At 37.0% G+C, this 70,845-nt stretch overlaps 8 protein-coding genes across 17 annotated transcripts in view; 7 read left to right on the forward strand and 1 right to left on the reverse strand.

The window, feature by feature from the left end:
* The window catches only part of LOC113337051 (E3 ubiquitin-protein ligase RNF14-like), a 2,431-nt gene extending 1,618 nt beyond the window's left edge, over positions 1-813 (reverse strand). The window contains exons 1-3 of the mRNA XM_026582742.1: positions 469-813; positions 295-369; positions 1-203 (exon numbers count right to left, since the gene is read on the reverse strand). The exon at positions 1-203 is cut by the window's left edge and continues 350 nt beyond it. Of these exons, the coding sequence (XP_026438527.1) occupies positions 1-203; positions 295-369; positions 469-813 (623 nt within the window). The remainder of the gene's footprint in view (positions 204-294; positions 370-468) is intronic.
* Positions 814-8,469: 7,656 nt separating this feature from the next.
* LOC113337052 lies at positions 8,470-8,880 on the forward strand. The gene has a single exon (XM_026582743.1). It carries the CDS (start codon positions 8,470-8,472, stop codon positions 8,878-8,880), a length of 411 nt encoding a protein of 136 aa, XP_026438528.1.
* Positions 8,881-11,468: 2,588 nt separating this feature from the next.
* Positions 11,469-12,019, forward strand: LOC113337053. The gene is made up of 2 exons (XM_026582744.1): positions 11,469-11,844; positions 11,946-12,019. The coding sequence occupies exons 1-2, from the start codon at positions 11,469-11,471 to the stop codon at positions 12,017-12,019; spliced, it is 450 nt and encodes a 149-aa protein (XP_026438529.1).
* A 25,355-nt stretch (positions 12,020-37,374) lies between these two features.
* Positions 37,375-42,492, forward strand: LOC113337295 (ankyrin repeat domain-containing protein 2A-like). 3 transcript variants are annotated; one of them, XM_026583007.1, is made up of 7 exons: positions 37,375-37,500; positions 38,990-39,146; positions 40,199-40,347; positions 40,459-40,618; positions 41,513-41,548; positions 41,788-41,964; positions 42,093-42,492. In XM_026583007.1, the coding sequence occupies exons 2-7, from the start codon at positions 38,992-38,994 to the stop codon at positions 42,211-42,213; spliced, it is 798 nt and encodes a 265-aa protein (XP_026438792.1). In that variant the 5' UTR covers positions 37,375-37,500; positions 38,990-38,991; the 3' UTR covers positions 42,214-42,492. The 3 variants fall into 3 exon arrangements, with proteins under 3 accessions (XP_026438792.1, XP_026438791.1, XP_026438793.1); XM_026583006.1 differs by having other exon boundaries at positions 37,384-39,146; XM_026583008.1 differs by lacking the exon at positions 41,513-41,548 and having other exon boundaries at positions 37,388-39,146.
* A 2,541-nt stretch (positions 42,493-45,033) lies between these two features.
* LOC113337054 (disease resistance protein RGA2-like) lies at positions 45,034-46,113 on the forward strand. The gene is made up of 2 exons (XM_026582746.1): positions 45,034-45,322; positions 45,533-46,113. The coding sequence occupies exons 1-2, from the start codon at positions 45,034-45,036 to the stop codon at positions 46,111-46,113; spliced, it is 870 nt and encodes a 289-aa protein (XP_026438531.1).
* Positions 46,114-48,251: 2,138 nt separating this feature from the next.
* On the forward strand, positions 48,252-49,112 carry LOC113337056 (probable disease resistance protein RPP1). The gene has a single exon (XM_026582747.1). It carries the CDS (start codon positions 48,252-48,254, stop codon positions 49,110-49,112), a length of 861 nt encoding a protein of 286 aa, XP_026438532.1.
* A 20-nt stretch (positions 49,113-49,132) lies between these two features.
* LOC113337273 (putative disease resistance RPP13-like protein 1) lies at positions 49,133-50,273 on the forward strand. Its single transcript, XM_026582981.1, has 2 exons — positions 49,133-49,985; positions 50,076-50,273. Exon 1 carries the CDS (start codon positions 49,167-49,169, stop codon positions 49,977-49,979), a length of 813 nt encoding a protein of 270 aa, XP_026438766.1. The 5' UTR covers positions 49,133-49,166; the 3' UTR covers positions 49,980-49,985; positions 50,076-50,273.
* A 2,811-nt stretch (positions 50,274-53,084) lies between these two features.
* Positions 53,085-60,502, forward strand: LOC113337020 (protein disulfide-isomerase-like). 8 transcript variants are annotated; one of them, XR_003354087.1, is made up of 5 exons: positions 53,085-53,410; positions 55,605-55,878; positions 56,444-56,487; positions 56,595-56,933; positions 57,550-60,502. XR_003354087.1 is itself a non-coding variant. In XM_026582717.1 (4 exons), exons 1-4 carry the CDS (start codon positions 53,270-53,272, stop codon positions 57,630-57,632), a joined length of 384 nt encoding a protein of 127 aa, XP_026438502.1. In that variant the 5' UTR covers positions 53,085-53,269; the 3' UTR covers positions 57,633-60,502. The 8 variants fall into 8 exon arrangements, 2 of the variants coding, with proteins under 2 accessions (XP_026438502.1, XP_026438503.1); XR_003354089.1 differs by having other exon boundaries at positions 56,818-56,933; XR_003354084.1 differs by having other exon boundaries at positions 56,444-56,933.
* The last annotated feature ends 10,343 nt before the right edge of the window (positions 60,503-70,845 follow it).

The raw sequence follows: 70,845 nt of genomic DNA on the forward strand, positions 1-70,845 counted from the left end.
TGGCTTGGGTATGCGTTCGGTAATAAACATGTTAATACGATTGGAGGAAGATACTGAACTTTGAAGGTGGAGTAAAAGAATCCGTTTGAATTATCATCAGCTGTTGCCATTGCTTCACTGTATATTCCGCCAAATTTGATTTCTCCATCAAATGGGCCAGTATACACTATAAGTTTATCGGAAACATCAATATGTATATTTATCTGCATGCAGAGGAAACAAAATTGGGTTATTCAGAAAATATCTGCAATGCGGATTGATTAATCAAACTGGCATGGTAGTTGGAAACTTGACCTGGAAATAACGTAAGCCGTCTTGTCTGTCAAGTTGAATGAAATTTTCACCATATATAGCCCCCATTGCTAGTATCTGCATGCATGCAAATTAAGAAGAACATGTATATATTGATGTGAAAAGAGAAACCTTGCTGCATGCATGCTTTAAAGAATTAATATATAAGGGATTTACCTCCTCTTCCTGCAACCGATTATTAACTCTAAGTTGTTCTTGTGACAATTTGGGTTGTTCTTCTTGGGATACTGATAATATAATCTCTTCTAACCGACAACTACTACGAATTACATGATCAACTTCATCTTTAGGTTTCTGATCACTTTCTCGTCCTTTGTTAAAAACTGATAAACGCACTTGGGAATCAGCAGCTGTTTTCTCAATAACACGGGGTTGTTGATTTGGGTCAATTAGATGATGCTCTCGAGCTGATGATTCCAGAGAATAAGGTTGCTGTCTGGGAAGAAGATTTTGGTTATCCTCATACTTCTTATTTTGAATTCTAGTACCTTGTTGATTCATGGTGATTTCAGCAACAATGATTAAAAAAAAACGAAAAAAGAAAATCTGGCAAGCGTCGGGAAACACCGTCGATTGGTATTGCAAATAGATTACTTAGAGGTGGAATTGATTACTTCCCTTGCCATTTACGCGGGGAGAACTTTCACTCGGTTTCCTTATTATAGACTACACGTTTAGGGAATCCTTATTAAACTTAGTTTAGGAATCCTTATTTTTGTATAGGAAAAAATTTCGGTTGTTTAACAAAAGTATTGTTTCCCCTAAAACTTTCGGGAACGGGAATGACCAGCTGAACTATGTACCAGTTTTTATTAGGTTGATTTTTTTTTTGTTTTTTTTTTCTTAATTTAGTTTGATTTCCTTTTTCTACTTTTGGTTTTCTTGGGTTTTTTTCTTAATTTAGCTTGATTTTCGTTTTCTAGTCCTAGACTCCAAGGAAGGAATTATAGAAGCCTGTATAAGAAGTCTTGGTATTGTAGAGAATCGCATTCTGCGCATCCTTTTTTTGATTAGGTTCTTATTGTTCCCTAGTGTTGAGATTATTAGTCCCACATTGTTGGGCAATCTAAGATCCTTCGGTTTATAATCTCTTAAGGCCTCTCCACTCATTGCCAATTGGTTTTGAGTTGGATGCCCGTATTCTAACATGGTATCAGAGCAGGCTATTTGCGACGAGCCTTTGACCGCGCCTTTACTCCGCGTCACCCGATTTATTATCCACGTGTTAGACCCAACGAGGCTACACGTGATGGGGCGTGTTGAGATTATTAGTCCCACATTGTTGGGCAATCTAAGATCCTGCGGTTTATAGTCTCACATCGCCTAGGGCAACCTAGGTCCCATGCTTAATAAGACTTGGGCAATCCTAACCTTGCAAGCCGGTTTTCGAGGTTAGTTAGGCCCATGGATTTCTAACATGGTATCAGAGCCAGGCCCCTCTCAACACTACCCTTGTGTCCGTGGTTTCCGTACCACTCTGTATCCCTGTCAGTGTGCGTCCGTGGTTTCCGTACCACTCCGTATCCCCGCCAGTGTGTGTCCGTGGCTTCCGTGCCACTCCGTCAGTGTAACCCTAGTCGTTGAGGGGGGATGTTAAATAGTACCACATCGCCTAGGGCAATCTAGGTCCCATGCTTAATAAGCCTTGGACAATCCTAACCTTGCAAGCCGGTTTTCGATGTTAGTTAGGCCCATGGATTTCTAACACCTAGTTTTGTCATTCGATCTTTGATGGGTAACACCCAACCGAAGATAAACAAGAAACCGTTTTCCGAGGAAGAAGATGATCGACAACAACATAATCAAGAGATGAATAATGCATTCTTCACTTGTGAGATTTGTACAGAGGAAGTTCCATTGCAACAAAGATTCAAGAACAAGAAACCATGCACGCATTCGTTCTGCACAGACTGCATTGCAAGATACATACAAGTAAAGATAGAAGAAAGTGACAGACCAGATATAAAATGTCCTCACACGAACTGCGTCACTGTCTTGGACCCTTTATCATGTCGTTCATTCCTTCCTCCAACCGACTTTGTCAGGTGGTGCGACTCTTTATGAAAATCAACAGTTTGTGAAAGTTACGATACAGTTTACTGTCCAAACCCTAATTGCTCAGAGTTGGTTTTAGATACAAGTAAACAAAGTTTAAGAAGTCATCTATTCTGGAGACGATGGTTAACAGGGAAGAAACAGAAGGTATCAGAATGCCACATTGTAAGCTGCTGTTTTGTCTAAGATGCATGGTTCTGTTCGGAGCCGATCATCATCGCAGTACAAGTAGAAGGGTTAAGCGAGCAAATGAGGTTCTGCTCATGCAGATGGCTGCAAAAAGAAAATGGAAAAGATGCCCCCATTGCAGGATATACGTGGAAAGAATGGAAGGATAACGACGATTATAAACTAGTACAATTAAGTTTTCTATGTTCGAATAAATAATTAACTTTCTTATGCTACCATTGATGTGTTTTCCGTATGTTTTCTCTGAAGGTGTAGGTATCAGTTTTGTTATTACTGTGGAGCCAAATGGAAGAATAGCCATGAGTGTCGTAGAATCCATGACATCTATCAGGATTCAGGAGTTAGCTGCCATGCACTTTACGGTCATAAGCTAAGAAAAGTCGTCGGTCTCTACTATTTTGTCCCAGTTAGGAATAGTCCGGCTGTATCCGGTGGGTTACTGTCCAGAAGACTCGTATTTGTAAACTTGGGATCCTTTCACTGTAATATTTTAGTCAGTGAAAGTAGTAATAATGCAATGTACTCAGTTAATATTTTTCCTAGTAAATTCTGAAGACAACTTACAGATTTATGAATTCTGCAATTACTGAAATTTTAAAATCAGTTACAGAGTCATGTGATACAATTCAGAAACAAAGTAAGAAGTTGCTAGCAATAGCAAATGACTCATTGGGATTATTGGCGAAAGGAAAGACGCTTGTCAAGTGCAGCACAAAACAAAGAGAACTCGTCCCTCTTCACTCCCAGCCCTTTAACTCCAAACAGCATACAAAATACTCAAGAAGACAGACACTCTATTTCTTTTTGCTCGCATACGTTTCCCACTACCAAGAAATCGTTGTCTGTGACACCATTTGTTATGACTTATTATCCATAAAATGGTCACGGAACAAGTATTTTTCTCATAATAAAAAAGTAGGCCCTAGATGCCGTATTTTTTCTAATGTTAGCCTGGCTAAGTAGTCGTGTTTGCTAATACTTTTAGACAGTAATTGGACCTTCCCAAATAAATTTGGCGAGTGCAACAGGTTAATGAATTATTTCTTCAGGTTAATCAAATTCAAAGGATTGTTTCCATGAAGGAATTGTTTAAGATTCTGATGATGCTAATAGAAAAGAAGAAAACAATAAGTTTTTGATGTGACTTCTTGAGAAAATTTACTGTTATTTGTAAGAGGTTTCATGTCTGTTCATCACCAACATACACCTTCAAGAAGCATCAATGGTGGCTATTGAATTAGGTTTTCAAATTCATAATGCATATGTTATGAGAATATCCAACAACTCGCAATTATGTAAAGGTGATTAACTACTGCTGAAATAGAGTATTTCTAATGTCTCCAAAGCCACTTCTCTTTTAGTTTCACCACTGTCCCATATGAAGTTCCTCATCATATTTTCTAATGTCTTTATAACAGAAACGAGAGCCAGGTACACCGAGAAATAATACACGACGACATTGATTAACACTGTTTTCACTAATGTGACTCTACCGGCTCTTGTGAGAATGGCTTTTTTTCCAATATGCAATCTTAGATTCGAATTTTTCTATGATGGGATCCCAAAGAGATTTGTCCTTTGATGGTGCTCAAGGTGGCATACCAAGATATGAGAAAGGAAGTGATTCAATTACATATCCAAGCCTAGTTTCCCAAAGAGATAGTTCTGGAATCTGACCCACTTGGATTAATTTTGTCTTTGAATGATTTACTCGAAGTCCTGATATAACTTCAATACATTTTAGAATGCTCATGAGGTTGTTCATCTCATCCCATGATGCGTTTATAAGAAGACTGAATCATACGCATATTGTAGGTGAGAAATAGGGAAATTACCTTTCTTTACTGATAAGCCATTAAGTAACCCTATCCCAACTGCCTTGTCAATTATCTTGGAGAGACCTTCCATGGAAAGAAAAAATGCAACGGAGACAGTGGCGCTCCTTGTCGAAGACCACGCGAAGCCGAAAAATTACCCAAAGGAGATCCATTTAGTAAGAGTGAGAATGTTGGCGAACCATAGCAGTATCTCAACCAGCTTAGCCATTTCGCTTTAAACCCTATTTTGCGCAAGATGTCTTCAACAAAAGACCAACGAACTCTATCGAAAGCTTTCTCAAGATCCACTTTGAAATCAATCCGGGGATTTTATCTTTGATTCTATAGTCTACAATTTCGTTGGCAATCAAAATGCCATCTAAAATTTGTCTGCCAAAACAAATCTAGTTTGACTTGGATCCACTAGTTTTGTCATCAGCGATTGAAGGCGAGAAGATAATATCTTGGCGATGATTTTGTATGTACTCGTGAGGAGGCTAATGGGCCTGTAGTCTTTGACAGTCTCCATATGTTGTTTCTTTGGGATTAAAGTGATAAATGTTGAATTATGCTTGGTATCCATGTAACTTGTGCTCCAGAACTCATGAACCATTTCCATGAAGTCCTGATTGATGAAGTGCCAACATTTCTGGAAGAAAGCAACAGGGAATCTTTCTGGTCATGGGGCCTTGTCGTGTTTCAGACTTTTCAGGGAAGATATAACTCCGTCTTCGGTAATAGACGAGTCCAGTCTAGTTGCATCTTCTTCATTGATACAAGGTAAATGCATATCACCAATGCGAGGTCCTTCGCGGAATTCCTGCGAAAATAAATTGGAATAGAATCCTGTAATGTGATCCACGATCACGTCTTTTTCAGTAACAAGCTCACCGTTAATGAATAACTGCTTAATTCTATTATATCTTCTTCTTTCTGATGTTGTTTTGTGGAAGAAAGATTTATTTCGATCTCCAGATTTTAACCATTCATTTCGAGATTTTTTCTTCGTAGAAATTTATTTTTGTACTGAGATATCGCGGACCCTTTTTCCTAGCAGATCTTGAAGAATGATCCGCTGGGGTAGATGGCTGATTAGCATTGAAGTTCAGTCTTTGAGCTTCTCTTAATAGCCTTTTGGGAATTACATGTTAGAGAATTTCCAAGATAGAAAGGAAAGAGGAGGAGGGGGATACAAGAGGGAATTGGGGGGTGATGTTGCACTGGTTGAAAGGAATAAGGGAGAAGAGTCAGGGGATTCAGAATGGGGTAAGCATGGGACACAAACATTTGATGGTACAGATTCTGGTAAATTTCGGATGGAATCATCAAAAAGACTAGGGACATCGGATCGTACGTCATCAAGATTCGTTAAAGGTAAATTTGGACTGTACGTAGCAATTGGTGTTTCTAAAGTGGTTTCTGAGATTGGGTCAATTGGGTCGAAAATGGTTAAGGCAAAATTTTCAACAGGAAGGGGATTTTTGGAAGGGAAAACAAAAGGTGAATTAGCTTTGTCAATGGTGTGACTATTTATGCGAATCAACAGTTTGTGGAAAGTATGATACAGCTTATTGTCCGAATCCTAAATGCTCAGAGTTGGTTTTGAATGAATGTCGACTGCTTCTCCTTTGGAAGAACAAACAGAAGATATCAAAATGCCCACATTGTAAGATGATGTTTTGTCTAAGGTGCATGGTTCTATGCCAAGGAAATCATCAGTGCAAGTAACAACAATATCTGTGGTTGTATAAGTAGAACAAGGGTTAAGCGAGTGAATGAGGTTCTATTCATGCAGATGGCTGCAACCAAAAAATGGAAAAGTTGTCCCGATTGTAGGTTTTACGTGGAAAGAAAGGATGGATGCCGACATATTTCTTGGAGGTAAACGAGCCTTTATAAGTGTCTGTGTGGTGGTAGAGTCTGAAGGTAGAATTCGTAAAGTTGGTATCATCTCATTGTTACAGTGAAGGTAGTAGTTCTAATGCAATGTACTACTACTAAGTTAATATTTTCATCCTAGATTCCTAATGAATTCTAGAGAAAACTTAGAATATCTGCAATATTACTAGAGTTTGACTATGGGCAGGTAACGGTAATGAGACAAGTGATTCTAAAATTCTACATACGTGTACCTATCACTTTTTCATTTTAGCTTATTTTTGCAGAAAAGGAGGGAGTCACAATTTTTGTTGAAACATTAGGATCTTCGTCACTAACCTATTCTGTCATGAATGATTCGTATATTTTTTTTTCTAGTGTTAGCCTAAGTAGTCTTTAATAGTAGCTAGAAGACACATTCTTGAATCCTTGCATTGGGAAATGGTTTGTTGTTTTGAATTCCTTCCCATAAATGCAATTAAATGGCATACGCAGAATCTTAAAAAACCCATAGAAATTAGATTGATTGAACGACCCTTCATTATCTAGCATGCATGAGAAACTCAATAGACTGCCAGATTCTATAAATACGTCTCTAATCTAAAGAAGTTATAATCCAAAGGAAAGAACTTGTAGAAAGGATTTACTTAACCAAATTTGAAATGCCTTTCTGCGAGATTTGCATGGTAGCTAAACTAAGTTTTGAGATGGAAAAGAGTACTACCAATTGCACGCACACTTACTGCTGGAGATGCATCGAAAAATACATTTCATCAAAGGTAAAGGAGAACATCACCTTGATAACCTGCCCAGATTTCAACTGCAAAGAGAAATTAGAACTCTATTACTTCATAAATACCATATCCCGTAAGGTGTTCGATCTTTGGGAGAGTGCCTTGCGTGAATCTTTAACTCTTCAAGTTGAGCATAGAGGAGGGGTTGAAGAAATGCTATTGATTCAACTTGCCGAGAAGAACAAGTGGAGAAAATGTCCAGGCTGCAAATATTACGTGGAAAAGATTAGTGGCTGTTTTCATGTAACTTGCAGGTACGCAGTAGGGTGATCAAATAATAGAGTTTCTCTACTTCTAACCATTAACTCCTTTGCTACCATTGGAATGTTTTACTCGCAGGTGTGGATCTGAGTTTTGCTATGGTTGCGGAGCAAAATGGGGTGAGACTCATAAAGCTTTCTGTAAGAGAACATAAGTTAGCAAATGTAAACAATCAAATTATCGGTCGGACTAAGTGCATTTTACTGCTATTGCTGATGAAGGGAAACTATATAAATATGTTAATTGTTTCTGTAATGGTTTGGTTTATGCTTTTTATATCGATATAGAAGGAACTCTTTGACGTTTACTTGTGAAGCCAAATTGTTATACTTAAATTACCCTTCATTAATCTAAAAAATTCATACACTCATACATTACCCCTTCATTAGTACTTACAGTTTAATCTAAAGAACTTGTGACCCAAAAGAAAGAAAGAACTTATTGTAATTGCACAAGGAAGCAGTAGGTTGTCGATGATTTCTTATTAGGAGAGTTGTAAGTGGCCTCCCATATCAATGGAGATAACCACAACAGTACTTCAAATAACTCTATGAAAGACAGTGACATATCGATAAGATGTTAATGGTAGTATGGGGGATGATCAGCGTTCTTTCGAATGATATTTTGTGAGATTTGCACGGAAGCTAAATCGAAAAGTGAGATAAGGAACACTACTAGCAAATGTTTTCACATTTATTGTTCCGAATGCATCACCAAACACATCGAAGCTAAGATACAAGAGACAATCACTAAGAGTAACTAGTCTAGTCTAGCAGTATTTAGTAGTCAGTTGCTGTTTAGAGTCTTTAGACCAATAAATGTGTAAAGCTGGGGATCCATTCATCGTTTCAATGAAAGTAGTAGTCCTAATACAATGTATTGTGCTAATAAATAAAGACAGTAGATTCACATTAGACATTCTTGAGTCTATGCATTGGGTAAAGTTATGTAAATTTATTCCAATCCCCCTCCCAAAATTTCAATTAAACTACATACACAGAATCTGAAACAAAGACTGTTGATTATTCATTACCTAGCATGAGTAAGCCAACAGACTGTTCAAATGACTCTTCAGTCTTCATTACCCCTTCGTTATATAAGGATATCTCCAATCTACAGAATTTGTAGAGCTCAAAAGAAAGAAAACACTCACTAAATCTCTAATGGCAGAAGCTTTCCAAGTAGTAGTTGATGATTTCTACTTTGCAGTGTTGTCAGTTGGCTCTGATGATGGTGGTGAGGAAGAGGTCTTTCCTATTTCTGACGAAAAGTACGCAGAACAGTTGTGTCTTCAAGAGGCTCTGCTGTCCTCTGTCAGAACTTCTGTGTCTCTTGGTGTTACTAAGAGTTCTTCTAATTCAATCTATAGAAAGTCAGAAATTGGAGAATCATCTTCATCATCATTGAAAATTAAAGATACCTACAGGAATACTAGCGACGATAAGAAGATGAAATCACCAATGGTTGCTAATTCTACTGTAAGGGTTGATCAGCATTCTTCTGAAATGAGTTTCTGTGATATTTTTATGGAAGCAAAACCAAAAAGTGAGACGAGGAACACTGCTAACAAGTGATCACACATTTATTGTTCTGAATGCATCACGAAACACATTGCAGTGAAGATACAAGAGAATATCACTCAGATCACATGTCTAGAGTTTAACTGCAAAGAGGCGTTGGAACCCCATTTGTGCAGGGGCATCATACCGGGGCAGGTGTTTAATCGTTGGGAGAACGCGTTGTGCGAGTCTCCAATTCTTGCTTCCCACAAAATTTACTGCCCCTTCAAGGACTGTTCAGCAATGCTGGTGAACTACGATGATGGGGTGATCATAATAAGTGACATATAAGTAACTTATTATTCAACATAGCTGTGGAGCCGGATGGCATCAGTCTCATTCTGGCTGTCAAAGAGTCTGATGAGGCCAAATAAAATTGGTCAGACAAAGGGCTGCTTTTCAGTGTTGCTGCATACGATGAGAATCGTATCTTAATAGTTTATTTACGGAATCGTTAACTTAAGTTTTTTCTCTACTATCTAATGGTAATTACAATTCAAGAATGTGTTGTTCTTCAAACCAAAAGCTATACAGCAAGATGAGCATAAAATTGCAAAATCCAAAAGACTAAATGTTTCTTTTTTAATTATTAAAGGCTTAAATCCCAAAGAAAAATCTTCAAAAACGGCTAAACTCAGATGCTAAAGAGTTAAGAACTCATGTTGTTGGTATCAAAGAAAAATCTCCAAACCTTGTGCTAAAAAAAGTTTGGAACTCAGGTCTGTAAATTTCAATTACAAGGAAAAGTGGTGCTTCTCTTATAAAATTCAAGAAAATGAAGAGTAGCCACCCATTAGATAACAGGTCGTTGGAAACCCAACATTTCCCATAAAAATAGTTAATAGCATGCATGTCTGCATCCCGAACGATCTATGCTCCAAGAATTCATGATTCAGGCACTCTCCCAACGATCTAACACCTTGTGTGATATGGCATTTCTGTACAAAAGAAAAAAAAAGGATATTTTGATTCTGGATAACAAAAAAGTGACCAGAATTACGTTTAGGTCACGAAGAAATTTTAATTAGAATTTGGGTCACACAGGACTATCATTGACCGTCTAAACCGTCAGTGAAGTATTTTTATTTTTAAAAATTAATTTCAATTTATTACCCGAACCATCTCCAGCTATTTCAGTTCAAGCAACACCTCCACTATCACCTCCGGCACCACTAGCAGGCAGCAGCAATACCTAATATCCCCGCACATTCAAATGAGATTAGTTAAACCAAACCAGTTAAAAGCAAAATCAATAAATAAACGAAAATAAAAAGAATTCAAGATACAAGAATTGAACAGGTCATTCAGGCCTTTTAATAACCACCATGTGCATGTCCCGTCGGTGGTACAAATATGAATTTTGCTGGTGATTGAAATTTCAAACCCATCGTTTCTCCTTCCCTGCATATTTAGCTTCTAGAAAAAGCAAACTCAATCTAACTCATTCATTCACAGATATCCAACCTGCAAACCCGTTCATTACACCATGTCCAAATAGTTTATCCGCAAGAAAATTCTGGTGGAAATATTCAACGACTAATGTTTTAATTTTGGCAGAATGTTGAGATCTTACAAGCGGAAGAAATTTAGTGAAAAGATTGAGGATATAATCTATAAATCCGAATTTCGTTGATGGATATTAGGGTTCCTTTATATACTATACCAGAACCAACACAAATTGTGTTAGAACAAGAATCTGGTTATAGTAAAAATAAGATCGATAGAAATACTACACCTCCTAAGGTGGGGAAGAGGCTTAGCAGTATGTAAGCCGGAAAAGCATGGGTTTTCCACTGAGGAATAAGTTTGGGCGAGCGAATAAGACTGATGCTGATGAGGGTGACGCAACTCATAATTTGCATCAAGTGTCCAGCCGGGGAGTAGTAATGGCAATGGGTGTTTGCCAACCTTGTTTGTGGACTAAATTGAAATTAATTTTTAAAAATAAATACTGAACCAACCTTGTTCCGTTTGTGGACTAAATTGAAATTAATTTTTAAAAATAAATACTCAACTAACAGTCAAGACGGTCGATGACAGTGAGTAACCCAGATTCTAATTAAAATTTATTGATGACCTAGGCGCAATTCTGGTCATTTTTTGTAACCTAAAGTCAAAATATCCCAAAAAAAATCTCCTCCTACATGCAGAGCAGATGTACTAGTAATACAATGACTTCACCATTGTGCCAATATGACATGTGCAACTAAAATAAAAAAGAAAAAAAAGTGGAGTTTCTAAAAAAAAAAATGAGGAAAATAAGTAGTATTACTATATTTATATCCGATAAATATAGTGATGATTAGATTTGATAAAAGTAAATTAGATTTGCCATTATCTCGTTTCCATGTAATCAGATCTATCCTTACTATCTTCTACCTAAGAAAAGCAGTTTTGACTTATCTTGAGAAAAGCGATGATATTTTAACTCAATTTCCTTCTCATAAATGCAATTGAATATCATACACAGAATCAAGAGACTCAGCCCTTCATATTCATCTTCTACCATGAGAAACTCAACAATCTAGCTAGAGACTTTTAACACCCAAAAGAAAAAAAGAAAAAAAACGAGAAATAGTAGAAACTAGAAAAAACTTACAGCAATGGCAGAAGGCAGGATATGCAAGATTTGCATGGAAGCCAAACCAGGAAATGAGATGAGAAACACTACTAAAAAATGTTCACACAGTTACTGCACCAAATGCATCGCCAGACACATCGCAACAAAGGTACAAGAGAACATCACCTTGATAACCTGCCCGGAGTTTAACTGTAAGGAGAGATTAGAGGCACATTCATGCAGAGATATCATATCAGGTGCGGTGTTAGATCGCTGGGAGATCGCATCGTTATGTCTTGTTTCAGAGAGCGTTTTACATAGACGAGGGGACGAAGACAAGCTGCTCATTCAACTGGCTGAGAAGAAAAAGTGGAGAAAGTGTCCATATTGCAAATACTATGTGGAAAGGACGATGGGCTGTTTGCATATAATTTGCAGGTATGTAATATGATCAACTACTATTGCTAAATTAGTGGTTCTCTAGTTCTAATAATTAACTAACTCCTTTGGGAACTCGCAGGTGTGGAACTGAATTTTGCTATGGCTGTGGAGAAACCTGGAGCGATACTCATGAAGCAGTCTGCCAGAGAGTAATCTAAGATTGCAAATTTCAAAATCGGTTGGACTGGAGTTAAAATGCTCTTTAGTGTCTCAGCTAATGAAGAGAACTATGTATCAATTAGGTTAATTATTTATATTTTTATGGGGGAATCAAACTGTGTTAATTTCTCTTGAAATTTTTATGTTTGAGAGATATCTGATTATAACAGTCTTCTTCTTGTTCTGCTATCATTGTACTTTGTTTCGAAAAATTCATTAATATTCTCTACTATGCAAAGAGAAATAACCTACAATAAGAATGAGAGCAAACTGAAAATTTTACTGACGTATGGCTCCATCTAACCTGTGAGATTAACATAATCTGCTAACCAAGGTTGTTCCCACAAAGAACATTTCATTCTGACACCTCAATGCCAACAGGATTTGCAAACAATAAGAACGATGCGCTGCACTGCAGGCATCACTAGAATTTAGAGACTGTCAGCTGTGTTGTGTGAGCCAAGAAACCAGAAAAACAAAATAGAAAAGGTAAAGGATCACGTTTTTGGCACCTTGGGCGCCTCATGAGCCTAGGCGAGCGCCTAACTCGCCTTTCAAAACATAGACTGCCAGGTAGTCTAGTCTGGATGTATTTAGTCCCTTAGACCCCATAAATCTGTAAACTTAGGTTTCATTCATTGTTGTTGAGAAAATAAAAATCTTAGTTTCAAATATTCTGACAGATGTTTTAGCTAATTTAATTATATTTGCTATTATCTACTTCCTCAAATATATCATAAATATATTTCTTCCTAAATCTCTGCGTTGGAAATCCCATTTCCTTCCCGAAAATTCTTTCACACAATCTTAAAAGAAACACTAAAAAATAGATGATCCAGCTAGCATGATAACCACAATAGATTGTTTGCTTCTCTTCATGACTTTTCAGTATCTATAAAGATATCTCATATTTAAATAAGTTGGAAGTCCAAAAAGAAAGAAAAATCTTAAAAGAAAAGACTTACAGAAGGTCTGTAATGGCAGATGGTAGCTGTAGCAGTGATTTACTGCAATCAGTTGTCGATGATATCAAGAAGATGTCAATCGATGTTAATTCAAGTGTGGGAGAAGATCTGTGTTCTTCTGAAATGAGCTTTTATGAGATTTGTATGGAAGCAAAACCCAAAAGTGAGACGAGGAACAATACTAGCAACTGTTCACACATTTACTGTTGTGAATGCATCACCAAACACATCGAAGCTAAGATACAAGAGAACATCAGCATGATTCCGTACCCAGAGGCAAACTGCGACAAGACACTAGAACCATATTCATGCAGAGATATCATATCAGGTCAGGTGCTCGATCGGTAGGAGAATGCCTTATGAGAGTCTTTGTTGGAAAACAATTAAATAAAATTGGTTTTTAAAATTATTATGAAAAATAATAACTTATTGTTTTCTTTCGTGAATGAAACTTTTTAGTCCCACATCGGGAAGTTCCTGTTTTTAAGTTGTGTTATTCCATTATATAAACAAATTCACTATTTTTGTAAAATCTATGGGAAAGAGGTTTCTCTATAGAGAGAACCAAGGGAAAATATTTTATATTGTTTTCTTTAACGTTCGAGTTTTTCCTTAAGGTTTTTTCGGAGTTGCCAAACTCAAGTTGAGCATCTACTACATATGCTAGTAGTAGGTGTAGTATGGTGTTTTATCCTGAAGATATCCATCCTGTAAGGGCTATAGCATCAGTCTTGAGTGTAGTCGGGCGCTAATGTCTTAAGAGCAGCGTGTTGAATACGTGACTCACTCTGTTTTTCCAAAGTTATTCCTTGTTGTTGTTGCGGAGATCTTGGGAGCTCGTCTGTTTCGTCAAATCAATCACTTCAATTATAAAGGAGCTAAGTATCAATAACTTTTGCTTATTTGATTTTTCTTATTTTTGATTATTGCACCCCAAATCTTAAGACATTAGAATTTGAAATAATCGAAAATGGTTGGTTTGTGAATCATGGATGTTAATTATGGAGTGAAAAACAAAAACGAATTTTCGGTCAGCTGTAGAGTTTCGACGTTATCTTTTAACTTAGAAGGAATTTAGATGACACCTTTTGCCTAATGTAGTAGACATCCCGATAGTTACCCACATAAAATTTCGAAATTTTTGGAGTTGTAAAAATATTTTTTTGATATTTTACAAAACAGAGAAACGTTTCTGAATAATTCTGACGAGCAGAAATTTGTTGTTGACTAAATGATTATTTATGGGGTAACCATGAGTTTTTGAAATGGTTATTCAATCGAAGTTCGTAAATTTAGATGTTATCTTCAAAACTTATATTTTACTTTCCGTTTCGGAATTGTGGTTTGTGAATAAAGGTGTCATCTGCAAGGGACATGACTAATAGGCGCATATGGCTGGAAACAAATTTTCCAAATCTAGCAAAGGTGAGAACATCAAACACAAATCTAAGCGTAGTCTTCATAAGAAAGGTATGTTTCGTAAACTTGAATCTAGCACTACTTTAATTAAGGGTGATTTTTATGTTTGTAAATTCCTGGCCATAGGGCAGTATATTGTAGACAACGTAAAAACCTTAATACATAGAAAGTTAATGCTAATTTAGTTGAAACAAACTAGAATGAGTTCAGTGGCGTGATGTCAGAAGTTATTTTAATAACCAATGTGAGATATTAGTGGGTGGACTTTGGAGCCACTAAGCATGTTTGATGAAACAGAGACCTGTTCACCTCCTATTAGAGGATGGGGGATGTCGAGAAACTCTGTATGAGTAACGCATCTGCGACAGAGGTTGCATAAAAGGGAAAGGTCGAGCAGAAGCTCATATCTGTAATAATCTTACATTGAATGAAGTTTTCATGTTCCGGGCATATGCATGAATATTATATCTTTTTCTGTTGTAGATGGTAAAAGATTGAAGATCTTAATTAAATATGGAAAACTTGTTATAACTAAGGAAAATGATATTTTAGGCATCGGTTATATGACTTAGGGTCTATATAAGCTTAAAGGGCTGATGAAGTGAACATAGTTGATTCTTGTGTTTTATTTTGTGTGTCTTTGAATGTTTTGCATGGTAGACATGGAACCATAAACTTATAAGTCAATGCATAAACTTCCTAGCATGGGATGCGTACCCAAATTTGGTTTGGATTTTGAACACATAAGTGAAATCTTTGCAGAATCAAAATATGCTATAAAACCTTTTAGCAAAACTGTTCAGAGTAATTCTAAACCCTTAAAATCAATTTAGCTAGACCTAGTTGACATGAAATCAACCCAAACTAAGGTGGTAAAAGGTGGTTTATAAATTTCATAGATGATTCTACGAGGTAATATCTTGTATACTTTCTTAGGGGTAAGGATGATGCCTTAGAAGCCTTAAGAGTATAAACTTGAAATTGAAAACGAAGTATATGTTACCACTAAAAGGGTTAGGACTGAACTTAATGGCGAGTATGAAATGCATATAGGAAATGCACCTCCTTATTTACCATAATTTAATGGTGTAGTTGAATGTAAGAGCAGACTCATTAAAGAGATGATATATGCCATGTTGATTAAAGGATTAACTGCCAACTTGTGGGAGGGAGGTTTTGCTTTAAATTTGTCCTGAATAGAGTAACCTTTAAAAGATCATATAGAAGTCCATATGAGTATGGAAAGATAGGCAACCTACTTATGCATACGTCAAAGTGTGGGAGTGTTTGGATAAGGGAGTCATTCCTCCTCGTAAGAGAACCAAGATAGGACCCAAAACTATTGACTGCATCTTCATAGGGTATCCTGAGTACACTGCTGCATATAATTTTTTGGTTGTGAGTTCTGATTTTTCTGACATTGGTGTGAATATTTTTATGAAGTATAGGGATGTTGAGTTCTTTGAACATGTTTATTTTGATACTTTCTCTTCTTAGGATGTGTTGTTGATCCCGTAGATGTCTGTTTCATCTAGTCAGAATTTACTCCTTCAAAGGAAGATGAAGTCGAGTTTATCCTAGGAGAAGTAAAAGGATTATAAATAAGACTTCTTATAGACTTGAATTCATAATAATCCTATCTTAGTCTGAGCTCCATACTTCAAAAAAATCCATAACATTTATCGAAACCTCATTCTGGTAAGAAGCTTCATTTAGTGAAATGGACTAAGTCCGTCTGAACCAGACCTGGTAGCATGGTCGTTTACCTCAAGGAATTAAAACGATAGGATGTAAATGAATCTTTAAGGGGAAACATAAGGTAGATGGAAGTGTGGAAAAATATAATGCTAGGTTGGTAGCTAAAGGATATAAACTAAAAGAAGGTGTAGATTTCCTTGATTCTTATTCACATGTGACGATAATTACTTTCGTTAGGATGCTAACTGTTATTTATGCCATAAACAACTTAGATATACATCAGATGGGTGTTAAGACCGCTTTTCTAAAACCGTCTATAGATAAGGAAATTTACATTGACCAACCTGAGGACTTTGTAGTGAAAGGTTTTGAAGACTAAGTTTGTAAGTTGAAAAATCTTTGTATGATTTTTAAATAAGCACGTAAATAGTGACATGAAAATTTAATCATATGATAATTAGTAGTGGATTAAAGTTAATGAATCTAACAAGTATATTTACAAGTAACTTATTAAGGATGCATGTGTGATTGTATGCATGTATGTTGATGATATGCTTATACTTATTACAAACATAGATGTGATTAATTCCACTATAAACATATGCTGAATGAGAACGTTGACTTGAAATACTTAGGCCCTGTTGAAGTAATTTTATGGATGACGATTAAAACATAATCTAACATTTATAGTCTTAGTCGTTCTCATCATGTTGAATTTTTGCTTAAGAGATTTAATCAGTCTAATTGTAAGCCTTCTTGTACTGCGTACTATTCTTCTTGTAGACTCAAGAAAAATAAGGGTAATTGAGTATCTTAACTTGAATACTCAAGAGTTATAGGATGTCTGATGAATTTAATAAACTGTAAGAGTTCAGACATTGCCTATATTGTGAGTAAGTTAAGTATATATAACTTGTTGTCCAGAGCAAAAGCATTGGGATGAACTTAGTAGAGTAATATGGTACCTAAAATACTCTATTACCTTTTATTTGGTTTACAAAAGGTATCTTGCTGTCCTTGAGGGACTTTGTGATACAAACTGGATAGTTGACTCAGAGGAGTCTAAGTCTACGAGTGGATATATTCTCACTCTAGCTTGAGGGTTTGTTTTTGAAAGATTTTCAAACATACATATTTTGCTAAATTCACTATGGAATTTGAGAGTATTATGTTAGATAAAGCAGAGAGGGGGCCGAGTGCCTAAGATGCTTTTTAAAAGACATTCCTCTCTGGCATAGGCCTGTGCCAGCTATATCTATACATTGTGTTAGCCAAGCTATAATAGCTAAAGCTAAAAAATAACTAATCTCAATCGGTGTTATTTTCGTTGATTGGATAAAGTCCAAGGAGAATATCGCGCAACCTTTGACGAAAAGTTTGACCCAGGAGATAGTTAGAATTGCATCGAGGGGGATGGGGCTTAAGATCATCAATTAAACTTGTCATGAAGGATACTCAACCTTTATGACTACAGATCCCAAGATCAAGGTTTCGAATAAGACAACTAATTTGTGGTGGGTAAAGGTAAACACTATCATAGAATTTCATTCTCTGTCATTTCCCTATGGTGTAGACGTGATAGTGTGACTGCATGTGGAGAATGACTTTTAAATAAGTCTTAATGAGTTATGTAGTTTCAATTTAAGATTGAAGTAGGGTGTAGCAGTAAACACTCTTGATGGAACTCACCTATATAAATGAGGAAGTGGGTCGCTTCTTACGAGAATATGAGCTAATTCTCTAGAGCATTCTGAGAAACAGGATATGTCCAGGGCCAAAACAGACACAACGGCGCGAGCTTGGCAGCAATCTTGGAGATATCATCATTAGTTGTTATCGCGAATTACATCGAATGTATCTAGCAAGTACTTCCGGTAATATCTCATTAAGCAAAGATTCAAAACCTCATGGACACCTCTGCCTAAAATGATATTTCCTATGTTTTTATGTGATTTTTGTTTTTCATCGAAATTTAATTCACTTTTAGAAAATGAGTTTTATTTTGTTTTCTTTTGTGAATAAAACTTTTTAGTCCCACATCGGGAAGTTCCTATTTTTGAGTTGTATTATTCTATTATATAAACAAATTCTCTACTTTTGTAAAATCTATGGGAAATGTGTTTCTCTATATTTTCGATAGAGACCCAGAGGAAAATATTTTATATTGTTTTCTTTAGCGTTCGCGATTTTCCTTAAGGGTTTTTCCGGAGTTACTAAGCTCAAGAGAGCATCTCCTACATATGCTAGTAGTAGGTGTAGTATGGTGTTTTATCCTGAAGATATTCGTCCTGTGAGGGCCATAGCATCACTCTTGAGTGTAGCCGGAGATCTTGGGAGCTCGTATGTTTCGTCAAATCGAAATGAGGGTTAAGTGAGTGAATGAGGTTCTTCTATTCATGCAGATGGCTGCAACCAAAAAATGGAAAAGTTGTCCCGATTGTAGGTTTTACGTGGAAAGAAAGGATGGATGCCGACATATTTCTTGCAGGTAAGAACGATTAAAACGAGCCTTTATAAGTGTCTGTGTGGTGGTAGAGTCTGAAGGTAGAATTCGTAAAGTTGGTATCATCTCATTGTTACAGTGAAGGTAGTAGTTCTAATGCAATGTACTACTACTAAGTTAATATTTTCATCCTAGATTCCTAATGAATTCTAGAGAAAACTTAGAATATCTGCAATATTACTAGAGTTTGACTATGGGCAGGTAACCGTAACGAGATAAGTGATACTAAAATTCTACGTACCTGTACCTATCACTTTTTCATTTTAACTTATTTTTGCAGAAAAGGAGGGAGTGACAATTTTTGTTGAAACATTAGGATCTTCGTCACTAACCTATTCTGTCATGAATGATTCGTATATTTTTTTTTTCTAGTGTTAGCCTAAGTAGTCTTTAATAGTAGCTAGAAGACACATTCTTGAATCCTTGCATTGGGAAATGGTTTGTCGTTTTGAATTTCCTTCCCATAAATGCAATTAAATGGCATACGCAGAATCTTAAAAAACCCATAGAAATTTGATTGATTGAACGACCCTTCATTATCTAGCATGCATGAGAAACTCAATAGATTGCCAGATTCTATAAATATGTCTCCAATCTAAAGATGTTATAATCCAAAGGAAAGAACTTGTAGAAAGGATTTACATAACCAAATTTGAAATGCCTTTCTGCGAGATTTGCATGGTAGCTAAACTAAGTTTTGAGATGGAAAAGAGTACTACCAATTGCACGCACACTTACTGCTGGAGATGCATCCAAAAATATATTTCATCAAAGGTAAAGGAGAACATCACCTTGATAACCTGCCCAGATTTCAACTGCAAAGAGAAATTACAACCCTATTACTTCATAAATACCATATCCCGTAAGGTGTTCGATCTTTGGGAGAGTGCCTTGCGTGAATCTTCAACTCTTCAAGTTGAGCATAGAGGAGGGGTTGAAGAAATGCTATTGATTCAACTTGCAGAGAAGAACAAGTGGAGAAAATGTCCAGGCTGCAAATATTACGTGGAAAAGATTAGTGGCTGTTTTCATGTAACTTGCAGGTACGCAGTAGGGTGATCAAATAATAGAGTTTCTCTACTTCTAACCATTAACTCCTTTGCTACCATTGGAATGTTTTACTCGCAGGTGTGGATCTGAATTTTGCTATGGTTGCGGAGCAAAATGGGGTGAGACTCATAAAGCTTTCTGTAAGAGAACATAAGTTAGCAAATGTAAACAATCAAATTATCGGTCGGACTAAGTGCATTTTACTGCTATTGCTGATGAAGGGAAACTATATAAATATGTTAATTGTTTCTGTAATGGTTTGGTTTATGCTTTTTATATCGATATAGAAGGAACTCTTTGACGTTTACTTGTGAAGCCAAATCGTTATGCTTAAATTACCCTTCATTAATCTAAAATATTCATACACTCATACATTACCCCTTCATTAGTACTTGCAGTTTAATCTAAAGGACTTGTGACCCAAAAGAAAGAAAGAACTTATTGCAATTGCACAAGGCAGCAGTAGGTTGTCGATGATTTCTTATTAGGAGAGTTGTAAGTGGCCTCCCATATCAATGGAGATAACCACAACAGTACTTCAAATAACTCTATGAAAGACAGTGACATATCGGTAAGATGTTAATGCTAGTATGGGGGATGATCAGCGTTCTTTCGAATGATCTTTTGTGAGATTTGCACGGAAGCTAAATCGAAAAGTGAGAGAAGGAACACTACTAGCAAATGTTGTTACATTTATTGTTCGGAATGCATCACCAAACACATCACTAAGAGTAACTAATCTAGTCTAGCTGTATTTAGTATTCATTCTCTGTTTAGAGTCTTTAGACCAATAAATGTGTAAAGCTGGGATCCATTCATCGTTTCAATGAAAGTAGTAGTCCTAATACAATGTATTGTGCTAATAAATAAAGACAGTAGATTCACATTAGACATTCTTGAGTCTATGCATTGGGAAAAGTTATGTAAATTTATTCCAATCCCCTTCCCAAAATTTCAATTAAACTACATACACAGAATCTTAAACAAAGACTGTTGATTATTCATTACCTAGCATGAGTAAGCCAACAGACTGTTCAAATGACTCTTCAGTCTTCATTACCCCTTCGTTATATAAGGATATCTCCAATCTACAGAATTTGTAGAGCTCAAAAGAAAGAAAACACTTATTAAATCTCTAATGGCAGAAGTTCTCCAAGTAGTAGTTGATGATTTCTACTTTGCAGTGTTGTCAGTTTGCAGGTGTAAGTATGAATTTTGCTATAGCTGTGGAGCCGGATGGCATCAGTCTCATTCTGGCTGTCAAAGAGTTTGATGAGGCAAAATAAAATTGGCTGCTTTTCAGTGTTGCTGCATACGATGAGAATCGTATCTTAATAGTTTATTTACGGAATCGTTAACTTAAGTTTTATTTCTACTCTCTAATGGTAATTACAATTCAAGAATGTGTTGTTCTTCAAACCAAAAGCTATACAGCAAGATGAGCTTAAAATTACAAAATTACAAAATCCAAAAGACTAAATGTTTATTTTTTAATTATTAAAGGCTTGAATCACAAAGAAAATTTTCAAAACCGGCTAAACTCAGATGCTAACGAGTTTGGAACTAATGTTATTGGTATCAAAGAAAAATCTCCAAACATTATGCTAAGAAAAGTTTGGAACTCAGGTCTGTAAATTTCAATTACAAGAAAAAGTGGTGCTTCTCTTATAAAATTCAAGAAAATGGAAAGTAGCCACTCATTCGATAGTCGTTGGAAACACAACATTTCCCATTCAAGAAAGCATGTCTGCATCCCAACAATCTATGCTCAAATGATCACACCTTCTGAGATATGGCATTTCTGTACAAAACAAGAAAAAAAAAGAAGGAATATTTTGATTTTGCATAATAAAAAAGTGATCAGAATTGTGTTTAGGTCACGAAGAAATTTTAATTAGAATTTGGGACACAGAACTATCATTGACCGTCTAGACCGTTAGTTAAGTATTTAATTTTTAAAATTAATTTCAATTTATCACCAGAACCACCTCCGCCTATTTCAGTTCAAGCAACACCTCCACAATCACCTCCGGCACCGGTAACAGCAATACCTAATATCCCCGCACATCCAAATGAGATTAGTTGAACCAAACCAGTTAAAAGCAAAATCAATAAACCAGTTAAAGGTCATTCAGGCCTTTAAATAAACACCATGTGCGTGTTCCGTCGGTGGTACAAATATGAATTTTGCTGGTGATTCATTTTTCAAACCCATCGTTTCTCCTTCCCTGCATATTTAGCTTCTAGAAAAAGCAAATTCAATCTAACCCATTCATTCACACATATCCAACCTGCAAACCCGTTCATTACACCATGTCCAGATAGTTTGTCCACAAGAAAATTCTGATGGAAATATTCAACAACTAATGTTTTAATTTTGGCAGAATGTTGAGATCTTACAAGCGGAGGAAATTTAGTGAAAAGATTGAGGATATAATCTGTAAATCCAAATTTCGTTGATGGATATTAGGGTTCCTTTATATACTATACCAGAACCAACACAAATTGTGTTAGAACAAGAATCTGGTTATAGTTAAAATAAGATCGATAGAAATACTACACCTCCTAAAGTGGGGAAGAGGCTTAGTAGTACGTGCGCCGGAAAAGCAAGGGTTTTCCACTAAGGAGTAAGTTTGGGTGAGCGAATAAGACTGATGCTGATGAGGGTGACGCAACTCATAATTTGCATCAAGTGTCCAGCCGGGCAGTAGTAATGGCAATGGGAGTTTGCTAACATCACTCCTTGTTCTGTTTGCGGACTAAATTGAAATTAATTTTTAAAAATAAATACTCAACTAACAGTCAAGACATGACAGTCAGTAATATAAATTCTAATTAAAATTTTTTGGTGATCTAAGCGTAATTCTGGTCATTTTTTGTGACCGAAAGTAAAAAAATACCCCCAAAAAAAACCACTGTGCCAATATTACATGTGCAACTAAAAAAAGAGAAAAAAAATAGAGTTTATTAAAAAAAAAATGAGGAAAATAAGTAGTATTACTGTATTTATATCCCATAAATAGTGATAATTAGATTCGATAAAAATAAATTAGATTTGCCATTATCTCGTTTCCATGTAATCAGATCTATCCTTAGTATCTTCTACCTAAGAAAAGCAGTTTTGACTTATCTTGAGAAAAGCGATGATATTTTAACTCAATTTCCTTCTCATAAATGCAATTGAATATCATACACAGAATCAAGAGACTCAGCCCTTCATATTCATCTTCTACCATGAGAAAATCAACAATCTAGCTAGACACTTTTAACACCCAAAAGGAAAAAAAAAACGAGAAATAGTAGAAACTAGAAAAGACTTACAGCAATGGCAGAAGGTAGGATATGCAAGATTTGTATGGAAGCCAAACCAGGAAATGAGATGAGAAACACTACTAACAAATGTTCACACAGTTACTGCACCAAATGCATCGCCAACACATCGCAACAAAGGTACAAGAGAACATCACCTTGATAACCTGCCCGGAGTATAACTGTAAGGAGAGATTAGAGCCCCATTCATGCAGAGATATCATATCAGGTGCGTTGTTAGATCGCTGGGAGATCGCATCGTTATGTCTTGTTTCAGAGAGCGTTTTACATAGACGAGGGGACGAAGACAAGCTGCTCATTCAACTGGCTGAGAAGAAAAAGTGGAGAAAGTGTCCATATTGCAAATACTATGTGGAAAGGACGATGGGCTGTTTGCATATAATTTGCAGGTATGTAATATGATCAACTACTATTGCTAAATTAGTGGTTCTCTAGTTCTAATAATTAACTAACTCCTTTGGGAACTCGCAGGTGTGGAACTGAATTTTGCTATGGCTGTGGAGAAACCTGGAGCGATACTCATGAAGCAGTCTGCCAGAGAGTAATCTAAGATTGCAAATTTCAAAATCGGTTGGACTGGAGTTAAAATGCTCTTTAGTGTCTCAGCTAATGAAGAGAACTATGTATCAATTAGGTTAATTATTTATATTTTTATGGGGGAATCAAACTGTGTTAATTTCCTTGAAATTTTTATGTTTGAGAGATATCTGATTATAAGTCTTCTTCTTGTTTCTGCTATCAGTAATATTCTCTACAATGCAAAGAGAAATAACCTACAATAAGAATGAGAGCAAACTGAAAATTTTACTGACGTATGGCTCCATCCAACCTGTGAGATTAACATAATCTGCTAACCAAGGTTGTTCCCACAAAGAACATTTCATTCTGACACCTCAATGCAAACAGGATTTGCAAACAATAAGAACGATGCGCTGCAATGCAGGCATCACTAGAGTCTAGAGCCTGTCAGCTATGTTGTGTGAGCCATGGAAACCAGAAAAACAAAATAGAACGTTTTTGGCGCCTTGGGCGCCTCATGAGCCTAGACGAGCGCCTAGCTCGCCTTTCAAAACATAGACTGTCAGGTAGTCCAGTCTGGATGTATTTAGTCCCTTAGAGCGTCCACAGTGGTGCGATCATAACTAAAGACCAAAGACTAAAAAAAAAGATCAAATTTGGGTTTAGTCCGTCCTGTGACGTAGCGGGTGAAGAGTAAATTTGGTCGCGCGTTGATATAAAGTCCGCTTCATCGTCCAGCGTAGATAAAGATTACGCCTGGCATGGGGCGTTAATAAAGATAACGCCTGGTATGGGGCGTGGATAAAGACAACACCTGTATGGGGCGTGAACTATAGCAACGCCTGGTGTGTGGGACGGAGATTATACGTTCGCCCGGGTTCAAAAAAAAAAAAAAAAAAAAAGAAAAAATGGGGCGTTGATAAAGACAACGCCCCAACCAAAGTTTTGTAAACTTTTCAAATTTGGGTTCAAGACTTTATCAACGCCCCATTTGTATTTGGTGTCCGGCGTTGATTATACCAACGCCCCATTGATGAGTGCCAAATATTGTATATATTTATCCCTTTTTGTTGGCATTTTAACTCATCTTTTATGCATTAATTCTACATTTTATCCCATATTCTGTATTTTCATTGTTTTCAAGAATAAATATTTTTATTAATTAATTTTGCATTTTTAGGTAATAAATAAAGTTCGGATGAGTCGCGGAGCGAAAAGAGCAGAAAAGTAGTGAAAAGCCGGGAGAAATTACGCAAGGAAGCCGCGAAGAATGGTGCGCACAACCTCATTTTCTACACACAAAAGCGCCTCCGTTCTCAGCCGTCAGATCAGTTCTCAGAAGCATCCGATGGTCGCTCCTTCATAGAGCATCAAAATCTGAAGTCTCTGCCAAGCACCACAGCGCTGAAATTCCAAGCCTTCAGATTAGATGGTAGTTGAATCCAACGGTCGCTCCCTTGCTGTGCATCAAAGTTTGATATCTCCGCCTAACACTACAACACCTAACTCCATCTAGCATCGTTGATTTTGTTGTATTATATAATCTAGCGGTCGCTACAAGCCTCACTTCACATCACCGTCCGATCTACCTACCAGCTCCATATCCCACGGCCCATCTCATGAAACATCATCTCTTGATGGACCCGCATCACACCCTAGCGACCGAACCTATACCACCTACCCAAACGCACCCTTCACCCAAACCATCGAGCCCTCTCCACCATCACCTCCCCTCTGCAGCTCTGCAGAAACTCCACCAGCTCCGCCACCAACCTTCTTCACCTCCACTGCCACCACCATACCTCCACCATCATCACCCTATCACCCAACAACCAAAACCCATCTCCCCCCTAGCCCTCTAGTTCCCTATTTCCTCACTTTTTCACACTTCTCTGCCTGAAACCCTAGGCGTGAAAAATTGATGAATTAGGTAACCTAGAGTTGCAATTAGAGCATGGGAATGGAGCAGGAGAGTCAGAGGAAGAATGGGTCGACGCATGGGGGAGAAATTGTGCCATAAAATTAGGTAATTTGCAAAACCTAATTTCACTGATTTTGGGGGAAAATTGGGGAAAACCCTAATGATGTAATTGGGTATAAATTGGGACTATGGGTGTGTGTGAGAGATGATGCTTGGAGTAGCCAACATCCAGGACTTTCATGTCCTGTTAATTTCAGTTCAACTTTAGTCCACAGTTCAATTTTGAGTGTTATAAAATCTTTTCAATTTCAGTTGTGATGTTTGATTTCCTGCTTCAATTTCAGTATGTTCATGTCTACTATGTTCTGTTGATGTTACTGTTAATCCTGTTGGTCCTTGTTAGTGCTAGTTTTTCATGTTAGGTTAAATTAATTCCTGTTTAGTGTGATGTTTCTGTTAATGTTTTTATTTTCATATCCTGTTGATGTTTGTTAATGTTCCTGTCATGTTTAATTTTCTGTCACAATTGATGGAATGCTAGGCTAGGTATCTGTGAAGCATTGGTGTGATTGTGCAATGGAAGAAATCAATGCTCATAGCAAGCTGATTTTCTTGCCATTCCTTGTGTATGCTTAGGTTGCACTGTGATTGAGCATTGGGAGAAACTAGTGCTCATAGCAAGCTAGTTTTCTTCCCATTCTATTTGTTTGCCTTAGCTTTGCCTTAGCCTTGCTCTGTCAGCTTCACCACAACTCTGCCCTTGGCCTTAGGCCTTGGTTCATCTTGTTTTGTTCTTTGCTTTTGCCATGTGTTGCCCTGTTTGTGTTTCCTTTTGTTTATTTTGTTAGCCATCTTCTTTAATTGCATTATCTTTGCTTCACTGCCACCTTTGCTTCTGTTGCTTTGCTTCTCTTATTCCACTGCCTTGCAGCTGCTGTGCAACACTTGTGCTGCATTGCCTTTCCTTCCCTTGCAGCTGCTGCTGCTGCCTTTCTGCAGTTCCTGCTGCCACTCCACTTCCCTCTGTGCTGCCTCTGCCAAGCTGCTGCTGCTACTGCTGTGCAGCACTTGTGCTGCTGCTGCTGTTGTTGCTGCCAAGCTGCTGCTGCTGTTGTTGCTGCCAAGCCTGCTGCCAGGCTGCTGCTGCTGCCACTTCTTCTCCTGCCAAGCCAAGTCCAGTTCCTGAAGCCAAGCAAAGGCCCATCAAACTGAAACCCAATTCAGTCAACTGTGGGATTAACCAAAGCCCAGCTGTTTAAGACAAAAGCCCAAGGTTTAGTTCACTGAGGCCCATTTCATTAAGGCTCAAAGCCCAGTTTAGGTTAAGGTTAAAAGCCCAATCCAATTAACTGTGGGCTTAATCAAAAGCCTAAGTTTAAGGCCAAAGCCCATTTACATTTCAAAGACCAACTGAGCCCAAGCTCAGTTTATTTTATTGTGAACAAACCCATTAGCACTCAAAGCCCAAATTAAGCCAAAAGGCTTCATAGCCCAATAGCAACTTAGAACCCAATTAGCTAGAACACTCCAAACACACCCGATCTCTGTGGATCGACCCGTACTTGCACGAGCTACAACTGACGACCGTGCACTTGCGGTATTACTGTAGGCCCCCGTTTCATTGCGCTTCATTTTTATAACACCTTTTCCAGGCCTGCCAAGTTTTGGCGCCGCTGCCGGGGATTGGTGCTGTGTTTTATCTGTGTTTTTCTTAGCTATTTTTATATTTCATTTCATAGCATTTGCTTCTGCATCTGCTTCACTTCATTTGCTGTTGGACCTGCTGTTCTGAACCTGTTTTTCCTCTGCTGGGACGCCACCAAGGAAAAGAACCAAAACCCAACTGGGTTTTTGCAACAATATCAGAGCAGCTGGGCTGTGCTAAAAAGGTAAGCCTAAACCCATTCAATTGAGAGAACCCAACCTGTGGGCTTCCAAATTTTTTTTTTAATTGTGGGCTTGTAATAATTAACCCAATTTTTTGGGCTTTTTATTTTTCTATTTTGGGTTTGTAATAATTTATTTTTGGGCTTGTTTGTTTAATTTGTGGGCTTGTATTTATTTTGTGTGGGCTTGTTTAAATTCTTCCATTGGACTTGTATTTTGGACTCTGGGTTTAAACCCAGCTGAGCTTATAACTGATTGTGGACTTGCTTCCACTCAAGAGTGGACCTCGAAACCAAAGTTTTAAAACAAACGTCGGGCCTTAACCAACTGGGCCAAATTAAACTTTCAAAATTAAAACTTAGTGTTTCTTGAGCCGCAGCCTTCCATTCCATTAGAGGACCAACAGTGGGCTTGCTCCCAATTTCAAAAACCAAATTTTATTTTCTTAATTTTATTTTCTTTTTTAAAAAAAAAAAAAAAAAAAAAAAAAAAAAAATTTGCTCCCAATTTTTCTCTTGCTCCCATTTTAAACCAAATTTTCAAATGTCTCCCACCAAAACCAAAATTTTCCCAAAAATCCAAACCCTTTAAAAACCAAATTTTGGGCTTTGTAACATAGTTACTTAGCTCTTGAGCCAATCATGTCTGGATTTTGGTCTGCTCCTGGAGATGGAAATAAAACTCTTAGAGAACTTGCTTATGGGAATGTGCCACGTTATGAACCTTCCACGGACCATGATGTCAATAGTCATAGAAATTATTATGGACATTTTCAAAGTCCCGAGCCGCAATACATAAACCCTAATGACTATTCATACATGCATCATTCATCGCAACGTGAAAATGAACATTTTGCTAGTGCCTCACTCACCCAATCATCACTTATGGATCAAATAGAAGCTCGAATCACAGCTTTAGAAATGCAATCACATGAGGAATCTGTCACATCTAATTTTCTTAGGCAACATGAAATCTATGCATGTCCCGCATGTGGTAGTTTAGACCACCCTGTTGAGCATTGTCATATTTTGCATAATTTTAGGCCATCTAGAGAAAATCCAATGTATGAAATGCCCATGAATTGTGAGAATGGTAGTCATTGGGACCATAATCAATCCTTTGAGGGTGGCGATCAATATTTTGTAGACCCTAATGACCATGCACACATGTACCATTCACCACAATTTGAACATGAAGAGTTTTGTACTCCCATGAATTTAGACCCCACCACAGAAGCTTTAAGACTCTGTAAGCAAGACTATGATAGATCTACAACACGAATTCATGCACATTTAGATCAGATTTTGCTTCACCGACAAAAGGAGGAAATTCATGAGGAAATGTATGTTGTCACTAATGAAGTGTCTAGACCCATTCATGTGAACGATGTTGAATATGAACCTAATTTAGAGGAACATGAATCGACTAATGACACCACCACTGTTAATGAGGACCAATATGCATGCTACCATGATGATGATTATGATGATTATGATGATATGTTAGAAGAACATGAAAATATTGTGGAACCTGTTGGTTCAAAAACATATGGCTTCTCGCCCTCGACCTTCATGAATGTTGTTTTTTCTAATACTCATTGTAATTCATATGATTTTGATATTGACATGGGATTCGTACAATTATTCTGTGAAGATGAACATGACATAGGAATAGTTGAATCTTCTGTACACACTAATATGCATGAAAATATATTTGATGTGTCTGATTCTCTACCTAGGTCACATTGTGATATTTCTCCTGATTTGCCAATGCATGAGAATGAATTTATTGATGATGTTGATGATTCTGAGTGTGAACTTGCTAAACTGTTTGATGATTGTGAGCATGTTGTGACACTTGTAGAAGACTTAGGAGATGTTGATGTGATTAGTAATGATGTGCCTATCCTCCTACACGAGTCACAATCTGATGGCCTTCCACCCAACCTAGATTTGGTTTGTACCAATATTGTAAAACCAATCTTTCTGAGAATGCCCAACCTAGGTTTGGAATTGTGTGCTTCCCAAGTCCTCTTGGACTATTTTGCTTCTAAGTATAATACATTTGAGGAACCACAGTTGGAATTAGCATGTTTGCCCGTCCCTAGCACAGTTCACTTTGAGCTAGACCTTGTACATGATGAACCCCCAAAACTGCGAGATTTTGTTTCCAAAATTTTATCCGTTGAAAAATCCAGGTTTGGGGGTAGCTCATTTTGTTTCACAGTTTCACTTGCGTTTCTATCATACTATTATTGTGTGAAGTTGTTGAAACCGCTACACTTTGTCTTTTGGGTTGATCCTCAACTCTTTAGATTGTTAGTGTATGGTGAATTTTTTGTATATAATCCAGTAGATAAAATTTCTTAAAAACCATTTTGTTCATTTTGTATATATTTTGCTAATCCAATATGATCTCGGCTGAAATATGTTGGATTGTTTGCCTTGAATAACGGAGTTTTAATTCTGCTTTCGCCAAAATCGGGTATTCTCTCTCCTTTTACTCTACTCAGCATGTCCCTTTCCATATGTTGCATTTTAATTCTTTCCATATTTTGAAACATTGAGGACAATGTTTACTTTAGGTTTGGGGGTATAGAGTAGATACCATGATAATTTGCCATAATTGAAAACAAAACTCCATCTTTTTTTTGAAAAAAAAAATTGAAAAATTCCAAAAAAAATTGAAAAATCAAAAATTCAAAAAAATTAAAAAATGAAAAATCATAAAAAATGGAGCTCATTTACCTTGAAATGTTGACTCTTGTGCAAATATGTATTTTTATTAGGAGTCTTAGTCTAGATATTTAGGCACCCTGATTCTAGCACAATTCACATAGTGATAAGAAATTTGCACGCGCACGATCTACCAATACATGTATGGCCTCGATCTTCAAGGTGTTGGATAGGAAGTTACGATTGCCAATCACTTTAGAATACTGAACGAAACTTGACTAGCTTGTTCTTTGGTTGGTTGGGATAGAAGGTGGAGGTTACATTAAGAAAACAACCATCGAATTTAACTGGGTGCATCAAAAAGGGCTACCTCTTGCAAAGTGTCATGTAATCTTTTGTTTCTTTTTGTTATGTATCAAAAGTGTTTCCTTCAAAAAAAAAAAAAAAAAAAAAAAAATCGATGTATATATTCAGAAAAAAAAAAAAAAAATACAAAAAACAAAAAATCAAGTATTTATCAATTCCATCATCTCTTGTTCCAAAAATAAAAAGAGAATAGTCAATGTAAATAAGAGTCATGTAAAGTCATTTTGTTGTTTTTTGTAATAAGCAAGGAGGGTGTATGCCATTGATGTACAACGCGAGTAATTGTGAAATACCTCCAACTCATTCACAATTCTCGTAAAGTCCGGACAGCTAGCTAGATTTCGACCTCAGTTCTTAGCCTGAGAAACTATCTCTTGGTGATTAGTAGTCATGACTTCAGATCTTTCTTTACACATGTGTAGATACACTTTACACTCTTATCACATGTCCTTATTTGTTATCAGTGCTAGGATTGTGCCTTCGATAGCTAGATTGACATCTCCATTTTGCTGTGAGCTTAACTGTTTTGCACATGTCACGTTTGATGGAATATGAGCTTATATTTTGTCCTTAGGTTTTGTAGGCACACCTCTGGTAAACCTTCACGAGACTTCAACTCGTCCACTAGGGACACTTAGTGGTTTAAAAGGCTTAGTGCATACGCTAAATGCATTCGAGAGACCAGCGACAGTGGTATAGTTAGGATTTCCTTAGTTTGTTTTACTTGAGGACAAGTAAAATTCAGGTTTGGGGGTATTTGATGAGTGCCAAATATTGTATATATTTATCCCTTTTTGTTGGCATTTAACTCATCTTTTGTGCATTAATTCTACATTTTATCCCATATTCTGTATTTTCATTGTTTTCAAGAATAAATATTTTATTAATTAATTTTGCATTTTTAGGTAATAAATAAAGTTCGGATGAGTCGCGGAGCGAAAAGAGCAGAAAAGTAGTGAAAAGCCGGGAGAAATTACGCAAGGAAGCCGCGAAGAATGGTGCGCACAACCTCATTTTCTACACACAAAAGCGCCTCCGTTCTCAGCCATCAGATCAGTTCTCAGAAGCATCCGATGGTCGCTCCTTCATAGAGCATCAAAATCTGAAGTCTCTGCCAAGCACCACAGCGCTGAAATTCCAAGCCTTCAGATTAGATGGTAGTTGAATCCAACGGTCGCTCCCTTGCTGTGCATCAAAGTTTGATATCTCCGCCTAACACTACAACACCTAACTCCATCTAGCATCGTTGATTTTGTTGTATTATATAATCTAGCGGTCGCTACAAGCCTCACTTCACATCACCGTCCGATCTACCTACCAGCTCCATCCCACGGCCCATCTCACGAAACATCATCTCTTGATGGACCCGCATCACACCCTAGCGACCGAACCTATACCACCTACCCAAACGCACCCTTCACCCAAACCATCGAGCCCTCTCCACCATCACCTCCCCTCTGCAGCTCTGCAGAAACTCCACCAGCTCCGCCACCAACCTTCTTCACCTCCACTGCCACCACCATACCTCCACCATCATCACCCTATCACCCAACAACCAAAACCCATCTCCCCCCTAGCCCTCTAGTTCCCTATTTCCTCACTTTTTCACACTTCTCTGCCTGAAACCCTAGGCGTGAAAAATTGATGAATTAGGTAACCTAGAGTTGCAATTAGAGCATGGGAATGGAGCAGGAGAGTCAGAGGAAGAATGGGTCGACGCATGGGGGAGAAATTGTGCCATAAAATTAGGTAATTTGCAAAACCTAATTTCACTGATTTTGGGGGAAAATTGGGGAAAACCCTAATGATGTAATTGGGTATAAATTGGGACTATGGGTGTGTGTGAGAGATGATGCTTGGAGTAGCCAACATCCAGGACTTTCATGTCCTGTTAATTTCAGTTCAACTTTAGTCCACAGTTCAATTTTGAGTGTTATAAAATCTTTTCAATTTCAGTTGTGATGTTTGATTTCCTGCTTCAATTTCAGTATGTTCATGTCTACTATGTTCTGTTGATGTTACTGTTAATCCTGTTGGTCCTTGTTAGTGCTAGTTTTTCATGTTAGGTTAAATTAATTCCTGTTTAGTGTGATGTTTCTGTTAATGTTTTTATTTTCATATCCTGTTGATGTTTGTTAATGTTCCTGTCATGTTTAATTTTCTGTCACAATTGATGGAATGCTAGGCTAGGTATCTGTGAAGCATTGGTGTGATTGTGCAATGGAAGAAATCAATGCTCATACCAAGCTGATTTTCTTGCCATTCCTTGTGTATGCTTAGGTTGCACTGTGATTGAGCATTGGGAGAAACTAGTGCTCATAGCAAGCTAGTTTTCTTCCCATTCTATTTGTTTGCCTTAGCTTTGCCTTAGCCTTGCTCTGTCAGCTTCACCACAACTCTTCCCTTGGCCTTAGGCCTTGGTTCATCTTGTTTTGTTCTTTGCTTTTGCCATGTGTTGCCCTGTTTGTGTTTCCTTTTGTTTATTTTGTTAGCCATCTTCTTTAATTGCATTATCTTTGCTTCACTGCCACCTTTGCTTCTGTTGCTTTGCTTCTCTTATTCCACTGCCCTGCAGCTGCTGTGCAGCACTTGTGCTGCATTGCCTTTCCTTCCCTTGCAGCTGCTGCTGCTGCCTTTCTGCAGTTCCTGCTGCCACTCCACTTCCCTCTGTGCTGCCTCTGCCAAGCTGCTGCTGCTACTGCTGTGCAGCACTTGTGCTGCTGCTGCTGTTGTTGCTGCCAAGGCTGCTGCCAAGCTGCTGCTGCTGTTGTTGCTGCCAAGCCTGCTGCCAGGCTGCTGCTGCTGCCACTTCTTCTCCTGCCAAGCCAAGTCCAGTTCCTGAAGCCAAGCAAAGGCCCATCAAACTGAAACCCAATTCAGTCAACTGTGGGCTTAACCAAAGCCCAGCTGTTTAAGACAAAAGCCCAAGGTTTAGTTCACTGAGGCCCATTTCATTAAGGCTCAAAGCCCAGTTTAGGTTAAGGTTAAAAGCCCAATCCAATTAACTGTGGGCTTAATCAAAAGCCTAAGTTTAAGGCCAAAGCCCATTTACATTTCAAAGACCAACTGAGCCCAAGCTCAGTTTATTTTATTGTGAACAAACCCATTAGCACTCAAAGCCCAAATTAAGCCAAAAGGCTTCATAGCCCAATAGCAACTTAGAACCCAATTAGCTAGAACACTCCAAACACACCCGATCTCTGTGGATCGACCCGTACTTGCACGAGCTACAACTGACGACCGTGCACTTGCGGTATTACTGTAGGCCCCCGTTTCATTGCGCTTCATTTTTATAACACCTTTTCCAGGCCTGCCACCCATCCAGGCGGACATTATACCAACGCCCCATGCCAGGCGTTGATTATACCAACGCCCCATTCAGGCGGACATTATACCAACGCCCCATCCAGGCGGACATTATACCAACGCCCTGCATCAGGCGTTAACTTTACGAACGCGCGTCTACAGGCGGACATTATACCAACACCCGTCGGGTAGGCGGACATTATATAAACGCCCGACTATATTTGGATTTGGTCTTAATCGCCGACCAAATTTGGTCCGAGTTTTACTCTTTGATCAAATTTTGATCGATGGTCCGTCCCATTACGCCAGCCCACTCGACACCAAATTTGGGTTTAGTCGTCCACTGCAGTTGCTCTTAGACCCCATAAATCTGTAAATTTGGGTTTCATTCATTGTTGTTGAAAAATAAAATCTTAGTTTCAAATATTCTGACAGATATTTTAGCTAATTTAATTATATTTGCTATTATCTACTTCCTCAAATATATCATAAATATATTTTCTTCATAAATCTCTGCGTTGGAAAATCCCATTTCCTTCCCCAAAAATTCATTCACACAATCTTAAAAGAAACACTAAAAATAGATGATCCAGCTAGCATGAGTACCACAATAGATTGTTTGCTTCTCTTCATGACTTTTCAGTATCTATAAAGATATCTCCTATCTATTTTTTTTTGAGGAAAGTTAAAATTGATTATCAGGAGTCAAGGAGGCACACAAAAAAAACCAAAAATACAGACAGCCATTAAAGAGAGGTCAGAAGTGCCAAAAAAAAGAAGCTAACTGGTGGCAAAGTTACATGTAAATCTTTGCCTCCGAGTTGTGGACCAAATCATCGAAACACAAGCCTTCAAAAACTTGATAGGGAAGTCCCCATTGAAAGATAAGCGACTTGACAGCAACAATTACATCGTTTGGTGCAAAATCTTTGTTGTGGAAAACCCTTCTATTTCTCTCGATCCATAACGCCCACCAGATCGCGTAAGGAAGATTGTTCCTATGAAGCTATGGTTTGTATTTGGGATTTTCCTCTTCCATGACTTAATGCAGCCTTCCGTTGTCTCGCACATTGCTAAATCAACTTTAGAATATTCAAGAAAGTACGACAACACCTTATATGAGAAGGTACAGTGGAGCATCACATGATGTATTGTTTCATCCTCAGCTCTACACAAAACACATTGCGGAGATCTTACTATAACTCCTCTTCGAACTAAGTTATCAAAGGTTGGTGTAGCATTCCAAAGAGTAGACCAAATGAGAAAGGAGACTTTGGGAGGTACAGTAGCATTCCAAATTAGTTTGGGATCCGGACAACTATATGCATCATTGTCTATCATTTGGACATCATAGCAAGACTTCGTAGAGAATTTACCTGATTGGGAGGGGAGCCAATTTCTAACATCTTCTTGCCTAGTGATGAGTTCAGGATTTCCTATACCCTCCACCAAGTTAATAGCTTCCTGAACTTCCAAACGCCTCAAATTTCGATTAAATTAAAGATTCCTTGCTGAAATGGAGTGAGCCCATGTTATCGCTTCACTCACGGTTGCCTCTTTCGCTTTACTCAACCTTCACAACAGGGGATACTTCTCTTCCAACGGAAGAATAGTACACGAGCTATCTTTCCAAAAACTTGTTTTGCTGTCATCGTTAACGGTGATCCGAGAGTTGACTTGAATTAACTGCTTGGATTGCATAATCCCCTTCCACAGCCAGATATCTCCTATTTAAATAAGTTGGAAGTCCCAAAAGAAAGAAAAATCTTAAAAGAAAAGACTTACAGAAGGTCTGTAATGGCAGATGGTAGCTGTAGCTGTGATTTACTGCAAGCAGTTGTCGATGATATCAAGAAGATGTCAATCGATGTTAATTCAAGTGTGGGAGAAGATCAGTGTTCTTCTGAAATGAGCTTTTGTGAGATTTGCATTAACAACACCATGCCAACAAGCGTGAATTCAGTAGGACGAAGCCCAATGAGTTGCATCTCTGAGAAAAACTTTAAAGCCATGTTAAAATCCCACTTTGTGCATACCCAGTGATCATTGCAGACCAAGTAATCGAATTCTGATCAGTCAATGATTCAAAATATCCATGTGCATGATCTAAATTTTCACATTTTGCATACATGGTAACAAGTGCATTTCGTACAGATACGATACAAGTGATAGTATTCCAATCTTAGACCCAAGACAACGAATCTGCTTGCCGTTTTCGACTAATTCAAGACTAGATAAAAAAAAATATGAACACTTGTAAAAACAAACTCATTCAACCCTTGTTCCATCACCCATGACAAGAATTAGAACTACATTGATCCAGAGTCTTTATCCCAATATTTTATTAAAGGTTACCTTTTTCCATCACTCAAGAAAATTAAAAACCGTTACCAACAAGATCTCACCATTTGTAAACAGTGGTTGAGCTTGGAAAATTAGATATATACCAATGAAATAGATACTATCAGCAGATATAGTGTCCAAATATTTTTGATATAATTGAGTTGATTAAAGGAAACAGCGAATTCATGGTACTGAACAACACAAAAGTATTAAGAGATTAAATTTGAGACAGAAATAAAAAGACTTTAGAGAGAGGGATATACATCACACGCGAGAGGGATACAATATCAGAGGAATAATAGGTTTTGTATACGGGTACCCGCTGGTTAGAACCGAAAATTAAAATTTATATAAAAAAAAATGAGGAAGATAAAAAAGAAAAAAATTAAAATTTATATAAAAAAAAAATGAGGAAAATAATTAGTATTACTATATTTATATCCCATAAATATAGTGATAATTAGATTCGATAAAAATAAATTAGATTTGCCATTATCTCGTTTCCATGTAATCAGATCTATCCTTGGTATCTTCTACCTAAGAAAAGCAGTTTTGACTTATCTTGAGAAAAGCGATGTTATTTTAACTCAATTTCCTTCTCATAAATGCAATTGAATATCATACACAGAATCAAGAGACTCATCCCTTCATATTCATCTTCTACCATTAATGCTTTAAGTGCTGAATATAGTATCCAGCGTATTTTCCTGCATTATCATTATTATCAGTTGTTGCCAATTGATAAAGTTTCTTTTTGATTTTTATAGTATTGAACCGAAATGCTCTGAGCCAGAAAGACTGAGCTGAAAAACTGTGCGAATAGCTGTATGCCAAAGTTGTAATTATTTTTAACTCCATTTTTGTGTTTACTATATTTTGCAAAGTTGGCTAGAAGAACAGATTTAATAATTTTTATTGTTTTTGTACATTCTAAGTAACCTGTTCGTCTTTTGTTACGCTATCCTAGTAAACTTTCAAAAAGTTTATTTTGACAATTGATGGTTACTCTTAAGACACTAGTAAGCTTTCAAAAAGTTTATATCCAGTGATAATATCTCAGAACTAAACAAGTAATGCCAATACGAAAATCAATTGAAAAGCTTCCTCTAAAATAAAAGATGAAGATTTATATATATATATATTTTTGTGTGTGATCAATTTCGGAATTTTTAGCTTTAAAGGCAAAAACCGCCATTTTTAACTCATTTTCGCGGGCTTATATTTTTCTTTTTCTTTTCTTTAACAGGTGACTCGCGATTTGATCGAACCCTTGACTCGGAACAAACTACTCACTCACGAGTCACGTGTAATGGCTAAAATGTCCTCGAGTTTTTAAAACAATTCATTTTTCTTTCTTCGGTTTCACTCTCGAGTCTCTGGAGTTCATTTCAGAGTTCAGACTTCAGAGACAAAAACGAAACGCAAGATTTTTTTTTTTTTTTTTTAAGATGACGACGAAGGATGAAGGAGCCGTGGATTGAAGATCAACACAGGTATTTCATACTATTCTCCTCTTTTTGTCATTATGGTTTTCTGTATCTACTGGATCTTTTTTTTTAGGGTTTTAAGAAAGAATTCCCGTTAGTGTTATCATTTCCATTTTTTGATTTTTTTGTTGTGGTTTGAGTATTTTTTTGAGTAATGGGTTTTAATTGGATTTCGGTAATTTGGGGCTCAGTTTGAGTATTTGTGGTTATGGGGGATTTGTGGTGTTTATCATCTGTTTGTTTTATTGTTACAATGAAGTTGTAGGCCTGCTGCTACTCCTCCGAAATTTCGTTTCTCTTTTTTCTGGGTTTCAATCATTTTTAAGCTTGGATGGATTTATTTTGCGAAAGACAGTTTACTAGTGACTTAATCAGCAAAAACATTTTAGAAGGTTAATTTGGTCATACCATTGACAAGATTCTAGACATGACTGTCCATCTGCAGAATTAAATTTCTTGGCTGTAGGACTCATGTGCAATACTATGTTCGTCTACGGGGCATTCTTTATTAGATTGGGTCCTCAATTTTTAGTTATCGACAATGTTCAGATTTCAGTAATTCAGGATAACTGAAATATGTTAACCTGATAATTTTAATTGGTTCTTATGAGGCAGGAAAGAGACCTAACAACTGTTACTTCATGTCTCATAGCATTCATGTAGATACTTAAGCTGAAATGTCCTAGTTTATAACTAATGAATTCACTGAATATATACATTGGTGTAATCAAATTGATCTCTTTATAGTCTTTATAAGTAATTGAATAGAGCACATGCAATTTCCCAGTACATTTGGTCACTGACTATGCAGTATGCTTTTAGAATGGCTGAGATGTGTAGTAGCAGTAGCACTCTGCGTCAATAACTATTCTAGGAAGCAGACTCTTTGAGCTATAACGTCTCATTGGAAACTTGAACTCCTAGGGACGATACTGTGGGGTGAACTATTTAGTTTTCTCTTGCATTTAGCTAAACTTCTTATTAAATCATAACCAAACAACATAAATCCGTGCTTATTGCTTATGTTTCTTGTAAGACTCTATGTTTCAAACTGATATTCTTGTTCTGTGGATGGCTAGAATAAAAACCTGATAAAATTATATGTAGGTTTAGTAAAATGATGGGATGCGGATTGTGACTTCTATGCATAAATCATCGGATTCTCTGTTTTTCGGTACTCAAAACTATTATCCTTTCGTACTTCTATATTATAGAAGAGACTCTTAGTGTCTATAACGACTGAGTTTGACCGCAAAAGACGATAAAAAATAAGACCCATCCAGAACCCCAGTGCTTTACCCCCCTTATCTCAAAAGATCAAGGTTTAGCTGTTATTTCTCTTAAAAAGCTTTGCTTTTTTTTTTCTCTGTTTTAGAGTTTTTTGAATCTTTGTATGTGTAGATCTGTGATTTATGATCTTTATTCTTGTTGTTTTTCGTTAGCTTTTTTGTTTTGTTTTGTTTTGTTTTGTTTTGTTTTGTTTTGTTGATGGCAGATATGACGAATAAGGCAAGGTATCATTCTGAGAGCAAAAAGGCTTACAGAAAAAAGTTAAAAAAGAACAAAAGGGAAAAGGCTAAATTAGAGAAACTTCGAATTGTAAGGTCTGATGAGGAAAAGGAGGAGGAGGCTTATGAAATCATTACATCAGGGTATGTTTTTTTCTTCATTTATGCTATTTGATTTACTGAAATTAGCATCCAATCGAACTTGTTTTTTAAGTCAGCAGCATTTTGGTGTGTAATCTAGACGAACCCATAATTAAGCTTTAGCAAACCTCACATCAAATGGTTGAAACTTTCTTCTGTCGATGCATCTTGAAGCAATTGAAATTCCTCTTTCCTTCATATTCCTATCATATTCTCATCAGAAGCACAAGCTCCACTTGAGATGAAAGTAAAGTACCGCTAGATTTCCATAGTTGATCACCATTTCCACTAAATTTTGCTATATTGTTGGTGCATTTGTCTAACATGAGATTGGGGATAGATGATTGTCGAAGAGACGCAGTTGTCCATTTTCTCATTTGTTGGATCTCCAGTTTTGTTGTTCAATAAGCATATTGATTGATTGATGCTGTAAATCATAGATGGGAAAATGAATTTTGTTTGTGTTATTCTTGAAATTTCGAAAGCAATTTGTTGTCTTTCTGTACCACACGAACTGGATTTTAATGTATAGTTATTATCCATTCAGCTGTTTGATTCAGTGGTTCCTCGGCAAAGAATTGAATCATTGGTCATTCTTGATAAAATGCAGATGAATGGGAGACTGGACCATCTCTCCCTTTATCTCGTAGCTCAGGTGTCCACTCAAATTATTTGAATATTTTGTTTCCCAATGTTTGCTCCTTCAAATTTTGGGAAACTTGTTCCGCAATTTCGGAATTGATGCATCAACAGAATCAGGATTTTCCTTTTACACCTTACCAGTCCAAATTCTCTCGTTCACTTCATTAGTTGGAACTTGGTAAATCACTAGTATCTATGCGTATAGAAATATAACTTTGAATACTGGTTTGCCGTTCGTCAATGTGATTCTCTGCACAGAATTGAGTGTTTGAGCGAGAGGTGTACTGCTACTACTACACCAAGAAGTATACCGAACAGAGATTTTCCTGTTCCTATTACTCATCTTCTCTCTTCAGTGGTGCATTTAAGATCATTAACTGTTTCGTTTTTGTGTTTCCATATTTATGTTACAGTCCCACTGTAGAAGAACTTGAGATTAGTAAACTCGAGCACGATCCTTCCTCAAACAGTACTTCTACATCTATCCCCGAAGAAGATCTCGAAGAACTGATGACTTCCATCAAGAAAGATCCATTCTTGAAACCTATTCTGGAAGATCAAGGTCTAGTTATTTCTCTTAAAAAACTTCGCCTTTTGTCAGTTTCAGGGTTTTTTGAATGTGTAGATCTAAGATTTCTTGTTGTTGTTTTTCCTTCATTTTTTTTGATTGCAGTTATGACGAGGGGTAAGGCAAGGTATCGCACTGAGAGCAAAAAGGCATATAAAAAAAAGCTAAAAAAGAACAAGAGGGAAAAAGCTAAATTACAGAAACTTCAAACTGTAAGGTCTGAGGAGGAAAAGGAGGAGGAGGCTTATGAAATCACTATATCAGGGTATGTTTATTTATGAAATCACTAAATTTTGCTACATTGTTGGTGCATTTGTCTAACATGAGATTGGGGATAGATGATTGTCGAAGAGACGCAGTTGTCCATTTTCGCATTTGTTAGATTTCCAGTTTTGTTGTTCAATAAGCATATTGATTGGTTGGTGCTGTAAATCATAGATAAATTTGTTTGTGTTATTCTTGAAATTTCTAAAGCAATTTGTTGTCTTTCTGTACCACACGAACTGAATTTTAATGTTTAGTTATTATTCCTTCTTATGGCACAATTAGATGCATCTTGAAACACTTGAAATTCCTCTTTCCATCATATTCTCATCAGAAGCACAAGCTCCACTTACCAATTTCTACATTTGACTTGCTATCATAATGAGGTAAAAGTAAGAGTACGCAGTGGATCACCATTTCCAATAAATTTGCTGCATTTTGTCTAATATGAGATTGGGGATAGATGATTATCGAAGAGACGCGGTTGTCTATTTCTCCATTTGTTAGATTTCCAGTTTTTGTTGTTCAATAAGCATATTGATTGGTCGACTTGTGTTGAATTTGATTGGTGCTGTGAATTATAGATGGGAAAATGAGTTTTGTTTGCGTTATTCTAGTAATTTTCAAAAGCAATTTGTTGTCTTTCTATACCACACGACTGGATTTTAGTGTGTCGTTATTATCTACTCAGTTTGAGCTGATTGAATTGAATCACCGGTCATTCTTGATAAACATCCAGATGTCTCTTTCTTTATCTCATAGCTCAGGTGTCCTGCTGCAGGGTAGAACTGCATCATGTCCTCTCAAATGAGTTGAATATATTTTTTCCCAATGTATTTACTCCTGCTAATTTTTTTTTGTTTCACAATTTCGGAAATGATTTACAAATTACCAGTCCAAATTCACTCATCCACTTCATTAGTTGGAACTGGTAAGTCACTAATATCTATGCCTATAGAAATTAACTTTCAGTACTGATTTGCCATTCGTCAATATGAATCAAAGAACTAACCTTTCATTGCACAGACATGCTTCTCTGCATCAGAATTGAGTGTTTGAGCGAGAAGTATAACAAAGATATATTTTATCTCTTGTTCCTTCTTCTATCTTCAGTTGTACATTTAAGCTCATTAAGTGCTTTGATTTTGCGTCTTTATATTCGTGTTGCAGTCCTATCGCAGAAGAAGTTGAGATTAGTAAACTCGAGCACGACCCTTCCTCAAACAGTACTTGTGCATCTATCTCCGAAGAAGATCTCGAAGAACTGATGACTTCCATCAAGAAAGATCCATATTTGAAACCTATTCTGGAAGATATTGAGATTGGTGGTCCAACTGTAATGATGAGGTATCAAGTTATGTTTATGTCTACGTTTGAGGGTTTAATAACTTGTCATTCTTAAAAATAACATGTATATGTGTTCTAGATGTTGGTTCTTTTTAACTTAAATTGATTGTTCACATGTTTTTAATTAGGTACTTAAATGATCCAGAGGTTTTTCAGAAGTTGGCGCAGGCAATGGGTTTTGGAGTTTTAGGAGACAATGTTAGTTCAGTTGAAGATGATGCATCGAATGCTGATGCAGAAAGATTGTAATTTTTTGTTTCTTTGGTATTTTTTGACAGGCAGTGCATGGTATTTGGTGACTTCTGGAAGCCATGTCCTAGCCCGTGGGGTTTGGTGTCGTCTGAATGCCATCGTCCTAGCCTAGCCTGTTGAATTTGGTGTCGTCTGAACCCCATGGTCCTAGCCCTTGGTATTTGGTGTCGTCTGAGCCCCATGGTATTTGGTGTTGTCTGAACCCCATGGTATTAACCCGTGGCATTTGGTGCTGTATGAATACTACGGAACGTGAAGTTGTTTCCATTGGTGCCATGTGAATACTATGGAGCGTGAGCGTGAAGTTGTGTACGTAGATATACAACAAATCTGCTTTTGAGAATTACTTGGATAGTCATCGAGTCCACCAAAAAGAAACAAACAAACAGATCTTTCACTTTTCTTCTTCTTTTATTTAAAATTCAACAAATCTCTCTCTTTGTTCATACCGAAAGTAAAAGTAATCAATAGGGTCTCTTGCTTTTGTAAAGCTAAAATCATGTAGATTATCTTTTCTTAATCTTCTTCATCACACAGCTTTTTTTAAACTAATTACAACAAACTCACCAACTTTGCCAAAGGGAAACGATAAGAATCACAAGACAAATGCTCCCACCAAGACTTAAATTGTTGATTATTCTTAACTCCAACTCTTTGTTTACTATATTTTGCATAAATTTCTTACTGACTTGAGCGTCGGAGTACCTTTTTTATGGTTTTCTGTAGGTATCTCCTTGTCAATCCTAGGACATCTTTAGTAAAGGAGTATTGTTGAAACAGAAGGCAAAAGCAGTCTTGCCAATTCTGTAACTTGTAAATCACATATCATAATGCAGTTCTGTTGAAGATTCTAGAATCGTCTGATTGAATGACTTAATGCAGATAAACAAAGACGGGTCAGTGTAGAGTCCCTTAAAAGCAGTCTGTGTCCATTTCCCTTTTCTCCTACACGATTGGAGATGGTTTAATCGGAAACTCTGGATATAGAAAATTAGAAACCAGTCTGCACATTTTAATACTTGAATCCGGGCAAACTAATTCTTGCTAACTTCGTCGCTGAGTTTCAAAACCCTCCCTCATTCACTTGCTCGTAAATGAGGTGCCAGTGGTCTATGTGTAAGCCTGTACGGTGTACCAGATCATTTGTAAGTGATATTCCAAGCTCATTTAATTCTGATAATGTTGCTTTACAAATTATAAGCCGAGTCATTAACCCCACGGTGAGTTCTAAGCGAGTTCCCGGAATTGTCATCGACTTGGATCATTTGTAATAGCACATCCGACTTGAAAATACAATGGAGCAGTCATACTATTAAATAGATTTTTTCGTCATCATACAAGTTTTTGACTTTAGATCATGGATATTATAACCATGGACTGAAGATCAACATAAGGTATCTCTAATATCCTTCTCATTTTCTGTATCCAGTGGATTTTTTATTCTTCTAGCATTTTAATCCCCGTTACTATTATCAATATGTGCATTTGTGTAATCAAATCTATGTAGTCTTGATAAGTAATTGAGTAGAGCACATGAAATTTCCAGGCAAATTTGGTCACTATTCTTTTCTTTTAAAATGGCTGAGACGCAGTAGCACTCTCTGGGTTCTTCTTCTTCTTTTATGTAAAATTTAAAGTAAAGAAATCAAATCACTCCCTTTGTTCATGCCGAAAGTAAAAGCTAATATTAAGTAGATTATTTTTTTTCATGATACAGAGACTTTTAAATTAAACTCACCACGTTGTCTGGTCGTCAGGAAACCACGACCACGACCCAGGTTGGGCGTGAATCTTTTCTTCATAATGCAATTAATTAATTAAGTTGTTGTTTATGTATGTAATTAAACTGAGAAGAGAAATTCAATAAATAAAAAAATTACAGTAGTTTTTATGGTGCAGGCTGAATTCCGTACAAATGAAACGCTGAAAATTTATATCACCCGCTATTAACAAATTAACATTTTAATTATTCATGACCCAAATGGAGAATGTGATTCACATGCACTGATACTAGGCGATGACCGACCGACCTTAAGAGATATTTCTGGTGTACAGTGAATGAATTAAAAGTAAGGATAGGACTACTGACTACACACTTACGGGTGCTGTTTCCTTTGATTATTGAGACCAGTACCATCACGTGTGGTTGAAAGAAATCACAGGGAAAGTAGACAAATAATTTCTCCGTTGGTTTGTTATATTTCTGTACTGCATTCGGATTTCTTTTTGATGCCTGTTGGTTGATCAATTATTCATGAAACCATAAAGTTGATGTACAGGTCGAAGGTGTGGTTGGAGAAATTCCAGAGCAAAGAATAGATTTGATACTAGTCACCGACGAATATTTTAGTAATTTCCATTTGTTACGGGAAAAAACAATTATTGCTGCTGTCTGGTCATGTTGATAAAGTAAGATGCCAATTACAAAGTGATCTCTTCTTTTCTACGCACATAATTCATAGGATATTTCCGCATTTCAGGATTTCGCATTATCGTCTTATCTTATGGTTCAACTTGAACCACACCACCCATACACGTACAATGATCATTTACTTTACTTTTGAGAATCCACATTTCAGGATTTCGCATTATTCGTCCTCAAATTTATGGTTGAAAGTTGAAAGTAGTTTCCGTTGTCAGGTCTTGAACAGTATGGCACAATTATTTGAAAAACTAGCTAAGACCTGTATGATTCAAATGCATTCACATAATGCAGTACAAAAGTATGATGAACCAACAGCGAAATTGCACAACAAGAAAATCTTAACCTTGTTCCTCAAAAAAATAACTCTATCTCAATCTCTTAATCTGTTTATAATGGCGTTCGAGGGTGTTCTTACTAATGGTGCATCTGATATGTTGAAAAATCTGGTTACTCTACTTGGAAATGAGATTAGTCTTGCTTGGGGTGTCAAGGATGACCTGAGAATGCTTAAACAGACATTAGAGGTCATTGAGGCTAAAACATCCGATGCGGAGACCAAGCAGGTGAACGATGCTGCGGTTTCACTTTGGTTAAAAATGCTCAAACAAGTTTCTTACGATGCTGATGATCTTCTGGATGAATTTTCTTACGAAGCTATGCGCCGATCTCATCATAAGAAAAGTAAGGTAAAAGTCTTCTTTTCATCCTCCAATCAACTCGTCTTTCGTTTTAAAATGGCTCATAGAATCAGAGTAGTCAATAAACAGTTTAATCAAATAGCAACCGCTATGGAAAGATTTCAGTTTCAAACTACTAGCAGTGGTGGATACGACGAGCAACATAAGTAGCGGCTAACTACTTCATTCTTTGGAGATGCTTCAAAATTTGTAGGAAGGGATGCTGATAAATCAGAGATAGTTAAGCTGTTAACAACGATGAGCATGTCTTCGCCATCTTCTTTACCATCAAATTCTTCTGTAAATTCTAATATACATGAAAATGTCTCCGTCATATCCATAGTTGGTATGGGGGGACTTGGAAAGACCAGCCTAGCACAATCCATCTACAATGATAAATCAGTAGAAAAATACTTCGAAAAAAAAATGTGGGTGTGCATCTCAGATGACTTCGATGTGTTTAAAATCTTAAAAAACATTATGGAGTCGGCAACTGGTTCTAGATGTCAAGATTTTTCAAACTTTGATGTCTTTGTAAAAAAGGTTATCGAAGAATTACAAGGAACAAAATATTTGTTAGTTCTAGATGACTTATGGAATGAAGATCCCATAGAATGGAATAAACTTAAGAGTGTCCTAGACTGCTGCGTTTCTGTTGGCAGCAAAATTATAATCACTACACGCAGCCAAACAGTTGCATCTGTGGTGCAAGGTTTAATTCCTCCTTACAATCTAAATGTATTATCTGAAGCAGAGTGTTGGTCTATCATCCAGAACAGAGCTTTTTCTGCATGAGAGAGTTTATCCTGTTGATTACATTGCTCAAAGTGTTTACAAATGATGAATTGGAGAAAAACTATTAAAAATCGGGTGTTTGCAACGTTTTTGATTGTTGCAAAACACTGTTACATAAAACGATAAAAGCCAACTGTCGCTGTTCAGCTTCTACGACCCCCGCCTCTGTGTCGTTATCACTGTTGATAAACGACTGTCTTCGTGTGTCTGTTCTTCGTGTTCTTCAGTTCTGCAGCAGCAGAAATGGTGTTCTTTGCAACTCGATTTTTCGTCTCTGTGATGCTCTGTAACTCTCCCCCAAACTATCTCTGAATTATATGAGTCCCCAGCACACCATATATATACCCAACAGAACCTCCAAATATCGCATTAAACTCTCAAATATTCTCTCATTACTCGGGTGATACAAATTATTTTCGGGGAGATTTTCTTTCCTGTTTTGTTGTTTCCACGCGCCTAGAGATGTATTACACACTCTATCTCATTCATATCATGTCCATAACAGGATAGAATCTCTCCAACACGTGACAAACTCTCTGCAATTCAACTAAACCCGTGAAAACTTCATGAAGCTCTGTTTTTCTCCACGCGACGATTCAGCCAAATTTTGTCTAAAATAAAACCCATACCAACGTTATATAGTCATATCGCGTCCACCCATGAAGTTTCAGCGATTCAGTCTACCTCTAACCCATCCAAAATTTGATAGAAAAATCTGCCAGGGGTGAAACTCTTCTTCCCGCCAAAAATGAAATTTGAACTGAAGAAGAAAGGTTGCATCCTATCCGGTCTTGGGGTGCCTTCAGCAAATGGGTGTTATACATAAATGGGCTACATATAGACGTGGGATCCCCTTAGAAAAAGTGGGGGTCCGTATAGAAAAAGTCCTTCGGGTACTCCGAACAACTTTTCGAGCCGAATTTTCCAACAATGTTTATTTCCAAAAAAATACCTACAAACACACAAAACGCCATAATAAATACAAAAACGAGTACTTACAATACGGAACATTGAGGCCAAAATAGACACATTAATGCGTATATCATAATGAGACTCCAACGATGAAAATTATAGGAGAGCAAATAGCAAAAAAATGTGGAGGTTTGCCGCTTGCTGCAAACTTCTTTGGTTGTCTCATGCACTCACAGAGTGAGGAGAGGCAGTGGTTGTCAATTAGAGACAACCAAAGCTTAGAAACACCAGGAGAAAATCACAGTGGGAGAATCATACAGATATTGAAATTGAGTTACGATACTTTACCATCCCATTTGAAACAATGTTTCTCGTACTGATGTTTATTTCCCAAAGATTGGAAATATGATAGAAAAACATTGATTCGATTGTGGATGGACGAAGGATTCATTCATCCTCCATCTAATGGAGGAAATCAAAACTCATTAGAAGATATTGGTAATGATTACTTCCTTAGTTTGTTGTCTAGTTCTTGTTGGAAAAAAATGGGTTTCACAAAGGATGAATGACACAGAGAAGAAATTGTTGCACTCCAAAACTTTCAAGGCTTGTATAAATTTCTTTTAGACAAATATTTCTACCCTCCCAATAACAATTGGCGATTACAACAGGTATGCGAAATATTGCCTTCAGGATACAATGAAAGCCCTGCAACGAAAACTGAATTCAAGGTTTGTACCCCTTGATTCAATCAAGAACACACAAAGAGATTTCTGATTTCTGATGATGCTTTTTGAAACAGAGAAAACAGATTGATTTTTCTTATATGTTAAACGAAACTGGGAGAAGCTATTTATAAAGGGTTTTGCACCTGTTAGGAATAGGTTTTTTTTATTCGCCAACAGGTTTCTATTCACGAAACGTCAGGTTCCTTCATCAACAGACATCAATGGTGTCTTTTGGATTCGAAATTTTCGAACAGGCTTTTATCGGCCAAATAAAACCTTCAGTTCAAAAAATTCTTCCGGGGGCGTTGCCCCCTTGAAACCCCCACCAGGGGCGGTCTCCCTTGGACCCCCACGACCTGACCTGTCAGGTCGACCACAGCATGGGGGCGATGCCCCCCAGGATCCCCCTTTGGTTAGCGGCGTTGAAAATATTCCAACAGTTCTTTCTTTCAAGACGTAGAAAGGGATTACTACTCAGGTGACATTCTATGGGTCAAAATGCATGATCTTGTACATGATCTTGCATTAAGTGTTGTTGGCAGTCATGAAGTCACGATTCTGAAGTCTAGTGAAATGAAAAATGACATGTCTCAAATTCGTCGGCTACGGTTAATCATGGAAGGGAAACCACAAGAAGAAGAATCTGATGTATTAAAAAATGCAACAAGATTGCGGACAATTCTTTTCGAAGAAAGAGGTTTTGTTTTCCCGGGTGCACTCAATAACAAGCGTCTTCGTGTAGTGCATCAGATGGATGTTACTGCTGTGTCCATTCCGAAAACTATATCTTCCACTTTGAAGTTTAAACATATGAGGTACCTTGATCTCAGTTATTCTAATCTTGAAGATATTCATGCCGTGCCCATTCATCAACTCTACAATCTGCAAACTCTCAGCCTTTATGGATCCAAAAATGTTCAAAATATTCTCAATGGAATTGGCTCTTTGATTAATTTGCGATATCTAAATCTCTCTTGTTCAGACGCCACCGTTTTACCTGATTCCGTTACGACACTAACCAGCTTGAAGTCTTTAAATATCTATAATTGTGAGGGGATTACTGTCTTGCCCACAAATATTGGGCATCTCCAGAGTCTATCGTTCCTTGGTATTTCATTCACAAAAATCTCAGAGTTACCCGATTCAGTCTGTCTCCTCTACAATTTAAGGGAGTTCTACTTTAACCGTTGTTCTCAATTAAAAGCACTGCCTCGTGACTTTGGAGCTCTGACACAACTAAGGTTACTTGATTTGTTTCGTACTGAAATAACAGAATTGCCCGAGTCTCTGACTAGCAGCATCTGTAAGTTAGAGAGGGTGTTCCTTTGGGGAAATTGTAAGTTTCCCGGAGACATTTAGAATTGGGTGGAATTGAGACGTCTGACGCACGAGGGAGATACAGAAAATACAAGAATGCCTAGAGGTATTGAAAATCTAACTCGCCTGGAAGTATTAAGACCTTTTATCGTCAATAAAGAAGAAGACGTCTCCAATATCCAAGAATTAGCAGATTTAAAATCCCTTCAGGAGTTGGGGATTGTAAATCTAGAGAATGTGAGAGGTGGTAAAATAGAGGCAGAGAAGGCAAACTTTAAAGGCAAGCAAAACATTCGAAATTTGAGTTTAGAATGGAAGAAGAATTTCCAAGAAGAAGAAGAATGGACGACTAACAATTCTTTTATGGTGCTGGAAGGCCTCCAACCTCACCCTAATTTGAAGGAATTGTCCATCGAGGGTTTTCCGGGTTTAAAGCTTCCGAAGTGGATGGGATCATCTTCTTGTCTTCCTAATTTGGTGAAATTAAACTTCAAAGACTGTAAGAGTTGTACAAAATTAGTGGGGATGGGTCAACTCCCGTGTCTTCAGATTCTTGGGATTCAAAGAATGAATTCAGTCAAGTGTTTAGGTAAGGAATTTTACTGCCAGCAAGAAGAAGAAGAAGAAAGCAAAGGTTCCGCGACACCTGATACAACAACAAGAATACTGTTCCCTTCGTTAACTAGGTTGCTCATTAGTAACCTGGAAAATTTAGAAGAATGGTCTGCACCTCCGCAGCATGATATTTCCTTTCCTTGCCTTGAGAAACTAGAGATCGAAGAGTGCGGTAAGTTGACATCTATACCATATTTGAGATTATGGACTTCTTCTCTCACGAAATTAATCATAAAGGATTGCCAAAAGCTGGAAAGGGACCATCCGTTGAATACCCACAACCAACACCAATAATAAAAGGTGCACCTTCTCATTCTCTCTTTTTATTTTCAATTCTAATAATATTTGTAATGTTTTTCGAAAAATCTGATAATGTTGTGATTTTTACAGGGTTGAATTTGAGCTACTTGAAAGAATGTAAAGATATGTGGTCTTGTAGTCAATGCAATTTCATATATTAAAGACGTGCAATGAGAGTGTCTAAATTTCAGTTTTTGTATTTGTTTTGACAATTTGTTATAATATTTTGTTGCATCGACAAATGATTTTGGTGGTTGAGATGACAGTCGCCATTGTCGTGATGCAATATTAAAAGCCTTATTGAAGAAGTCTGGTGTTTTCGGATTCCTTGCTTTCTCTTTCGATTGTGCAATTTTTCCCTGTTCTGGGTTTTCTCCTTCAAATTATTAATGATTCCAAGGATATGCAGTAGTTTAACACGTCCAAGCCAGTCATGAAGATTCAAACTCCGCAATTTTGATTACCATGTCGCGGAGAGAATCCACACTCTGCAAATCCAGCATCAAGCAAAAGTAGAACACTAAGATTTGATACGTAGCATTTATCAAGTCTCAGTCCTTGTAAGGTAAAAACCTGTAACCAAAAATCAAATAATTAGAACTTCATGCGCGAGGGTCCTGAATAGGACTGTCAAAAGGTTTGGGTCTTCCTGGGTACCACTAAACTCGGATCCGGACTATACTTATAAAATTCCGGTACCCGGTGGGTATCACGAAAATTATAAAGAAAATCTTAAAAATTTAATTTCTTTCGAGTCCAAACTATTTTTATAAAAAATCATTATTATTTCTTTAGTAATGAAGTAAATAAAGATTAAATGTAAAAAATATGAAAAATCAAAGTCAAAATTAACAAAATGCTTATAATTTTGCTAAAAAACGAGTAAAAGGATAAATAACCCGTACCCTACGGGTATTTATCAGTTTGGACTTGTTAAGATTCAGGTCCAATCGGGTAATTACCTGTTGAGTCTTATATTGATGTGTCCAATTTTTGGATCCAAAGCCGAACCCGAAAATTAACGGATTCTATTCCAGTTCCTAATAATTGGTACCCATTGAGAGCCCTATACACTTGAATCGTGATTTTGCATAGTCTTTTGATAAAAAAAAAGCTACATAAAGAATCAAGACAAAGAATCAGTCTCTTATATGATCAGCAACAAAATAGTAGGGGTTATGATGCAATAATGTTGACTTTTATTGACAGCAATTTTGTGTACAACTGCGTCAAAAATTCTATCTAATAAATGATAAAATAGACAACTGTGTCTCTTCGACAATTATTCATCTATCCCCAAAATGTACCAAGAGACAATTATTCATCTATCCACAAAATGTACCAACAAGTTCGCAAAATTTAGTGAAAATGGTGAACTGTTAGCAACTAGTATCTCGGATCCGAGCAAAAAGAAAAAACTTGTATCTCGGACTCTCCGTATGCTTAGCGGAGCTTAAGTAGAACTCCCTTAAGTTGCTACGTATCTCTTTTAGGTCCGACAACATAAACAATCCCCTCTTATCTCTTTTATACTCCTCCTCCTTCTCATCAATCGACGATATCAACGTCTCAATCTTATCAATCGCATCTCAATCAAACCACGACAATCCCTCCACGCAGCTTCGACTTTAACCCTCCGATTCACCGCCACCGCCGGGATCGACGAAGACATGTTCTGCAACTCTCTCGTCGCAACCGTCAAGGACAGCTTGAATAAACCATCCGCGTAATACCTGGCCGGGTTATCCACCGCCGGACCGACGATCTCCTGTTGTAACGAATGTGTACATGAGTTGGGGTAATGAGTGACGTTGCAGACGAGATTCACCATCTCCATTGTCTTGTCCAGTGTAAGTACCGACGGTGTCGATTTCGTGCTGTGGATGATTAGACTTCCGATTCTGAATGCGGCGGTGATTAGGATTGATAGCAGGAATGCGGCTGCGACGAGGAAGATTAGTAGTGGTTTTAAGAACTGGATCTTGTAGCTGAGATTGTTGAGTGGTCGTCGGAAACAGGGGAGGCGACGGTCGTGTTTGTTGTTGTTGTGTTTGAGATGATGATGACCTTTAAGAGAGGCAGTGTTGTTGATTATTGGTATTGCAATATCCATAGTGTTGAAATTAGATCTTGAAAATCGCCACCACCGCAGCAGAGGCCGCTGCCGCCGCTTCAATTTGATTTGTGCTGTTGAATTGGATCAGGATTTAGGATTGAGATTCAACTGGGGATTGAGGATGACGAAGGTGAGAGGAAAGTCGGTGTTTTTAGAGACAATCAATGCTGTGGATGGGATCTGTCTGTTTTTTTTTAACTTGTGAAGACAAGGACAGTGAGACAGAAGAACCCACCACATAGGGAGATCAGATGAGTTTAATTCTTTCCCGATGTAATTAATTATTTATTAATTTAACTAATCTTTGTTTAATTACTGAGCATCTCCAACGGTGGTGGGTGTTAAAAATTCTACGTGGAGTTTTTTGGTCATACCCATGTGGTAAAAATAACAACGTCCTTCATGTACTATCTCAATCAGTGGAGATTTTATTTTAAAGATTTGTTTTTCTGGATAATGATAAAATTGATTTCCTCTTTTCTATAATTCGGAAAAAAAATTAAAAGTAAAAATTTAAAATATGGTTAAAAAGATGAGGTAAAGGTTATTCCCAAAATTAAATAAGGAAAATCTAAAATTTTATGTATCATTAAAAAATAAATCTTTACCTTTTATTTGAGATGCTGATTTGTGGATCTATTAAATATGAGACTGCTTGCATTAACAACTTTATGTTTTCATCCTTTTGACTTATTAATAATTTGCGTTTTGACTCTTTCTTCGTAAACTTCATTGAAATAATTTTGTTGGATTTGGGAATGCCTAAAGCCATTGAGGTAAGTTGGAAACCATAGCTAAAAAAAGTAAGAATTCTATTATTGGGGCTTTGAAAACAATGGTTTTTTTTGGAGCTTTTTAGGGTCATAAAATAGCAAATGAGGTTATCCATTATATTCGCAATGTCTATTATACTTTTACCTAAATTTCACTATTTTTAAAAAGAAATCCTAAATCTATAATCTTTTCCTTCTCCTACTCATTTACAATCATGATAAAAATGATGATCATGATTTCATGGTGATAAAGATTATAAAAAAATAAAAACTAAATCTATTATCTTCTTCCCATTTTTCCTTTCTCATTCATAAATTTTGAAAGAATGATGAGCATAATTTCATCATGATGAGGATAACGATCATCAAAAAAATCCAAGGAATTTGAGAACTTCATGAGCTTAGCTGAGAAATTACGTTCCGACTATGATTTTGGTCATACCTTAGATGCTAAACTTTTACGAAAAGGAGATGCAGTGAGTGGTCCAACAATCAGGTTGTCGAGGCCTTTTGATGAGCTTTTTGTTGATTCTCAGGTATTGCCATGGATTTTCTACAAGTATTTTATTTGGTCGTTCCTTAATTTGGCTTCTTTATGGGCTCAAGATACCACTGTTTTCTTGCAAAGTTAATTTTGGCTTCCATGGATTCTGTCTTGTAGAATTTTGAGGTGGCCGCAATGGAGAATTTTCTTGATGAATCTAGTGTGCCTCTTGTTTCTCTTTTCAACAAAGACCCAAACAACCACCCATATGTTATTAAATGAATCATTTTTTGGGACCATGGTTTTTTTGGGGACCATGGTTCTATTTTGGGTAAAGATATTAGAAGTAAATCTAGGTCACCCCTTATCTAGATATATTTATATTAATACATAAATCCCTCCTGATAGTTCGGTTACTTGCTAAAAACATTCTCCAACCGAATCTAATAGTTCGGTTAGTTGCAAAAAATATTTCCCAAACGAACTACAGGTTAAAAGTAACCTAGTGTTAGAAGTCCGGTTGGTTCGCAAACTTCAACATATTTTGTGAAGGAACCGAACTTTGAACTTAAAATTTATTTGGGTACATCTTGTGTGTTCGGTTAGTTCGCAAACTTGAACGCAACCAAGTTCCCAACCGAAACCTAATAGTTCGGTTAGTTGCTAAAAACATTCCCTAATCGAACCTAGTAGTTCGGTTAGTTGCAAAAAACATTTCCCAACCGAACCTTAGTTCGATTATTTGGCAAAATATTTCCCGACCAAACGTAGCAGTTCGGTTAGTTGCAAAACACATTTCCTAACCGAACCTGGTAGTTCTGTTAGTTACAAAAAACATTTCCCAACCAAACTTTAGTTCGATTATTTCGGAGGTGGTGGTGGTGGTAATCGGCGGTGGTGGACGGTGGTGGTGGAGGAGGTGGTGGTTATATATATACGTGGTTATTGGGTTGGTTTTAAATTAAATTAGATTTAGGGTAGATTAGTCATTTCAATGTTTTAGGACACCCTTTATAACTAAAGAGAAGGTGACCAAATCAAACCATGATCGCCTCAAAAAAAACAATGGTCCCTAAAAAAATCCTTCTATTAAATTCTTTAACAACCCCAACCCCCAGGTTTGTTAATTTCATGTAATTGCCGAGTGATCTTTTCATTATCGTTCTCCATCTGAATCTGCACTCTTTCTAGATAAAACCTATTAAATTATACTTAGTTGGATGCTGCAAAACACCACTGCCCCATGATTTTCCTGTACATATCTTGTATCCGGAAATTTAATGATTTTTGTTACTGTAATTAGTTAAATATAAGAACTTGTTTGGATAAACTGCATAGATCTGTTCCTTAGTAATGCATAGTGTTGGAGTCATATGATTTATTTACTGTTCCTTATTAATCCATAGTGTTGGATTCATATGATTTATTGCACCGAAACAGTTCCTCCTGTTGCATTTTCTTCGATGTTCATTTTTCATTCCCCAAACAAATGAGTGAATATTGTAATTATCCAATTAATCTGTTGGTAATTTGCAGTATGCACAGTGGTTGTCTCAGGAAATTCAATTGATGCCTTTTTGAACTATATGCTGTTTCCTAATTTGTAAATGGATGACTAACTTATCCATTATTTCATAAGGAAATAATTGGTGGAAATCAGGCTATGTTATTCCCAATTTTTAAAGTAGGCTATTTTGTATTTACTCCCATTTGAAGATCGCTAATTTACGTTTCTTCCCCAAATAAATTAAAATTAGTATATCCTCTCGTCGTTATCCTTTCCATCTGATTTCCAGTTAGCTGAGTCAGCACTGTTGTACACGTCAAAAAAAAAAAATGCACGTGTGACAGCAGTATCCGAAATACCCTCACTCACTAATTTAATCTAACGGTGTTAGATAACTTGATAAAATGAATGGTGGAGATTCACAACACAAAAGACTATGTCTTTTCTTCTCCGCACGTACCTCTGGTTCAAGCTGTAGAACATATTCCTAACCAGCAAACTGATTCTTACACCGTCAATGGTGGTTTAACATTATAGTCCAATGCCTGCAGCAACTAAAATCGAGATGAATTCGTGGATATGAATGGTATTGTATAGGAAATAAGAACAGTTAATATCCCAATTAAAACCAAAGAAAAATTCCTAGTTCCCCCAATTAAAACAATTAAATTCCCTTGATTTTACTTCTTGTGATTCTTTCACTGTTAAAGTAGATAGTTGATCTAATTACAACTTTTAGGATTTGCAGAATCAGCGATAGGGGAATTGGAATCCGAAAACATTTTTGGGGGAAATTCAGGGTAACGAATGTATGTGTTAGAACAAAATTAGGGGAAATCTGGGAGTTCTTCATCTGGCTCGTCATGAATCGATCTTCATCCTAAGAATCGAATGAGTAATTTTCATTGTTGCGGATTTGGTTGAATTAATTAAAGCAGGAGATGCACCAACTGAGAGACTACAAACCTCTCGAGCTTCATCAATTTGTGGCCACAAAAAACATTTACTTATCTGTTAGTACAATCATCCTTTGACTTCTTCTCTTTTTAGATTTTTTATTTGCATTCCCCATTTCCCTTGTTAGTACTGCTTATGTTAATCGAAGCAAGTCTTGTATCACCAAATCAAATTGGAAGTATCAATAGAAAATTTGGATCTCTCCTCCAAGTAAGCAGTTCATATCTCCTTGCCAAATCTGCCGATATTTTGTCGATTGCTTCCCCACATCATAAGGATGACGGCACCGTGTTTAAGTTATGAAGATGAGCAGAGAAACCAAAATCGGCGCAATTGTTGGCGAAGAAGATAATGGTATTTTAGGAAATCCACCGAAATAGCTTTTATATATGCCACGTTTATAATAGTGCTGACTCAGCTAACTGGAAATCAGATGGAAAAAAAATAACGTAGGGATGAAACGTTAATTTCAATCTATTTGTCGAGGAAATGCTAATTAACTATCTATTTGAAGTATTATTGTTTATTTGTGGACCACGTGTTTCATCTACTTTTGACAATGCACATTTAAAGTGAAAATTTTATTCATGATGTTATTTATGAATTTGTTTCCTGCTACAGGTAAGAAGCACTCCCCTGAGAGTTGGCGTGGACATCTTCCCGAGGTATCATTTTGTCCTTTACGAATTTAATTGTGCCGATACTCTAAACGTGATCAGATAAAGCCTCTATATCGTGTTTTTAATTATCTCTTTTTCACTGTCATGTGTAGATATTCTAAATTGCCAATTGAAATAGTGGGTTTTAGGTAGCCAACTTGAGGATTGTTGAAATAGAATCAACTCCTCCTGGCACAAAGGAGTTAATGCATCTGTTGACTCATTTTCAAAATTTGATTCTGAATTCCCATTACTTGTTACTACTTAAAAATTGATATTGGATTGCATTCGTAGTTGTAGTCCTGATTAACTATAGGGATAAGATACAATTTACAGCGTTTGGTACCTCAATTCCTTTGTGCATGTTCACGCCGTTCTCCTGGATCCTTCTTGCTCTGGTGCTAGAACTTTTGTTGAAAAATTGGATCATGTTCTTCCATCATATACTGCAGGTTAGCTTCATTCTCTTACTTTTTTCATTTTCCTCGACATGTTCTCGAGTCTAATACAGTTGATGATTTATGCTATGATCAGCTCAAGCTGCTACCATGTTAAAATCTGTAAACTTCGACCAGTAACTCGACCTACACCCGACTTATAGCAGGTCTAGATCTTGGACTTGACTATGATACCATGTTAAAATCCGCAAGACTCTTCCATATTAGTATATTTCAAATGGATTCTAGCAATATAAGACTATTGTCCTTTCACAAAATAGAATAGTCCTGTCACAAAATATGACTATTTTAGACCGGTGATTTCATCTCCAACAATTGGAAGTGAAGAATTAATAGTGTTGGCATGCACAATAAAAGGTCCAAAAGAAAGTCTTATCACTTTCGGCTAGACTACCATGTCACTTTTTATTTAATAATTGTCTTTATTATTTTAAAAAATAAATATAAGTTAATACATATTTATGCATAATGCAAAACCATATTTATCCACAACTGATCGGAGCAAAAAAATATTTCCTAGTACTTAGGGCATAGATACATGAATACTTCGACACAGTCAATTTTAGTTTCATCTTGTTCCAAATTTCATCCAGCTGAGTGTTGTTTGCAGCCCTTGGGTCCGTAGTGTTGGGAGCTTCGTATAACCATCTTTCGGCACAAGTAGCAATGATGCTTTTGGCAATACCAACATAATATGTGGTTGTTATTATCTACCTGTTACATTTGCAACAAAATAACTAGTGTATCAGTGTAGCGCTCATCCAGAAATATCAATTGCATCCTCTTATAGATGTTAGTCACTTATTTGCAAAAGCAGGCAAAAAAGTTCATTTTACTCACCTTTGGATTCAGTTGACGGCAGCTTGGGCATGGGTGAGCATGGGATGCTGGATCTTTAATTGGTAACTGAAATTGTCTCCGCTCCTCCTGCTCTTGTTGTCTCTGGGCTTCCTGCCGACGCTTCCTGCTCAATTCGTCTGCCTGTCGCTCTTGCTGTTGCTGACTAATGGTTTCAGGGTCCATATCAAAATAGCCACAACAGAGAGGTTTTAATTTTTCGTACGCCTTGCCACATTTATAACAGAAGCTCTCCTAACAATTCACGCAGCGCATGCGGTTACAACCATAACTCCGGGAGATTGCGACACGGCATTTAGGGCATCTTTTAGCAATATGCATTATTTCCTCCATATTAAGACTCTTATTTATCTCGTCCAGCTGCTTACGCCGTTCCTCCTTATTCATTCTGGTCTGACGTTTCTGCACAGGATGAGTTATCTGTAAGAGCCGACGATTGTACGCACGTAATAATCAAACAAACTTAGAAATAGATATATTCTGGATCAAGTCTCATATATATATGTGTTACCTGCAAGAACTTAAGCTTCTCTTCTAGCGTCATACATGGAACTCCAACATGAAGTCGATTTCCACAAAGACCACAGAAGGTAAAGAAGCACCTGGGACACTCGGCGAGGTTGTCCTCATCCTCTAAACAAGCCATATCACATCTAGGGCAATAAACTATATCAGACATTGTATCAAGTGTCTTCTGAAACAAGAGAGACTCCCATTTTTCAAATCTTTCATCTCCAATAAAGCTTTTAACCGAACCAGGTGGAACTAGTTCCCTGCATTTTATTTGCGGACATAGTATTGCCACGCCTTCCTTTGCGTGAATGGTTGAATATGTCTCCATGCAATTGCGACAGAAGAAATGCTTACACGGCAATCTTACAAAGCTAGTGCCTATGAAAAGTAGATATATATATGTCACATCAATTCAGTGCAACATGGTAAATCATATAACAAACAAGCTAGAATTTGGATCACAAATTTGAGATACCTGGATAATCACTTAGACAAATGCAGCATTCTTGTAGGTTTCGGCAGAATCCCTCGTTGAGTTTATCTTCATTAAAATTGAGTATCGAACGTATATCTACATCTAGAGAGACACTTTCTGAAATGGCACGTCTATCTACAGCAGCATTATCAGCTGCCTTTCCTAACGGTATTCCAATATTATTATCAAACTCTAGGTGGGAGAGAGATGAATTACATAGCCAATCCACCCATGGATACACAATTTCCTTCCCTGATTGATCGGTCCAAATTGTATCCAACATTTGGCACAAGCTAGATATCCTCATAGCGTCCAGCCATTGAACAGAGATGGTAAAAGAAGGAGCACCATGGCTTGGGTATGCGTTCGGTAATAAACATGTTAATACGATTGGGGGAAGATACTCAACTTTGAAGGTGGAGTAAAAGAATCCGTTTGAATTATCACCAGCTGTTGCCAATGCTTCACCGTATATTCCGCCAAATTTGATTTCTCCATCAAATGAGCCAGTATACACTATAAGTTTATCGGAAACATCAATATGTATATTTATCTGCATGCAGAGGAAACAAACTTGGATTATTCAGAAAATATCTGCAATGCGGATTGATTAATCAAACTGGCATGGTAGTTGGAAAATTGACCTGGAAATAACATAAGCCGTCTTGTCTGTCAAGTAGAATGAAATTTTCACCATATATAGCCTTCATTGCCAGTATCTGCATGCATGCATGCATTCAAATTAAGAAGAACATGTATATATTCGAAAATGCTATATGACCGGCTGAATAACAGCGGATCCGATGGGTCAAACTGACTTGTCACAGAGATATTCATACTACTTTAACCACATCACCGGGGTAAAATAAAGAAGACTGAAATTCATCGGACTTTTTCTGATATTCAGATGCACTAACTTCTGGTAATCAGATGCATTAACTTATATTATTATTTCCGTATTCATCTATTCCCTTTACTATTATTACCTCCAAAGATGATGAATCATATGCATGATCATTATTAATCGTCCGTTCGTAACAGTATTTTGTTCGTTTAATTTCTTTTAAAACATGAATCATACAACAAATCATACAACGAACATACAATAACAAGGAACAAATGGAATTTGGAGTTTATTACTACTTGTCTGTTTGTTTATTAATTAAGTTAATGGATGCCGATTTAATTAACCACAATTAAACTTTGTGATTTTTTCAGTAGGTAATAACAAGATTAAATATGAAGTAGTTTAGAACAATGAAACATGACTGAATGATTTGATCCCTGAATAATTTGATCATGATCAAACTTTTTTTGCTGGAAGGTGTTTTTAACCTTTTTGAATTAATCAAAATTGTCACGTGATCATGAAAATCAACTATCTCTAGAACAATCCCTAAAACTCAATAATCATGATGAATGAAATGGGAGTGATGATTGTGATGGACATGGTGATGGCGAATGATCTATCTTAACGATGGCTGGTGATGGTTGTCATAGGGTAATGGTGTTAATGGGGAAGTGGTAAGGCTTGCATCAAACAACTGTAGGGTCGGAGATTTGATATCGTAAATTTGGTATGTGTTTTCTTCTAAATGACGTGGTTAAAACAGTATAACTCTCTTTCCGCCAAATCATTTGGACACATCGGATCGGCTGCTATTCAGCTGGTATTCCACTGGTCATGTAGCACGATTGATATATATTGACGTGAAAAGAGAAACCTGTAAGATAATTTTTTATAATATAATTATTTTTATTGGTGCCTATGTGAGAATCTGGTTATATTTAAGATATTATCAAATATCTAATACATGATTTATATATATAAGGAGTTAGTATGCTATTTATGCTCTTCCTTAATAGACGGTCGAGATCTAATGTCTAATAACCATTACTATTGTATCTAAGGAATTACTCATTAGGCTTAAGGTCAAGAGAGAGAAACCATGACATCCACAATGTATTGCCATTGTTCCAGATTTATTGATCACAGACTAAAGATTGCGCTATAAGATATTTCTCATACACTATTCTTGCATATTTATTGTGTGATTATCACGAAGTTCACGACCCTGATTAAGTATATCTATAAAATTAAAACTCATAAAACCTTGGTGCAAGCATGCTTTAAAGAATTAATATATAAGGGATTTACCTCCTCTTCCTACCGATGATTAACTCGAAGTTGTTCTTGTGATAATTTGGGTTGTTCTTCTTGGGATACTGATAACATAATCTCTTCTAACCGACAACTACTACGAATTACATGATCAACTTCATCTTTAGGTTTCTGATCACTTTCTCGTCCTTTGTTAAAAACTGATAAACGCACTTGGGAATCAGCAGCTGTTTTCTCAATAACACGGGGTTGTTGATTTGGGTCAATTAGATGATGCTCTCGAGCTGATGATTCCAGAGAATAAGGTTGCTGTCTGGAAAGAAGATTTTGGTTATCCTCATACTTCTTCTCTTGAATTCTAGTACCTTGTTGATTCATGGTGATTTCAGCAACAATGATTAAAAAAAAAACGAAAAAGGAAAAACTGGCGAGCATCGGGAGGATTATACACCAGGGAGACCAAACAGCGTACAAAGGTAGTCCCGTTTAAATTTGGAATCCCGGGAAGTCACTTTCCTAATGGAGTTTTTAATAAAACTAGGTTTGTGCCATATTTTGATTTTAATGTGGGCTGGGCTTTATCCCATGGCGAAGTATTTTTTATGAACCGTTTTTTGGGGACCATGGTTTTTTTGGGAACCATGGTTCTATTTTGGGTATAGACATTGGAAGTAATTCTAGGTCACCCCTTATCTAGTTATTTATTTAATACCTAATCTACCCTCCTAATTAATTTAGGTTATGATTAGTAAAATAATTTAGTTAAAAACATTAGTGAGATTAAATTAAAAGATGGGTTTATTATTAGTTGAGTGAATTTTTATGAGTAGAATTTTTGTGAGATTAGAGTTAGAGAAGATGAAGGAGAAAAACATGGAAAATAAAAAGTTTTCCAATTCACCCATTTGAGTATTCAAGTGATGAATCTGATTCTTCATCTCAATCATCTCATACTATATTTGTTAATCTTCAAAATGATCCAGATTTGGCTTATTTCTTAGATGGTGATTATATTATTCAAGAAGAAACTCAAGATGAAAATGATGGATTTTATCAACCACAACTGGAGGATGAGTATTTGGGTAAACAGGTATGATGCAAACTTAGATAACATATGTTTAATTGGTAATAAATTTCCTAAAAATTATAATTTTTCAAATGGATTTGGGACTGTTCGGTTACATTATGTGAAGAACATGTAACCGAACTCTCCTGAAGGTGTAGTTCGGTTTCCTTGTGAGGATGAACAACTAACCGAACTCACCTGAAGATGTAGTTCGGTTACTTGATCCAAACACGCAGGTTACCGAACTCCATATCGACAGAAGTTCTGGCATGCAGCGTTATGTTCGGTTGGTTCACAACTAACCGAACTTTACATACAAATTAATTTGATATAAGTGTATACGGTTCGGTTGGATAGCAAACTGCATGCTTCTGCGATCCAACCGAACTCAGATTATTCAGTTCAGTTGTTTCTTAAACTTGAACTTAGAGCGTAGCCGACCGAACCTAACAAGCCAAATAAATTCTTTCTATGTTTTTAACCCCAGAGTTCGGTTACTTGGAGGTTTTAAAATGTTTGTGATCGAACCGAACTCTTAGGTCAGAGTTCGGTTTTAAGACTAATAAAACCAATGGGAGTAACAGTAAGGTTCGGTTACATAAAAAAAATTCTTTCTATGTTTTTAACCCTAGAGTTCGGTTACAAGGGAATTTTACAATGTTTTTGCGAAACAACCGAACTCTCTTCCTTTTGTTTGTTCGGTTACTTTCCAAATTACTTAATAAACCGAACGTATAGTTTGGTTTCCACCATAAAATTTTCATGTAACCGAACTTATTTGAGATTTCTTGTAGATAATACCATTGCATGATCAACCTTATCTGATTGGTATGTTGTTCGAAGATACATCTCATCACTATGCTAATGAGTTAGAATTTGACTCACCTATTGATGTGAAGAATTGGGCTAGAGTACATGCCAAGAGAGTCAATTGCGTCTTGGTTTGTAATGGGAAAGAAAGCAACACTCATTTAGAAATGGTTTGTGAGAGAAGTGGAGATCCCGAAGCTAGTCACAAGAGGAAGGGTTATGAGTATAAAGGAAAGACGAAGAGGAAGAACACAACGTGCTCAAAGAAAATCAAATGTCCGTTCAAGCTTGTATTTAGCAAGAGGAAATCAACAAAGAAATGGTTTCTAGCTATGGATAAGGTGGTAGGTAGTCATAACCACCCTCGTCCGGATGATCTTGAAGGGCATGCAATGGCCGCTAGGCTCACTCCTCGAGAAATGGAAAAAATAGCCAAGTATAGGAAATTGTGTGTTCCACCTTCCACAATGCTTCACTTATTAAAGCAAGATAACCCGGGAAACGTATCATCTTTGTCCACCATTTACAATGCAATTGAGACGATTAAAAGGAATGAATGGAAGAATAGAAAAGTTATGCAACAATTGTTTTTTCGGCTCAAGAGAAAGGCTACGCGGTTCAAAAGAAGGTTGGTCCGGAAGAAGAAATAACTCATCTCTTCATTGCCCATCCAAAGTGTGTTCAATTGGCTCAATCCTTCCATGAAGTTCTTATAATGGATTGCACTTACAAGACAAACAAATACGAGATGCCATTGTTGAACATTGTTGGTCGTACGTCGACGAAGTCACCGTTTACCGTTGCTTTTTTTTTTTCTAAAGGACGAGCAAGAACCAAGTTTCACTTGGGCGTTACAACAAATGAAGGCGATCTACCGAGATGATGAGATCCCCGGGGTTATCGTGACGGACAATGACGTAGCATTGATGAAAGCAATAAAGAAAGTCTTCCCATTAGCACATAATATGCTTTGTATATTTCATATATGGTGCAATGTGATGAATAGGTGCAAGCCTCAAATTTTACCACCTAAGAGGAAAGGATTGGAAGATATAAGTAAGCTACCGGTTGATAAACAAGAGGAAGCAAAAAAAGAAATTCGATAAAGAATACACCATAAATCCCGCTAAATGGGTTGCCTTCTCCAGGGAATGGGAGGCATTGACTTGGTCTCTCACCGAAGAAGAGTATTATCTTAATCTTTCCGAATTTAGACAACATTGGTCTAGCCCCGAATATCCGGAGGATATAATATCGTATGTGGTGCAGCAATGGTTGGAACCGCACAAAGAGCGCTTTGTTTATGCTTTTACCAATAACTATAAACATTTTGGGAATCAAGCAACAAGTTTGGTAGAATCTGCTCACCACCTGTTGAAGAAAAATCTCTTTGGGTGTGTCGATAATTTTGTGGTTGTGTTCAACGCAATGGAGAGTTATTTTAACCGCGATATTGAGAGAATTAAAGAAAAGTTCCAAAAAAGCCACATATTTAAGTACAAAAGGATTGTAGACAAGGGTGGCAACATCAAGAATATGGCGGACCTTCGGTTATTCAAGGGACTCCACTATAATGTTTCACACGCTTGCATCAAGAGGTTAATGATTGAGGTGAATTTGATTGATATACGGGAACCAAGCCGGACGATGTGTGTGTTTGCAAACAAGAACTACCATGGGTTTTTTAGCTCCACAGTTCGGTTACCTGAAGAATAATACCAAGTAACCGAACCTTCTCCTGGATGTTTTAGAGATTTTGTGTTGTTGAGTTCGGTTAATTGACCAAATCTGTGAAAGAACCGAACCTTTTTATTATCGAGTTCGGTTGTTTACGAAATTTAGTTAAATAACCGAACTTTCTAATAATTTCTTAACAATTTGAGTTTAACGAAACACATATGAGTCAAATAGCCAGACTAATCCACATCATATCTTATACTAATATATAAGTCTTCCAAACGTAAGGAAACAAACTACCAAGTCCGCAATAAAAAAGTCTTCCAACCGTAAAAAACAAAGTACCAAATCCACAATAAGTTTTCTAAACATAAGAAACCAAAGTACTAATTGTTGCAATCACTCATTTATCACGACCTCTTCGTGAAACTTTTCTGCTTTTCCGTTTGAGAGCTATAGGTCTTCCTTCATCACTAGGAGTGTCATCTCCACTGCTTTGTTGTTGAACCATCCGACTTGAACCTTCCCCTTCTCGGCGACTCCTCTTCGACGGCATGGTCTGGATTGGATCAACCTGGCTTGTATCGACAAGGTTGGGATTAAAAACATTAGTCCATTGGTTGTAGAGGTCTGTTTGTTGTCGAGTGTCCATCGGCTCTCCACTCCGGATTTTTGCCATCATTTTCTTCAACAACTTAGCACTTGCCTTCACCTTTTCTCATCAAAAACACAAGTAACTATTATTTTTCAATACTTTTTAACATTTTGAAAAACAAAAATAAGAGTAAATATCTTACCGAAGAATTCCACAAGTTCAAGGCCTCACCACCACTCATAGGGGTAGCCTTCATAACCTTCTTAGCCTCTTTCTCCATTGTCGTCACTTTTGCTTTATCAACACGGGCTTGTTGGACACTGTTTATTACACGAGGATGAGATATATGTTTATACCATTCCATATATCCATCGTCAGCGGCATTTGGCTCATCAAACGAATCTTCTAAGTCTTCGACTGGAACAAGATAATCCCCAAATTTCTTCCAGTGGTCCACTGATGGAGCAGGATCGTATTTGGGGGAGAAATTCTTCTCGGTGTTCTTAGTTCCGACCTTCTTCACCTTGAAGTTGAATCTTTCCACTTGTGGGACACTTTGGACACAACAAAGTTGTCTAAGTACTCTTCGAGGATTATACATCGTACAACCCCCGGGATAAAACAACGGTCCATTATAACCCGCAACAGGTGAGAAATGAATAACATCAACATCCTCCACCTTTTCATCTGATGCAAGTCTGTAAGGATGGAAAACCACATCTTCCACTGTTAACTTATCCAATGTCTCCCTCAACTCCAACACATTTTTTTCCTTTTTCTTTTCTTGTGCGTTCATAAATTCATATTTACCAGCCGTTGGCTTCCCATAAGGCCAATGAGAGTGAGCATGAGATAATTTCAGTTTAGGGAAGTGGTCGTACACCCAAACCTATGAGAAGAGGCAGCAAATAATACATAGGCAATATGATTAGTAACAATACACATTCATTCACTTATATATTCAAACACACAAAAGATAATTTAACGGGGTACCTGAACAAGGGTGTATAAGCCTCCAAAATATAGACTCCTAAGCCTCGAAGCTTTTATGAGTTCCTCTTGAACAAATGAAAGAACCGCAATGCCCCAAGAATAGTTGTTCACCTCATCCAAGGGGTCCAATAGCTGGAGGTAATGAACATTTACCACGTGGCCTAAAGTGTCAGGGAAAAACATGGTTCCAAGTTGATATAACAAATAAGCTGTCACATGGTGCTTAATCTTCTCCTATGTCATTACCAACTTTCCTTTAGTAACCAAATCTTTTGCCCCTGAAAACTCATCAAACAAGGTTTTGAGATTGATATTTTTCAACTTCTTATTGTACGTGCGGTTTTCCTCAAACTCAGTATACTCATCACCTTCCTTAAGCTCTTTGTTAGCTCGCCTAAACTCACATTGTGCCTTTCTGACGCTCCATCCTAGACACCTTTCGACTAATTTTTCAAGAACTTCATAACTCATCGAGGGATTGTAGCCATCTCGAACACTTGTTCCTGTAATTGGTAGGGATGTGATTATAAAACAATTATCCGGAGTTATTGTCATCTCACCAAAAGGTAGATGAAAGGTATCCGTCTCTGGATAAGCCCTCTCAGCAAATGCAGTAACAGTGACATCATCAAATTTTTGGTGCGCATGTTGTATCCCGTTCCATAGTACACAATGAAATACCGCCAAGCGAACCTCATCACACTCATTTTGTATATTCCATTCCTTGATCTTCTGACGTTTCAAAACGCGAACAACATTTTTATGATCCTAAAAAAACAACATCGTATCTTATATACTAATATATATAGAAAAGAACAATATATGACAAAATATAATAAAATGACTGAGAAATCTAAATCTTGATGGTTAAGATTGAACCATACCTTTGTCGCAAAGATCTTGGAAGCCCATGAGTTTTTGTATCCCATCAATATCTCCCCGCCATCTCTTGGAGTACCATAAGTTGGATTCTTTGGCGGCAAACACAAATCCTTATGAGGAATGTATGAATATCTAGCACAAGGGTTTTTAGGCGCCTTTTTAGGTCTCTTTACCACTATTTCCGCTTGTTACTCTTCATCCGAGTCCTCCTCTGATTCATCATCATCCTTATCTCCATCCTTGTCTCCATCTTCCTCATCCGAGTCCTCCTCATCATCTTCACTCTCATTTCCCTCTCCTTGAGCTGGTTCATCTTCTCCACCTTGATTGTGTTCTTGACTGCCAATCTCTTCCACAATCTCTTCATTTACTTGTTGGATTACGTTGTCATCGCCAGCCTCATCATCACCACCCTCATTTCCTTCTCCTTGAGTTGGTTCATTTTCTCCACCTTGATTGTGTTATTGACTGCCAATCTCTTCCACAATCTCCTCATTTACTTGTTGGATTACGTTGTCAACATTATCTCTATTGAGACCATGCTTAGCATTTTTGGTTCCACAAGACCGGCATCACAATGTATTTTTCCTCGAGGCGTGGGAGTTCTCAGCTCTTCCGGTAAAGGTTGCTTTGATTTTGTACATTTTTTACCTCTACCATTAATCAAGAAAACAAAAGATATTAGCTTAAGATAAGATAAAAGGATGAATTAATCATTGACAAGAATAAAAGTCTAGAACTATAAGGCTGGAGTTCGGTTACTTTCCCTTATTTAAATTTTTTTGCGAACCAACCGAACTGTGTTGGAAAAGTTCGGTTATTTAGAAACTCAACATAATGGCCAAAACAACACAGTTCGGTTAGATAGGATTTGTTGATTTTTTTTCGGAATAAGGGTAGAGTTCGGTTACTTTCCCTTATTTAAAATTTTTTGCGAACCAACCGAACTGTGTTGGCAAAGTTCGGTTATTTAGGAACTCAACATAGTGGCCAAAACAACACAGTTCGGTTAAAATGAATTTGTTGATTTTTTTCGGAATAAGGGTAGAGTTCGGTTACTTTCCCTTATTCAATTTTTTTTGCGAACCAACCGAACTGTGTTGGAAAGTTCGGTTATTTAGGAACTCAACATAGTGGCCAAAACAACACAGTTCGGTTAGATTGGATTTGTTGTTTTCTATTTTCGTAATAAGGGTAGAGTTCGGTTACTTTGAAGTTTTCAAAACCTTTGCGAAACAACCGAACTGTGTTGTATAAGTTCGGTTATATGAGAACTCAACATAGTGGGAAAAACAATACAGTTCGGTTAGACTGGATTTGTTTTCTTCTTTTCGGAATAAGGGTAAAGTTCGGTTACTTTGTAGTTTTTAAAACTTTTGCGAAACAACCGAACACAGAGTTCAGTTACTTAGTTTTAAATCTAAAACAACCGAACTGTTCTTCGTGTTCAGGAAGTTCAGTTTGTAAACTAGGTTTTTTTGGAAAATCGACCTAACCGAACCTGGATCTGTAACTCCTGTTAAAACCCTATTTTGATGATTTCTATTCGATTGAAGCAATCAAAATCAAATTAAAGTGAAGGGTTTGTTGTAAAATACCTCCGAAGTGGTCCCATGACAGAATCTGGTTGCGGCTGGCGTCTTTTATACTCGATGATGAGTTTAGCTTGCGGTTCAACTTCTTCAACAATTTAACCAGGGAGATTTGCTAGATGCCCTAATGGGGGACCTGTTCCTGGGAGTCGATTGGTACTCTTACGACGAACCATTCTTATATTTGATCGATTAATCGACGATGAAAATTTTGTGAATCGACGATTAATCGATGAAAACGATGTTGAAACGGGGAAGAAGAAGAGGAGAACAATTTTCGTTTTTGAAACGGAGAAGAAGAAGAGGATAACTGTTTTTGTTTTGTTTTTGTTTTGTTTTAGTTTTTGTTTTTATTTTAGATAAAGTTAGAGATGGTTATTAGGTTAGGGTTAATTTTAATTAGGGTAAGGGGCAAATTAGTAATCCCATTTGATTTTAGGACACCCCTTAAAATTGTAGGTGAATGGCCTAATAGGACCATGGTCCCCTCAAAAATACTATGGTCCCCAAAAAGTCGTTCTTTTTTATTTGGTGTGTGCAGGGATTTGCCCCGCCCCGTGGCGACGTCCTTCTTTTAACCATATTTTGATTTGATGTGCGCGAGACTTCGTCACGTGACAAAGTATTTTTTTATTTGGTGTGCGCGGGTTTTGCCCCACCCCTTGGCAAAGTATTTCTGAAGTGTAGTGTGCGCGGCTTTGATCCTCCATAGATGACGTATTTTTGAATTGGAGTATGCGGGGCTTTGCCCGCCCCGCATTTGATGCGTTTTGGATTTCTTGCAAGAGAGAAAACAAAAACAAAAAATCCGAGACAATTAGAAACTCAAAACTGAAATAAAATCCAAACCGGAAGAACTCAAAAGTTTAACAAAAAGTACAACTTTGAGATGAACGATCACCTAATGTGATTATTCTATTAACATAAAAAAATGAAACATAAAATTAAGGGAATAGCAACGTGTGCGATCAGATATACACAACCTACCATCCAAATTAAAAACCATCTTTAATCTCTAAAAAGCAAGTTGCATATATTCCTTCCGTCCAACTATTAAGTGACCTATTTGATTTTAGTTTTTGTCCCTCTAATAAGTGACTTATATCATTAAAGAATGAGATATTTCTATATTATTCTTTTAGTTAATTATAAAAAAATATAAGAAATATGCATAATTTGATAGGCATGTTTATATTCGTTATGTAGGTGTTTTAAAATGTTTTTCAATGGTATGAAGTTTGCGAACATCCGTGGAGTAGTTTGAGAGATAAACCATTTCTAAACTTCACTAATTATTATTCATAAGAGTATAATTGTAAAAAATTCGTAAAAGTATTATTTTCCTTGCTTGTCTTAAAAATTGTGCAAACTTAAACTAGGTCACTTAATAGTTGGACTGAGTGAGTACGTAAAAGAATCAGGCAAAGGTTTTTGGAATCGACCTTCGGATCCAATGCAAGACTATGTTTTGCGATTGAAAAAATTTCAATTATAAAGATTCAAGAGAAACACTGTCGATTGGTATTGCAAAGAGATTACTTAGAGGTGGAATTGATTACTTCCCTTGCCATTTACGTGGGGAGAACTTTCACTCGGTTTCCTTATTATAGACTACACGTTTAGGGAATCCTTATTAAACTTAGTTTAGGAATCCTTATTTTTGTATGGAAAAAAATTTCTGTTGTTTAACAAAAGTATTGTTTACCTGAAATGATGTTAGTAACGTATAGTTAAGTATTTGGTGCAAACATGGCATAATTAATTAATTAAATTTAAATTATGACGGAAGTATTGTCCACCTACCTTTTTGTCGACGACGCTACTAACGAACCGTTAAATACCTGAAGTAAACAAAGTGTAACCCAAATTTTATTGTTCTGACCAATAAAGTTTCGCCAAGTGTCCTCACCATATCTTCTACATTAGAAAAGACCTATTTCGGCCAATAGAAAGCGAAGTTTTCGTCACCGTTCATGAGTAACCTAACCAAGGGAGCCGAAGTAGATAAGGGTTGAGATTGTGTCACAAGGGGGACTAACTAACTCTTCCTTCCATGTTAATTTCTGTAATATTGCGCTATTGGGGGCTTAAACCTGGAACCTCCTGGAATGCATGAAACTTTACGAAACGGGGATGACCAGCTGAACTATGTATCAGTTTTTATTAGGTTGTTTTCTCTGCAGGTGTAGGTATCAGTTTTGTTATTACTGTGGAGCCAAATGGAAGCATAGCCATGAGGGTCGTAGAATCCATGACATCTATCAGGATTCAGGAGTTAGCTGCCATGCACTTTACGGTCATAAGCTAAGAACAGTCGGTCGGT

This window comes from Papaver somniferum, unplaced genomic scaffold, assembly GCF_003573695.1.
Source record: "Papaver somniferum cultivar HN1 unplaced genomic scaffold, ASM357369v1 unplaced-scaffold_158, whole genome shotgun sequence".
Taxonomy (NCBI): domain Eukaryota; kingdom Viridiplantae; phylum Streptophyta; class Magnoliopsida; order Ranunculales; family Papaveraceae; genus Papaver; species Papaver somniferum.

Excerpts from the sequence above, each read along its gene's own strand:
- LOC113337052 (XM_026582743.1), top strand. The coding sequence starts at position 8,470 with ATGGCAGAAGCTTTCCAAGTAGTAGTTGATGATTTCTACTTTGCAGTG.
- LOC113337053 (XM_026582744.1), top strand. The coding sequence starts at position 11,469 with ATGGCAGAAGGCAGGATATGCAAGATTTGCATGGAAGCCAAACCAGGA. Across the intron at positions 11,845-11,945 it reads TGTGGAAAGGACGATGGGCT|GTGTGGAACTGAATTTTGCT; the intron begins GTTTGCATATAA and ends GGGAACTCGCAG.
- LOC113337295 (XM_026583006.1), top strand. The coding sequence starts at position 38,983 with ATGGCAGATATGACGAATAAGGCAAGGTATCATTCTGAGAGCAAAAAG. Across the intron at positions 39,147-40,198 it reads TATGAAATCATTACATCAGG|TCCCACTGTAGAAGAACTTG; the intron begins GTATGTTTTTTT and ends TTTATGTTACAG. Across the intron at positions 40,348-40,458 it reads ACCTATTCTGGAAGATCAAG|TTATGACGAGGGGTAAGGCA; the intron begins GTCTAGTTATTT and ends TTTTGATTGCAG.
- LOC113337054 (XM_026582746.1), top strand. The coding sequence starts at position 45,034 with ATGGCGTTCGAGGGTGTTCTTACTAATGGTGCATCTGATATGTTGAAA. Across the intron at positions 45,323-45,532 it reads CCGATCTCATCATAAGAAAA|GAAGGGATGCTGATAAATCA; the intron begins GTAAGGTAAAAG and ends CAAAATTTGTAG.
- LOC113337056 (XM_026582747.1), top strand. The coding sequence starts at position 48,252 with ATGCATGATCTTGTACATGATCTTGCATTAAGTGTTGTTGGCAGTCAT.
- LOC113337273 (XM_026582981.1), top strand. The coding sequence starts at position 49,167 with ATGCCTAGAGGTATTGAAAATCTAACTCGCCTGGAAGTATTAAGACCT.
- LOC113337020 (XM_026582717.1), top strand. The coding sequence starts at position 53,270 with ATGAGCTTAGCTGAGAAATTACGTTCCGACTATGATTTTGGTCATACC. Across the intron at positions 56,488-56,817 it reads GGCGTGGACATCTTCCCGAG|CGTTTGGTACCTCAATTCCT; the intron begins GTATCATTTTGT and ends TACAATTTACAG. Across the intron at positions 56,934-57,549 it reads TCTTCCATCATATACTGCAG|CCCTTGGGTCCGTAGTGTTG; the intron begins GTTAGCTTCATT and ends TGTTGTTTGCAG.